The 71,600-nt window shown below is 41.7% G+C and overlaps 3 protein-coding genes across 4 annotated transcripts; all 3 read right to left on the bottom strand.

The window, feature by feature from the left end:
• Window positions 1-21,646: 21,646 nt before the first annotated feature.
• B2m (beta-2-microglobulin) lies at window positions 21,647-70,223 on the bottom strand. 2 transcript variants are annotated; one of them, XR_012909701.1, is made up of 5 exons: window positions 70,084-70,223; window positions 67,073-67,351; window positions 66,539-66,567; window positions 65,250-65,364; window positions 21,647-21,658 (listed from the first exon to the last, which is right to left on the bottom strand). XR_012909701.1 is itself a non-coding variant. In XM_075961987.1 (4 exons), the coding sequence occupies exons 1-3, from the start codon at window positions 70,148-70,150 to the stop codon at window positions 66,554-66,556; spliced, it is 360 nt and encodes a 119-aa protein (XP_075818102.1). In that variant the 5' UTR covers window positions 70,151-70,223; the 3' UTR covers window positions 65,014-65,364; window positions 66,539-66,553. The 2 variants fall into 2 exon arrangements, 1 of the variants encoding a protein (XP_075818102.1); XM_075961987.1 differs by lacking the exon at window positions 21,647-21,658 and having other exon boundaries at window positions 65,014-65,364.
• Terb2 (telomere repeat binding bouquet formation protein 2) lies at window positions 24,331-40,653 on the bottom strand. Its single transcript, XM_075963794.1, has 7 exons — window positions 40,590-40,653; window positions 40,410-40,491; window positions 39,105-39,244; window positions 35,342-35,403; window positions 31,370-31,434; window positions 27,229-27,317; window positions 24,331-24,476 (listed from the first exon to the last, which is right to left on the bottom strand). The coding sequence occupies exons 1-7, from the start codon at window positions 40,651-40,653 to the stop codon at window positions 24,331-24,333; spliced, it is 648 nt and encodes a 215-aa protein (XP_075819909.1).
• Window positions 46,763-57,114, bottom strand: Trim69 (tripartite motif containing 69). The gene is made up of 6 exons (XM_075963793.1): window positions 56,686-57,114; window positions 54,968-55,063; window positions 52,020-52,253; window positions 51,226-51,248; window positions 51,013-51,137; window positions 46,763-47,301 (listed from the first exon to the last, which is right to left on the bottom strand). The coding sequence occupies exons 1-6, from the start codon at window positions 57,112-57,114 to the stop codon at window positions 46,763-46,765; spliced, it is 1,446 nt and encodes a 481-aa protein (XP_075819908.1).
• Window positions 70,224-71,600: the final 1,377 nt, after the last annotated feature.

Genomic DNA, 71,600 nt, shown 5'->3' with positions numbered 1-71,600 from the left:
CCCACAGATGTTCCCCCTTACCCCACCTGATCTAGCAACCATTCTCCCACCCTGGCTCAGACTAATCACTGCCAGTAGCCTTTTGAATAAGCCAATCATAATAGTTGAAGAACAACCCCTGAGTTTCCCAGCCTTGTTTCTGTGGCTTTTTGCTTTAAAAGTAGCCTGTAGCAGCTATTCGGGGGTCTTTCTGGCTTCTCGAATGCTGAAAGACCCTGTCGCAACAGAATTAATTAAATCCTCATGCTTTTACATCAACTGTGGTGTGAGAGTGTCTTCTTGGGGGGACTCCTCCTCAGTAACTGGACTCCAGGGTCCAACAATATGGTCCTTCAAAGCTTTGAAATTCAAGAAATTATACAGTTTATAAAAACACACACAGTGAGGCTGGAGAGATGGCTCAGTGGTTAAGAGCACTGACTGCTCTTCCAGAGGACCCAGGTTCAATTCCCAGTACACCCACATGGCAGCTCACAATGGTCTGTAACTACAAGATCTGACACCCTCACACAGACATGCATGGAGGCAAAATGCCGATGCACATAAAATAAAAATTATTTTTAAAAACACAAAAAATGAATTGAACTGTGGCATTGTATAAAACAAAACTTTATTTAACTAAAGGATTCTTCCTGAACTAGCTCTTTTAGTCAAAGATAAGCAAGAGGAAATGCTGGAACACTTGGGTAACTAGGGGAGACCAGTAGCAAGACACTGAACCTCCTGGAGCAATCCCTACTGCCCCTCTGGCCCAGGTCCAGCTGCTTTGAATGCCAAAAGGTCCTACCTCATCTGGCTTCATGAATTGGAGAATTCTGTAACAGGGCCCCAGACTCTAGTAGGCCCCTAGACCTTACTTAGCACAACTGACTTCACGATGGAAGTGCTATTCAGGCTGTAAAACTCGGGACACAGACAGTACCATCTGCCAAAAATGAAAACAAAGACCTAATCCATCAAAGTCCATAGTTGTGGGAAAGTCTCTAAATGTATTAACCTTTCTTTTGGCTTCTGTAGTTTTGCTTCTGGCTAACTATTCTTGTTAACTGAAGTATGTCAACTCAGAGCTTAAAAACTCATCCTGAGTAAGGTTCAGTGCTACCCTGGAATCCCTAGTACCTATGTAGTCACTGGCTGGCAAGTAAAGACCTTCTACTGGCTTAAACCCATGTCCAAACAGTCTCCTCTGGTGAATACTCCACAACAGTCCTAATAATCCAGACCCCAAGCTAGAACGGCCACCAAGGTCCTGGACACCCAGTGAAGGGAACTTAAAGTCACCCCTTTGGGTGCCAGTGCTCCAGGCATGAAACACCCCATCCGGTGAGGTGCAGACTCAGCTACGACTGCTGAGCTGTTCTGAGTCTTCAGTGAAGGAGCCAAGTCCTAACTTGTCTCCAGCTGGGGAGGTTGAAACCAAGCCCTTCTTCTCAGCTCAATGCTCCAATCCAACAAAGGAAAGAGACACCTTTGGTCAAAGTAGAGCACACTTTCTCCTCTGATCCAGGTCGGTGCACGACACCGACATGTCTGTGATGCATCAGTGCAACATCCAAAAAAGGTCTTGCTCGTGGAGTGGTTTGGACCAAGAGTCAGCTCAGTTTTGAAATCTCCACTTCTCTTCCTGGGCCTTCTGTCTCCATTGCCTGTCCCTAACAAAGAGCTTTGCTCTGTGTCTATCAAACAGGAAAGAAATATGGAGTCTCTTCTCTAACTCAAAATCTTAACAGTGTTTACAAGGAAAGAATTTATGAAACCTACCGATCCAGGACAGCATTCACCTGTGGCTCGCAGAATTTATTTACTGTGGATACTTGTTTTGTTTAAGGTTGCTTTCAACCTATTGTCTGCTTTTATTTTATTTTATTTTTTTATTTTTTGGTTTTTTCGAGACAAGGTTTCTCTGTGGTTTTGGAGCCTGTCCTGGAACTAGCTCTTGTAGACCAGGCTGGTCTCGAACTCACAGAGATCCGCCTGCCTCTGCCTCCCGAGTGCTGGGATTACAGGCGTGCGCCACCACCGCCCGGCCCTATTGTCTGCTTTTAGTAAATGATTTCTACAAGACATACCACACCACACACACACACACACACACACACACACACACACACACACACACACTATTCTGGATTAGGGACTTGGAAGAGCACATAGTATAATAAAGTTTTTTGTTTAGCTTAGCTTAAAAAAGTCTGATTACCTGGGAAGTCCAAGGCATAGTAGTGAGTACTCCCCCCCACACACACACACACTCTGTGAGTGAGCATTGATTACATTGTTTTCTTAGATGCAAGTCAAACTTTTTGTTTACTGTTTTTCGAGACAGGGTTTCTCTGTAGTTTTCCAGCGTGTCCTGGAACTAGTTCTTGTAGACTAGGCTGGCCTCGAATTTAAAGATATCTGCCTGCCTCTGCCTCCTGAGTGCTGGGATTAAAGCCAAGTCAAACTTAAATACACTGAATACGTACAAGAGAAAGAAACAGATTGGGTATGTAGTTTTAAATTGTCTCAAGGCATATAATTAATTTGGTTCCAAGGTTGGGCAAAAGTTTAATTTCAAGAAGCATGAGGTATTTTCAGAAAAAGTTATTTCTATGTGTGTTCATTGATGGAGCTTTGGACATCTCACTGATTCCAGCTTTAGAATAAGATGATGAGGCTATGGCAGAACCATGATTTTTAAAGTTTTGGGTTTTTTTTTTTAATTTGTTAGTATACAAAAGATACGTTAGGCAAGAGATTGTGTTATAGGTTATGTTGTCCTGTACATTATGAGTATAAAATTGGATGGTAAGAGGCAAGGATATGGTATTGGCATGAGAACAGACAGGAGGACCAATGGAAGCGAATAGAAGACCCGGATATCAATCCAAACATCTTAGAACACCTGATCTTTGATAAAGAAGCAAAAAATATCATATGGAAAAAAAAGAAAGCATATTTAACAAGTGGTGCTGGCATAACTGGATATCAACATGTAGAAAAAATGAAAATAGACCCATATCTATCACCATGCACAAAACTCAAGTCCAAATGGATCAAAGACCTCAACAGAAAGCCAGCCACACTGAACCTTATAAAAGAGAAAATGGGAAGTACACTTGAACACATTGGCACAGGGAATCACTTCCTAAATATAACCCCAGCAGCACAGACACTGAGAGAAACAATTAATAAATGGGACCTCCTGAAACTGAAAAGCTTCTGTAAAACAAAGGACACGGTTAAGACAAAATGACGGCCTACAGAATGGGAAAAGATCTTCACTAACCCCACATAAGAAAGAGTTCTGATCTCCAAAATATACAAAGAAGTCAAGAAATTGGACACCAAAAGATCACATAATCCAATATAAAAAAAAAATGGAGTACAGACCTAAACAGAGAACTCTCAACAGAAGAATCTAAAATGGCTGAAAGGCATTTAAGGAAATGTTCAACATCCTTAGTCATCAGAGAAATGCAAATCAAAACAACTCTGAGATTCCGTCTTACACCTGTAAGAATGGCCAAGATCAAAAACACCGATGACGGCTTATGCTGGAGAGGTTGTAGAGAAAAGAGAACACTTCTGCATTGCTGGTGGGAATGCAACCTGGTACAACCCCTTTGGATGTCAGTATGGTGATTTCTCAGAAACTTAGGAAACAACCTTCCTCAAGACCCAATAATACCACTTTTGGGTATATATCCAAAGGATGCTCAATTGTGCCATAAGGACATGTGCTCAACTATGTTCATAGCAGCATTGTTTGTCATAGCCAGAACCTGGAAATAAACTAAATGCCCCTCGATGGAAGAATGAATAAGGAAAATGTGGTACATTTACACAATGGAGTACTACACAGCAGACAAGATAACAACAGCTTGAATTTTGCAGGAAAATGGATGGAGCTAGAAAACATTATTTTGAGTGAGGTTACCCAGACACAGAAAGACAATTATCATATGTACTCACTCATAAGTGGTTTTTAAACATAAAGCAAAGAAAGCCAGCCTACAAACCACAGTCCCAGAGAACTTAGACAACAATGTGGACACTAAGAGAGACTTACATAGATCTAATCTATCTGGGAAGTAGAAAGTAGAAAAAGACAAGATCCCCTGAGTAAATTGGGAGCATGGGGACCTTGGGGGAGGATTGAAGAGGGGAGGGGAGCAGAGAAAAATGTAGAGCTCAATAAATATCAAAAAAAAGCAAAAAATATTTTTTTAAAGAAGCAAGGATATATATGTGTGTGTATATATATATGTATATATATATAAATAATAGAGTCTTCAGATAATCTTCTAGGGAATAGGTTTGAAGTGCAAAATTCCTGTTGTGTACAGGAGCAAAGGGGAATATACCCAACAATCTACAGAAACTAAGCAGTAATCAGTCTTCAAGATCTCCAGCCTCCACGTGGAAGCCCGAAAATGTGAGCCTATTTCCCTGTTGACCAAAGGTCAGAGAGTTGAAACTTAGTTATTCCTTCAAGGTTATTGTGTTTCTTCCTCAAAGGTCCCACCTAAAGGTAGGTCAGAGTTCTGCTCTCTCAACAGGTGTGGCTAATAGCCAGACCTCCAACTTCAGGAAGAGAGAAGTAGTTTGTTCCTACTGCAAACAAAAGTCTAAGGATCCAACTAAGGGGCCAGTTCCTTTATGGAGATAACTTTGGATTCCATCCAGGGAGTGGTTTGCCTAGAGAATAATTTGGTCTAGGGTATGAGCATGATTTATTTTGTTCTAGCAACAGAAGAATATGTTATTATGGATGTAGCCCGCAACCTTCTATTGGTCTGTTCATTTCCTTGTATCATGTTAATGCAGTTTTTTTTTTCTTACTCCTACCTTTTTGGGTCAGGGGTATTTTAAGCAGTTGGAAATTAAATGTGGGTAAATTTCAGTACTCACTGCAATTCCCTCCCAATACTATCCTATATGTTTTTCTGTTTTATTATTTTCATTCGCATCTTCATATTCTTTACTAATATTTTCTAAACCCACGCTGCTACCCTGGCAAGAGGTACTTCTGTCGAGGCTGGTCCCCGACACCTCCAGCACACTGTAAGAACACCCGACTTTGACCTAGAACCTCCATGACCCTTTGTCAAAGTAACTCTTTTCTTTAAAGTTAACTGCCAGATATTCTATTATCGTCTGACGGATGGCAGGTGGAAGGAGGCAGTTTGTGATTTTGTGGAAAACTTTGGTGGAAAGATGGGAACAGGAATCACATGGGGAGGGATCATTAACCACCCGGCAAACATGCAATAAATACATACATGTCGGTACACGCTAGGGGGCTAATGAATAAGGCTTTACCGAGGGGGAGCTATCATTCAGAACTTCACAGGGAGGCGCTTGTGGCTGTGTTCTAAATGGCCCTACAGCAAGTTGTCTTTGTAGTTCATGACACTGAAGATAAAAGCTCTTCTGTTCATATGTTCGTATTCTAGGCATGGTGGTGCTCTGAGCAGCAGAGGTAGGTTTGATGTATATAGCAAATCTTGGGCAAGCCAGGGCACATAGTGATACAGAGAGCAAGAGAAAGGAAGAGAGAGAGAGAGAGAGAGAGAGAGAGAGAGAGAGAGAGAGAGAGAGAGAGAATTATTAAAAACAGGCAACAGAGGAAAGTTCAGTTAGCCTAGAATTTAGCCATTTCCTATCCTCTTTGTTTCTGTAAATATACGGTTCAGAAACAACTTACTTTGTCTATAAATTAGTAAAGGAAGAGAACAGAAGGTGTATAAATATGCTACAGGGAGAAAGGAAAGAAGAAAAAGACAAACTTACTACCAAAGGAATGCAGAAAAGCAAACGGACCTTGTCACAGAACATGCCACAGGTCAGGCCACAAAACTGAAGGGGTACAGAGGAGGGTCAGCAAATGGGACTGGGTGATAGTAAGGGCGAGGCAGATGTGGGAGTGTGGGTTGGGATGGAAAGAGGAGCTAGCCACAGAGGAGAAGGTTGGCACATACGGGAACTAGTAAGCAAATACAGTGAGGTAATGGCAGTGAGAATACTCACTATGGAGAGAGGGGTAATGTGGTAGTTTGAATGTAATTGGCCCCATAAGTTCATTAGGAGTGGTACTGTTAGGATGTGTGGCTTTACTGAGTAGGTGTGGCCTTGTTGGAGGAAGTGTGTCACTGTGGGGGTGGGCTTTGAGGTCTCCTATGCTCAAGAAACACCCAGAGTCTCAGGTCACTTCCTGTTGCTTACCCATGAAGATGTAGAACTCTCTGCTCCTTCCTCCTCCAGCACTATGTCTACCTACACACTACCATGTTCCTCCATGTTGATAAATGGACTAAACCTCTGAAAGTGGTTGTAAGTCACCCAATTCAATGTTTTCCTTTAGAGTTGCCATGTTCATGGTGTCTCTTCCCAGCAATAGAAACAAATCCTAACTAAGACAGATAGCATATGGAGAGGGGGCATGGGAGAGGGGCAGGATTATCCCAGAGCAGTGCAAGACAAAACGAAAGGAATCCAATCAAACTCATTACCGTAGATAGTAGATACCAAAATAAACATCTGTACAGTCCAAATGTTTGCTACCCTCATCTGACTCCTACACTGAGATCTGCCTCACAGAGGGACAGTTTTGGGAAGCAGACCCTTTAGACGATGATTACCAGAAGCCCAACATGTAGGGAGTGAGTGAAGTTCTGAGTGAATGTTAACTCTTTGACGTGAGTCAGCCATGTCAAGGACCAAGGAACCAGAGTCAGGAAAATGGCAAAGCCTTTCTCTGGGTCAGGTTAGGAAAGGCAAAGCCTATCCAAGAACCGGTGTTTAAGAATGGTTGACAAAAGCCAGGCGGTGGTGGTGCACACCTTTAACCCCAGCACTCAGGAGGCAGAGGCAGGTGGATCTCTGTGAGTTTGAGGCCAACCTGGTCTACAAAGGTTAGTTCCAGGACAGGCTCCAAAGCTTCAGAGAAACCCTGTCTCGAAAAGCTGGGAAGAAAAAAAAAAGAATGGTTAGCCGGTCTACAAAAGCTAGCATGGCAGCGTCTGTGTTGACTGTAACCTGAGGTTTCCGACCTACGAGACTCCACAGTAACATAGGCATCTACGAGACTGTCGGCCTACGGAGACTCCACAGTAACATATGAAGGAGTGACTCCATCAGTGTGTGCACAGTCATCTGATATTTTCTGTATGTGTGTCTGTCCTTTCTTCATGGCCCTAGTTAGGGTTTCAGAACAAACTATGCTGGTCAAGGCACCAAGGAGCTTGACTCAGAGGAAAATTCTGAAAAGGAAGAACTGGCCTTCACCAGACACCAATTCTGTAGGTACCTGGATATCGGACTTCCCAGGCATCAGAAATACAAGAAATAAGCATCCATTTTAATAAGAGCCAGAACACAACCCCTCCTCTCCCTCCAAATCTTGGTTTTCAAATACCATTGTAAGACATGACTGAATCACAAGGTGGTGGTATACACCTGTGATCCCAGCACTCAGGAGGCACAGGCATGAGGATCTCTGAGTTCAAGTCCAGTCTGGTCTACAGAGTAAGTTCATGGACAGCCAGGGCTACAAAGAGAAACTCTGTCTCAAAAAGCCAAAAGAAAGAAAGAAAAGGAAGGAAGGAAAAAAGAAAGAAAGAAAGAAAGAAAGAAAGAAAGAAAGAAAGAAAGAAAGAAAGAAAGAAAGAAAGGATTCAATCTATACTGGAAAAAATACAAGATAAACCTGGGGCATTCTGTTTTGCCAGAGAGTAAGAAAGTGTTCCAGGAATGATAAGCTGCTTCAAAGAAACCAGCTTACAGAAACATGGACTGGCCAAGGCAGAAAAACAGACCATGAAAATGTTGATAGTAGCTGGTAGTAGCACACATTTAATCTCAGCACTCCAGAGGCAGAGGCAGGTGTATCTCTGTGAATTCAAGGTCGGACTGGTCTACGTAGTGAGTTCCAGGACCTTCAGAGCTACAGACAAATGTATATATCTCAAAACAAATAAATGTTGGTAGTGAAACTGAGTGCTCAATGGCAGAGCACTTTTCCAGCTTGAGCAAGGCCCTGGTTTTATTTCTAAGGAAGAAAGAACAACAAAGTTAAAAGTATGCTTGAAAACAATATGTTAAATAATAATTGCTTTTTTAGTCTATTGGCTAAGATCAAGTGTAGGATCTGTTATCATCAGTTTAATGATGACACTAACAACTCATAACCTGGTGGATAAAAAAAGAGGGTACAAGTCCATACAGATAAAAAACTATTTAAATAGAGAGTTTGATGAGGAATAAGTAATAATTTAATCTACAAGCACCTCCTCAGAAACTATGTAATATTTACCCAGAGAAAAAGACAGACTAACTGTCCTAGCTTCTTTTGTAGTGCTCTGATAAAACACCGTGACCAACTTACAAGGCAGCTTGTAGAAGAAAAGATTTATTTGGGCTTACAGTCCCAGGGAATTGGAGTCCATGGTGGCAGAGTTAAGGCATGGAGGCAGGAAGCGAAGGCCCGACATACTGAATGAAACAGGAAACAGACAGCGCACTGGGAATGGCCCCAGGCTCTGAAACTTCAAAGCCCACCCCCAGTGATGTAGTTCCTCCAACAAGGTCAGTCCTATTAAGTTTCTCCAAACATCCAAGACTACGAGGGACATTTCATTCAAGCCACCACACTTGTCATGAGGAAACCTGACATATGCCCCCTTAGTGCTCATTGTGACGAGACCAAAAGAGAATCACCACAGATGTCCAGGCCCCAAGTGCACAAATGAAGGCAAGCATGAGTAACTAGACATGCCCAAATTGAAGAGCATCGCCCAATCATGTTCTACAATCTAAGTCTGTCAGTATCATGTAAGTCAAAGAAATCCTGGGGTGGCGCTGTCTCAAAACGGCAGAAACTAGAGAAACATTACAATGAGACCCAGTGCTGCCTATGAACGGAACATTTCTTTCAGTTAGAATAGCTGCTACCAGGGGGCTGGAGAGATGGCTCAGAGGTTAAGAGTACTGGCTGCTCTTCCAAAGGTCCTGAGTTCAATTCATAGCAACCACATGGTGGCTCACAACCCTATATAATGAGATCTGGTGCCCTCTTCTGGCATGCAGGCATACATGCAGGAAGAACATTGTATAGATAATAAATAAATAAACCTTTAGGAAAAAAAAAAGAACAGCTGCTACCAAGGCAACTGGTAAAACCTGAAGGAGATCTGAGGTTGACTTACAGACGTGAATGTTAGCTTCCAGACTTGATGGGACATCACATCAGTAACTTAGACACCGTGTTTGCCACTTTCCTGTAACCATACCTTAAAATAAATATGAAGAAAAATAATTAAGCAAAATCCAACCCTCTGCTGTATACAATCAGAATCATGAAAATCTCTGTAGGAAAGAAGGGAGAGAGCTGAAAATCACGGCCCAGCTACAAATCCACCATGAAGACGCCAACAAAGCTGCCTGCTGGGGACAGTATCACGGCCAGGCAAGCACTGTTTCTCACACACATTTGAGCTTCAGGGTCAGAAGAGAGCATGGGAGAGCCCAGGAATCTTCTGCCATGCTCCAGAATTCCCCAGAACACAGAGGCTGCCAAGACCGATGGCAGCTTCACTCCACTTGATCCTCCCTATCCTAGCACCAAGTGCAACCTGCTAGAGCCAGGGGGATCTAAGACCTTCAGCTCTCAACTCAGGACAGACGTGCCTTTTTTTTCTATTATTTAGCTCTTATTCTCACGTACGTATCCCATGGTGGTTTTGCTTCTTTGTTATCTACTGCTGTTAGGCTTTAGGGCTTTTGTGTGTTTCTCCACCCAGTCTGCGACAAGCACTCTACTCTGTTTCTCAGCACACCTCATGTGCTCCCTTCTCTGTCCGGGACCAGCACTCTACTCTGTTTCTCAGCACACCTCATGTGCTCCCTTCTCTGTCCGGGACCAGCACTCTACCCTGTTTCTCAGCACACCTCATGTGCTCCCTTCTCTGTCCGGGACCAGCACTCTACCCTGTTTCTCAGCACACCTCATGTGCTCCCTTCTCTGTCCGGGACCAGCACTCTACCCTGTTTCTCAGCACACCTCATGTGCTCCCTTCTCTGTCCGGGACCAGCACTCTACTCTGTTTCTCAGCACACCTCATGTGCTCCCTTCTCTGTCCGGGACCAGCCTCGACAAAAGTACTTCTTGTCAGGGTAACAGCATGGGCATTAGAAACATAGTAAAGAATATGAAGACGTGAATGAAAATAATAAAATGGAGAAACACAGAACAGTATCAGGAGGGAATTCCAGTGAGTACTAAAATTTGACCACGTTTAATTTCCAACTGCTTAAGATACCCCTGAGCCAAAAAGGTAAGAGTAAGACAAAAAAACTACATTAACATGATACAAGAAAATAAACAGACCAATTGAAGGTTGTGGGCTACATCCATAGTTAAACATTCAGTTGCTAGAACAAAACAAATCATGCTCACACCCTAGACCAAAACATTCTGTAGGCAAGCCACTCCCTGGGTGGAAACCAAAGTAATCTCCTTCAGGGAGCTCGAATTTAGTTGGATCTTTAGACTTTTGAGGTAGAAACATAACTACTACTCTCTTCGTGAAATACAAGGTCTATATATTAGCCACACCTGTTTTGTTTTGGTCTTTCGAGACAGGGTTTCTCTGTAGCTTTGGAACCTCTCCTGGAACTAGCTCTTGTAGACCAGGCTGGCCTCAAACTCACAAAGATCTGCCTACCTCTGCTCCTGAGTGCTGGGATTAAAGGCGTGTGTTGACAATAACTCTGAGAGAACAGAACTCTCTGATCTACATCTAGGTGGGAGTTTTGTTTGAGGTCGAACTCACAAAGACCCACCTGCCTCTGCCCCTGAGTGCTGGGATTAAAGGCCTGTGGTGGCAAACCACACCTGTTGACAATAACCTTGCGAGAGCAGAACTCTCTGATCTACTTCTAGGTGGGAACTTTGAGGTAGAAACACAATAACCTTAAAGGAACTAGAGGTAAGTTCCAATTCTCTGACCTTTGGTCAACGTGGAAATAGGCTCATATTTTCGGGCTTCCACACTTCTTAGTCTTTTAAATTCTTTCTCATGCTTATCTCCCTCTTCTCTCTCTTTCTTCCTTCTCTCTCCCCCTTTCTCTTCCTTCTGAGACAGGGTTATTTTGTATCCCAGTCTGTTCTTGAACTCACATGTAGTCAAGAACACCATTGATTTCCTGCTTCTCCTGACTTTACCTGTGAGTGCTAGGCCAATGAGCTCTTTCTGCTTCTTAACTATAACCTTACATAGCTTTCACAGTCTTGAACATCTGTGGTCTCTAACAGTATCCTGCTTACCCCTCCCAGTTAGTTTATTTACTGACCTCATTTTTTTTTCAGGGTTAATCCGATACTTATCCCCTTTTCACCCTACTTCCTCCTCTCCTAATCTTATTTACTATCCAAGAATCTTCTATATTGTCCTTGGTTGTTTATCTTCTAACTGTTGTTAGCATCAAAGGAGCCACTGTTCTTAAGTGGCTAGTGCGGAGTTTGCGTGGTGGTAATATCCAGAACTATGAAGACTCCTCCAGTTAATAATCTACTCAGGGAACAATATAGAGTTTTAAGCATCCTGAGCTCTGGGACTCGGAAATTATTTTCTGAACTACACACCTCAATTCTATGACATTCAAGTTTGAATATCGCCAATACTTAAACTGAAACAATACAGTTGATTTTGAAAAGTTCCCAACACCAAAACAACCCTTGATGGATAAATCTCAATGAAATAACATAAGAAACCTGAAACCCCAAGGCAACATTACCCCTCCTGCAGTAATAGCCCCAGGGAGAGTGAGTTAGATGAAACCCTAGACAGAGAATTCAAAACAATTACCCTAAGTATGTTAGAAGAAAAACAGACTTCTGCTCGAGAATACAAACTGTTGAACGGAATAAGGAAGGCGATGCAAGTTATGGAAAAGGAGTTTAAAAGACAGAAAAACTGAGGAAGAGCCCATCTGAAATGCTGGAAATGAGAAGCACAGGTCAAACAGAAATATGGTGGGATGTCTCAGTGATGGCATGGGTCAAGGAGAGGACAGAATCTCAGCTTGAAAACAAGATGCGGGACTGGCATTTTCCAACAAGGACAAAATAATCAGAAGGCATGAGCAGGAATTCTGAGAGACAGGACTCCGTGGAAAGACCAAATGTATGGATTATGGACAGAGTTTAATGGTCTCCCTTTAAGAGAGAAGCCATGTTCCCTGCCCCCCCACCAAGGCAAGCTGATCTTCAGCTTCTAGCAAGAGTCCCTTCTCTTTTCTGTCTCTCCTCTCTCCCCGAAAGAGTCAGCTTCTGCCTTGCTCCATTCTCCCCACTTCTCCCCTTCCCCCTTCTCTGTCCTCTCTGCTCTTCTCCCCTCCATAACCCACTAAATAAATATCCAACCTCACTCTGCCTATCCATGTCTCTGTCTCTCGCCTGCCGCATGGCTCCCTGCCCAGACCAGCGTGGTCTCGTGGCATGCCCATCTGTCCACCTTCCTCATGGGACTAGCTGCCACTCATGGCCCACTGCAGCCACTTGGGGAACTGTGCCATCCTGCCTGGGACTGGCTGCTCTCGGGACCCTCTGCCCACTGCCTGCCCCTGCTTGGGGACCTGAGGTGTGGTCTCATGGCCCGCTGCCAGCTACAGTCCCTCAGGAAACTGCAGCATTTTTACTTAATCCATTACACAGAGTAGGACAAAAATCTCATTCTATATGAACAAAAACTGTTATTAAAAGGAATCATAGTTTTTTAAAAAGCCTCCAAGAGTTAAACAAGGTGGCAATTCAGATACAACTGGCACTTAGGACGTCAAACAAACAAGACCAGAATATAACCTCTGTGCCTCATATTAGAATTAAAACACTGAATATACAGAAAGTATATTGTGATCAGCGAGAAAGAAGTACCAAGTCACAATAGATGCAGGCCTATCAGGATAACAGTGGGTTTGTAATAAAGCTGAAAAGATAAGACTGACAAGCCTTTAGTCAAACCAACCAAAACAGATGAAAAGGCAGCCATTATAACACATACCAATAAAACTCAGAAAATCATTAGCTCAAGCCAGTGAGACGGCACAATGGGTAAAAGTGCTCGGGCACTAACCTGACGACTAGAATTTAATCTCAGGCAGCCACGGAAAGATGGCAGGAATAAATTGACTCCACAAAATCTTCCTTTCCTCCCTCTTCCACACACACACATGCAGAAATAATGATGATAATAATAACAAAATAATAATAATATTTATTTAGGACATATATTCCACTAAATGAAGAAAACCGAAAGAAATGGAGGAGTTTCTAAATGCATACGACCAACCAAAATTTAAACCTCCATCTTACCTCACCCTTTTCACCATATAGGAGACCACAAAATAAGGGCGTCTATTTTATCCAGGTAGCTGGTGTTCTTGGCGCTTAACTATTTTCATTCTCTCCAGCCTTGGCAGTTAAATCAACACCACTGATTTCATTTTCAGTGTGTACAGAACAAACACAAGAAAAGGTTCACAACAGACCTCCTGTAGTGAAAAACAATTGTATAGGGGAGGGTGGCACCCAAAAATATCCCAGGCATTAATCTCTGGAACCTGTGAATGCTCCCTTATTTGGAGAAAGGGCTTTTCCAGGCTTGATCGCAGTTCTTGAAATGGGGGGATTATCCTGGATTATCTGGGTAGACTCTAAAGTAATCATAAGAGCCCTTAGAACAGAAGATTTTACCACAGATACTGTTTTGTTCCCAATCTGATGATGGGAACAAGATGCTAAGCTGCGTTGGCATCTGAGATGAAGGAGAATTCCACAAAGAGTAATCCTGTATACAGGGAACAGGGCAGGTTCCCCCAGGAGCCTCTGAGGGAATCTCAGCCTTCTAGGCACTTAGATTTTGCTCCATGAAACTACTTGGAGATTTCTGACTTCTAGAACTACAAAATGACAAATATGTATAGTTTAAACCATAAAATTTGAACAACTGTTCTTAAGGCTTCAACTTGATATCCAACTGTTTCTCCTTATACCCCACATTATATCCAAATAATGACAATAGCAATGTCATAATTCTGCCTAACTTCCTATGACTATCTTATATAATATACAAAATGTGCCAATTCCCTCTTCAAAGCCTCAGCAATTTCAACATTGCTCAAAAGTTCAAGTCCAAAGTCTCTACTGAGACTCAAACTGATCTTTTACCTGTGAGCCTCTGAGGTGGCAGGGAGGAATTACATCCTCCCTACATAGGAGTCACCACCATCATGAAAAGTTTCTTTGGAGGCCATTACAGAAAGCCACAGTTGGTCAAGATGCTGAGAGCTGATCATGTGATGCCCAGTCCCAATTGATGCGTCTACAACACAAGCCCCACAGCTAGGAAAGATATATCTTGATTGAGGGAGCTATTATGGTGCTAGCAAGAAACCTGGCACTAGGGAAATTCCTAGGAATTCACAAGGATGTCCCCAGCTAAGACCCTAAGCAACAGTGGAGAGGGTACCTGAACTGGCCTTGATCTGTAATCAGATTGATGACTATCTCAAATGTCACCATAGAACCTTCATCCAGCAACTGATGGAAGCAGATGCAGAGATCCACAGTTGAGCACTGGGCTGAGCTCCCAGAGTCCAGTTGAAGAGAGGGAGGAGTGATAATATGAGCAAAGAGGTCAAGACCATGATGGGGACACCCACAGAAACAGTTTACCTGAGCTAATGGGAGCTCACCAACTCCAGCTGGACAAGGAAGGTACCAGCATAGGACCAAACTAGACCCTCTGAATGTGGGTGACAGTTGTATGGCTGGGGCAGTCTATGGGGTCACTGGCAGTGGGACCAGGACTTATCCCTATTGTTCAAACTGGTATTTTGAAACCCTTCTCTTAGAGGGATACCTTGCTCAGCCTAGATATAGTGGGGAGGGCCTTGGTCCTGCTAGACTTTGTTGATTCCCATGGGATCTCTGAGGCGTGAATGGGGGGGGGGGTGAGAGGAAGGTGGAGGGAGCAGGAGGAAGGGAAGGAGTGGGAACTGGGATTAGTATGTAAAATGAGAAAATTTGTTTTTTAAAAAGGTAATTAATTAATAAAAACCAAACTTATGGAACATAGTGGAAGAGGGGGCAGAAAGGAAGCATCAGAGGACCAAGGGAGTCTGCAATGAGATTGCATCTCTTGGAAAAGACTGGGAAGCTACATCCATGTTACCGCAACAACGTGGTTGCCTAAATAAGACCCAGACAATGGCAAGACCAAGGGACATGTTAATGTGGAAAGGAGAACTATCAAGAGACCCTACCCTTGCCAAAGATCTACAGACTTCTGGGAGAGGGGGCCTCGTCCTCCCCAGGGAGATGGCCCCTACTTGGTTATCCAGTTCCAACTGTACACACACAAGCAACTAGACAGACTCAGCAGGTTACATTTATATATTTATTCATTTCTATATGTAACAATAATTAAAGAAAAGGAGGCCACGAATTTGAGAGTGAGCAATAATGGGATAGGGAACAGTTGGAGAGAGGAGAGGGAAGAGGAAGTGATGTAATTATATTTTAGCTTTTTAAATGGCAAAAAAAATTTGGAAAGAAGTTTGGAATTAGGGAAAATGGGGAAGAATAGTGGGGGAGGGAAAAGAATGATAACAAAAGATAGTGACATATATAAAAAATCAATAAAAACAATAAAAGCCAAACCCTGTCTCGAAACCCCCCCCAAAAAAAACAATAAAAGCCCTATACTTAGGGTTAATATTACTCTTTGTTGTTTATAAACACACCTATTAAAATTCTAATTTTTGATAGCACATGTTCTAACTTGTATTTATTCAAACTTTCAAAGAACTATCTTTGACAGTTTTTAAAATTATTTTTCGCTTTATTTCATTGAATTACTTTCTTCAGTTTTCATTATTATACATTTTTAGGTTAGTTATTTTCTTTTTTCATATCTTAAATGCAAGCAATTATTAAAATTTACACTATTTATGTCTTTGACTCGGGTTTTTGTTAGCCTACTATTTTCTTTTTCAAGACAGTCTTGTCTCTGTGAGTTCGAGGCCAGCCTAGTCTACAAGAGCTAGTTCCAGCACAAGCTCCAAAGCTACAGAGAAACCCTGTCTCAAAAAACAAAAACAAAAACAAAAAGCAGAACAAAAACAACAAAAAAAAGACAGTCTTGCTATGTGATCCTACTGTCCTGATGGTGACTCTCTGAAGGCTGGTCTGGGCTTCCTGGGAGGCACAAAGTCCCTGTGCTCACAAGATAAACACAGGGGAACCAGGAATGCTAAACACAAAGGGTTGTCTTTTCCTGCGGGAGACTGACCAGCAGTTAACAGCCTGGTGACCTTTATGCTATCTGTGTGGCCTGAACTCCACCGGATCCTCTCCCAGACCCTTATCATGCGCTGTTAATCTATAGAACCCATCTTTATGGAAGGTGTCACACACACTTTATAAAGAGTTTCGACACAGGACATAGTCACGTCTTAAGCTTTATTGTTCACACGTAATTAAATGAATCACCACCAGGAAATATTTCACTTTCAAAGTGTGCTCTGCTTCAATATGCCTAAAATAGCTGGGCAGTGGTAATGCATGCTTTTAATTCCAGCCCTCAGACGGCAGAAGCAGGCAGATCTCTTGAGTTCCAGTCCTATCTTGTCTACACAGAGAAACCCTGTCTCAAAAAACAAAACAAAAAATAAACAACAACAACAAAGCAAGAAGCCCAAAATAAACTACTTGGGGTCAGACTCCCAAAGTTTGAACCAACACCAGCTACTGAGTCATGCTGAACCAAACCACCTTCTTGCCTCCCATGGATCTTTACTCTGTTGGCCATGGTGGTTGCAGAGACCCCCACAGAACTTGAGTTACAGTCCCTCCTCACCTCGTGATGTGGGGGTCCCCTCTGTGTGCTGTGATTACTATTAATGAATAAAGAACCTACCTCAGCCTGTTGATAGGGCAGAACTTAGGTAGGCAGGAGGACTAGACTGAATGCTGGGAAAAAGAAGGGCGGAGTCAGGAGACGCCATGATCTGCCGCTGGAGATAGATGTGCTGAAACTTTGCTGGTAGGCCACGACCTCATGGCGATATACAGATTAATGGAGATAGGTTAAATTAAGATGTAAGAGTTAGCCAATAAGAAGTTAGAGCTAATGGGCCAAGCATTGTTTTAACTAATACAGTTTCTGTGTGGTTATTTCGGGGGCTAAGCTAGCAGGGCGGCCAGAAGAACAAGAGGCCCCCTCTCCAACAGCCTCATCTCCTGAGTGATGGGAATCACAGACAAGACCACCGTACTCAACTATGTTTGTTTTTAATTTTAATATTTAAGGCTATCAGTCTTCTATTTAATTGAAAACACACAAGCTTGATAAGAAATATTAAATTGCTAAAGGCCAGTCTTAAAATTCATTTTTTCTTCTATTTCCATTCAATCTAGGCTATGGCTTGCATATATTATAATAATGTATGTATTGAATTTTCCAAAGCAATATTGTGTGTGCACATGACTTTGTTTCATTTATTGGGGTTTGGATGTTCATTTTATTCATGTACATAAATTGATTTTCAGCTTTTATTCATATCTATACCATGTATTTGGGATCATAATATTTCCTAGCCTGACTTTAGCTACAGGTTATAATTTTTGTATTTATTGCCATTTAGTTAAGACATTTTCTAATTTTCCACGTTTTAAGTATACGTGTTCTTTAAAACATATTTCTTTTTTATTTTAGTTGTATGCATATGGGTATTTTATTTGTTGCTGTGGAATAATCTTATTGTATGCTGTGAAGATGTATCTTGGCCAATTTTTATTGGTTCAATAAAAAACAAAATAGCCATTAGCTACACAGGAGGTATAGGTGCAGCAGCCAGACACAAAGAAAGGCGGAGTCACAAGGAGACACCAGGACTCAGAGGAAGCAGCATAGCCAGTACAGAATAAAGTTAATAAAACCACGAGGCAGAAAGTAAATTAATAGAAATGGGTTAAATTAAGTTATAAGAGCTAGTTAGAAACAAGCCTAAGCTGTTAGTCAAGCTTTCATAATTAAAAGACATCTCTGTGTGGTTATCTGGTAGCTGGCTGGCAGGATAGAAAAAGTCCAACTACAGTCTGCATGTATAGTCTGTGCACCACATTTGTGCCTGGTGCCTAGGACACCAGAAGGTGTCAGGTCCCCTGGAACAGAAGTTACAAACAACCATAAGCCATCTTGTGAACGCTGGTAGTCAAACACAGGTTCTTTGGAAGAACAGCCAGCAGTCTTAACCACTGAGCCATCTCTCCAGTCCCTAGAAATACAATCCTTAATACTCAAATATGCAGGTGTCTTATTGGGGTTACTATTGCTGTAAAGACCATGAATAAAAGCAGCTTGCAAAGGGAAGGGTTTATTTAGTTTACATATCCAGCATCACACACAGTCCATTGAGGGAAACCAAGGCAGGGACTCAGTTCAGGGAGGAGCTGGTGCATAGGCCATGGAGGAGTGCTTCTTACTGGCTTGTTTCTCATGGCTTGCTCAACCTGCTTTCTTTCTTTCTGTTTCTTTCTTTCTTTCTTTTAGTTTTTTTGTATCTTTTTCACTTATTTTTTTTAAAAAGAAAACAATCTTTTTTCATTTTACATACCAATCCCAGTTCCTGCTCCCTCCCCTCCTCCCATTCCCCCCACCTGTCCCCCTACCTCACCCCCATCCACTCCTCAGACCACCAGCCCAGGGAAGCCACCATCCACAATGGCTGGGTCCTCCTACATCAATCACAAAGTAAGCAAATGCCCGGTGAACTCGCCTGCAGCCCCATCTTGTGGAAGAAATTTCTCAGTTGAGGCTCTCTCCTCTAGGATGACTAGAGTTTATGTCAAGTTGACATAAAACCAGTCAGCACAGCAGGCTTTTCAGTTACTATTTTCTTTATTGGTTTATGACTTAATTTCCCTGAGGTCAGAACATAATTTGAACAACTTAAATTCTTTGAAATGTGTTGGCTTCTGATGCAATGTACCAATTAAACTACATTATATATCCCAAAGATGGTCCTGTTTCCCCAGCCACATGCCTCTCTGCGATGTGATCCTGCACTTTACAGAACAAGAACTGTCACTGACCAAGAGAAAACAGCTGGCCTGGTAGTTCTCTCATCCTGCTGGGAAAATGACCACCATGGAAGAAGCGTGACTACCCTGGAACTAAGGGCTTGAAAGATTCAACATAGGTGAAAGGACTCTGGAGGTGACAGATCTTCAGGGGAGAAAGGGCCAAGGAGTGCCACAGTGCCAAGACAAGAAGCCATCTTAAATCTAGGCCAAGTTTGCCTTAGGATGACTCCAGTATTGACTCTTTCTGACCAAACCTACATAAGAGACACTAAGTGAAAACCATCTGAGTCTAGGCAAGCCAAAGAAGCTTAAAAAACAGTAATCAATTGCTATTTTAAGCTCCACATCTTAACAGCGATTTTTGTTTGTTTACTGTTATTGGTTATTGGTTTGAAAAATCTCCTTGAAACATGGTCTCAGGTAGCCCAGAACGGCCTCAAACTTGTTCTGTAGTTTGGCCTTGAATACCTGATCTCCCCTGGATTGCTTGCCTTCACTTCTAGAATGCTGGGATTACAGGTGTGTGTCACCATGCCCAGTTGATGAAGCCTATGGTTTACTGCATGCTAGACTAGCGCTCTTCTTAAGCCCTTGACTGAGCTTAATCTCAGACCAAGGGTAATTTGTGATGTCTCAGTGATTATGCAGAATGTGATTGATTTACAGAAATGTTCCTGACGGGGCTGGAGAAGCAGCTCAGTGGTTAAGGTGCAGCTCTGCTCTTGCAGAGGACCCAAACTCAGCTCTCAACACCCATCTCAGGTGTCACAACCGCCTGCAATCCCAGCTCCAGGTGGTCTGGCACCCTCTTCTAGACACACACAAATACATATACACACAGTTTAAATTTTGAAAAGATTTACCTTATAAATGTCCCATGCATATTTAAAAATAATTATCAACTGTAATATTAATGTTCTGTTATGTCAAGTAAGTCAAATTCATTAGCTTGTGTATTTAAGTCTGTATTCTTGATTACTTGCTTTCATAAATTACTGAGAGAGAGGTTTTTTTAAATCTTTCACGGCGATTCTTTATTTGACTACTCTCCTTTTAGACACCACACCCAAACCCTGTTGAAGACTGAGGGCCTCTCACTGGCTAGGCAAGTATTCTACCACTGGGGCTACACCCCAAATCCCCAGGTCTATAATTTCTTTCATTCTGTTTCCTATTATTTTACTGTCAATATTTATTGTTTACTTATGTATCTAAGCTAACATATAAAGTATTGAGTTTCATTATGGAATTTTTGTACATATGTATCTTATTCATCTCTCTAACCAACTACTTTCTCTCACCCCATCTGGTCCCTACCGCCCCCCCCTCAGCTTGTTACCCTTCCTGTTTTCCACATGTATTCCACTACAATACCTACCTACATATATACCTTCTACCTATCTCTATCTATCTATCTGTCTATCTGTCTGTCTGTCTATTTATCTCATTACTCCTCCATCTCTACGATCTCTTCTTTCCCTTATAGTCCTCTACTTTTATGAACACACACACACACACGAAAATTCAAACCCAGAGTTTACATATGAGAAAAAAATGTAGTATTTGAGTCTGACTTATTTCACTTTAATGATCCCTAGTTGTATCCATTTCCTGAAAATGTCATATTTCCTTTTTCTTTATGTCTGAATATGTACCGCATTTTATCTTTTTGACAGGTAATGAGCATCGAGGATGATTCTATTTATTAGTGCAACCAATAAACATGAATGTGTGCTGTGGGACAATGGTTTTACCCTGTAAAGATTTGTTTCTTGTACTTGTTTAATAAAATGCTGATTGGCCAGGAGCCAGGCAGGAAGTATAGGTAGGGCAAGGAGAAGAGGAGAATTCTGGGAAGAGAAAGAGTGAGTCTGTAGTCAACACGGAGGAAACCAGACACAGAGGAAGCAAGATGAGAATGCCTCACCGAAAAAGGTACCAAGCCACGTGGCTAACACAGACAATTATGGGCTAATATAGCTTATAAGTGTTAATAAGAAGCCTGAGCTAATAGGCCAACCAGTTTATGATTAATGAAGACCTCTGTGTGTTTCTTTGGGATGGGATCAGGCAGGACAGAAACCTCTGTCAACAAATGTGTGAAGCTTGAGAGGTGGCATAAGCTCAGTTCTGAGCACCTATGTCAGGAGGCTCAAACCTGACTGTAACTTCAGCTCCAGGAGATCTGATGCCCTCTTCTGGACTGTGAAGGTACCTGCATAGACTAGACACACACACACACACACACACACACACACACACACACACACACACACAAACACACAATTGTTTCTTTAGTTTAATTTTTTTAAAAAAAGAAAACAAACTGTTAACAAAACTAATGGCAACAGAAAGACCTGAAGTGCAAGTACTTCTATGGTATATTGACTTAAAGTCCTTCAGCTAAAACCCAAGAGTGGTACAGCTGGGTCATAGTTCTTTTTTCTATTTTTTTGAAGAACCTCCATGTTGATTGCTACATTGGTTACAGTAGTTCATTTCAGCATCAGGACTGGCAGAGTTGAAGCAGCTGGAACAGCTGGGTGACCCCATGGAATCTCACATGGTAAAGAGAATGAGGAGGGCGACCATCCAACAGAAGAGCCCCACAGCTCCTGGCAGGGCAAAACCCAGATGGCGTAGAAAAGTTGCTGCTCCATAGATGGGTTCCTGGCATAGCCAATATAAAGCTGCCAAATCATGCCAAATACTGTTTCAGTGCAGGTCCCTGCCCTCATCACACCAACTGTGGTGGTGGCCCCAGTACTAACTGCTGCTATATCAGTGTTCTGGGATACAACTCTGGTCTGGGATTCCCATCTGGCCATTTGGAGAGGGGAGCTGCTGCAGGTAAGCTATTAGAAGAGGCCTTTGGTCTTCTCAGGAGGGAAGCAGGCACACGCCTGATCAGAACTGGAGAAGCGAGTAGCCTTGGTGCTCTTCATTGTTCCCATCTACCAGCTGTAGCCCTTGGTCTCTGGGGATTAATTTTGTCTGGTAAAATCTTGGTCTGATCGCTCCCCTCTTTAGGAACAGAAATGCTTACTTTGTGCCTCTGTCTGATGGGAGGATATAACTTCTTTTATTTTATACAAACCTACAGCTAAGAGACTAGAATTCTAAAGTACTGGAATTGTTGAAAACTATGGGGACTTTAATGTTGGATTGTATACATTTTATGTTTAAACATGGTCATGAGACTGTGTGGACAAGGAATGGAGGGTATGGCTTAAAGGTGATGTTTGGGTGTCTCACTGACAGGGGACAGAGCTGTGAGTGTTACCTGTCAACCTGACAGGATCTAGAATCACCTGGGAGTAATTTATCCCAGCAACATAAAAAGAACCTATGACATGTGTCATTTTATTTCTTCATATTTCCAAGTCCTGCAAAACTTAAGGTGTCAACTGATTTTATTGTTCCTGGAAGCATTCCAAGGACATATTATTATATTTGCATTATCTATCTAAAATATAATAATCTTGTTTGAGAAACAAATGTTGGAGATTTTTATTTACTGTGTACATGTTGGATAAACACTGAATACTCTTACAATAATCCAATGTAAACAACTTAGTGTAAACTTACGTAACACTCTTAATAATTAATTTTCAGTCTACAGATAGTGTTAGATTCTATGTAAAACCTAATCAATAGAATGTGACTGAGATAAAGTGTTCAGGAAGAGGTAATATTTAATGTTTCAGGAAAAGATAATTAATAGGTTTTTTTTTTCATTTACAGAAGGGCTTAACTAAAGACACAAAAACAAATAAGGAAAAAGCACTAAACAGACAAAAATACAATTCTCAAATGTTGAGGCTGAGTTAGAATTTTATGCTATTAAATTTGAGTTGTAAAGAAAGGGTAGAACTAAGGCTCACACACATCCAAATAATACGCACAAAAAGAAAAAGAAAAAGGATACATTTTCTTTTTTTTTTTTAAATATTTATTTATTTATTATGTATACAATATTCTGTCTGCATGTATCTCTGCAGGCCAGAAGAGGGCATCAGACCTCATTACAGATGGTTGTGAGCCACCATGTGGTTGCTGGGAATTGAACTCAGGACCTTTGGAAGAGCAGGCAATGCTCTTAACCTCTGAGCCATCTCTCCAGCCCCGGGATACATTTTCTTTAGACAATTCTATAGCTGCTATATGTTCCAGAAGGACAAACAGGTTTAACAAGATATCTTCAAAAATAATCCCATTTATGTCTTCATAAAGTAATAAGCCACCAAACTCTGTGTAAGAAGTGTTTCTGTGTTCATGTGGTACTGGAACTGAACCCAGGACCTTGTACAAGCATGGCAAGTGCTGTACCACCAAACTTTGTAACTGGCCTCTCCTAACATTTTATTTTGAGACAGGGTCTTCCTAAGTTGCTCAGGCTGGTTTGAGCTTTCTCTCCTCCTGCTCCAGCCATCCAAGCACCTGGGATTACAGGTTAGCAAAACTGCCTTCTTGAGATTGCCACATCTCTAGGTTCATTTAAAAGGCAGAAAAGCAAAGTCCAGTGGCACACACCTACAGTTTCAGCTTATTTATAATGCTGAGGCAGGAGCATTACTGAGGCCCAGAAGTTAGAGGCCAGCCTGGGTAACACAATGAGACCTTGTCTCAAAAAGGGTATAGAATATTAACACAGAGGTTCCAGCATAATCATATAAGAAAACAGTATAAATACGAGTCCAGGAAATCAGGAAAGTCACATTCCAGCTTGAGCTGGGCCTCATTTAGTCACTCCGGCAGGATATCCTCTCAAGTTTTCATTTCCTTATAAGGCACAGTATTAGGCTCATGTTCTACTATGGGGACTATGAGGCACCTGACTCACTATGTTCAGAAACAAACATTTACAGTTCAAGTATAGCATCCTAACTTTTTAAGTCAAAATAATGACCAGAATCATAAAGGTTGGCATTTCAGTACTGAACCTAGAAAAAATACGATGCAATACTAAAGTCAAAATCAAAAGCGCATTTGACAGAGATATTCTAAGTGTATGTATGGATGACAATAATTCCATAATAATTGTGCACTTGCAATTTGTGACTGTGTCAAAAGGGAGAACCAAAATGAATCTGAGTTTTCTCAGGACACATGTTGAGAAAGAAAATAATTCTTTTTCCATTCTCATTTAAATTATAAGCATGTCATAATGTCTTATAAAAAATAAATGTAAGTAAAATTTAACTTAGTTTCCTCCTTAATTTGTTTTTTATAGAAGACATATTAATTTCATTTTGAACATGATATGCCAAATATCCCGAGCTTCCTGGAATGAAGTCATGTAATTCTCCAAGGAATTTCTCCAAGGCATCAATTGATATATAACCTATAAAAATAAGAAGAAATAGATACATTTGAAATTCTACCGTGCTATTTTATTTTCAGTGTCTTTGATTTATTAGTTAAAATTTTTATAGAATATTTTTAAAGAACTAAAAAGAAAAATAATACTGGTGAGAAGATTCTCAAAGGATGACCTTAGGCCTTTGCTCTTTCTGCTCCCCAACCAGGGGCTGAGACTGCAGATCCAGCCACCGCACTCTGTTATGTAGGACTGGAGACCAAACCCAGAGTCTGTACATGCCAGGCAAGCACTCTACAGCTAAGCTATAGCCCCAGCCCTTAACACTGGTTTCTTTTTACACCTTAGTTTACAAAATAAAGAGTTTTATTATGACCTTTTCACTAAAACACATTATTGTACTTGGCTCGTATTTGTCTCCTCTCTTCTGCCCATCTCCCCTTCTCGCTGTCCTAGTTTTGTTTGTTTGTTTGTTTGTTTGTTTGTTTGAGACGGGGTTCACACTCTAACCTAGGTTAGACTGGAACGCACTCGTAGACGAGGCTGGCCTTGAGCTTTCAGCAATCCTCTGCTTCAACTCCTAAATTCGCACACCATTGGTGTGAACCAACACACTTAATTATTCCTTCCACTTCTGAAAAGCATAGATACCTGACAAGCAAATTCGACTACTCAGAGTGCAATGTCCATGCTGGGGCTGGAACACTAAAGCAGGGAAACTAGAATGACAGGGAATAACCGGCCTAGACTGTGACCACTGAAAACTGTCTCTCCAGTGCCCAACAGCACAGACAGCGCATCTGTGCTACAGAGCAGACATTTCCAAGCACTGTAAGATTTGGATAAAGTTCTCTAGTGAAAAATTAATAGCAAAGTCAGTCCTGCTATTGTATTGATTGTCCTAATCAATACAAGATATGGCTGTAATGTTGATATAATTAATAATCTGAAATATATATGAATGCCAAAAAAGAAACCCTGCCTAACTGCAGAGATATTAAGATCTTAATATTCAAAGATCTTAAGCAGTAACTTGATAACAATTATTTATCATTTGAATGATTATATTTTACATGTAATACAAATGTTTGTGGTTTATACTAATACTAAAAGCAAACATTCTAAAAATTCTAGAATATCCCAAGTATGACTGAATTTAAAAGTACCATAAAAAACAATAGAGTTTATACATAAAGCTTGATGGTTTTAGTAATAAAGTCCATTCATAGTAGGGGGGGACTTAATTGGGGGAGGGGGAGGGAAATGGGAGGCGGTGGCGGGGAAGAGACAGAAATCTTTAATAAATAAATAAATTTAAAAAAAATTATGAATCCAGCCATAGAAAATTAGTATCACTAATCTATTTCAGTCATTGGATATCTATTTCCTTAGCTCTTTTTGAACATTACTGAGACGTCCCATGTGTATCCATGACCTCTGCCTGATGGATAAGCACTTGTGTAACCAGTGAAGAGAATGCTTATTGCAGACACTATGTGGGGTTTCTAAATGCTTACTGCACACATGTGTAGAGGGCACCAAGGCCTCGTACTCACAGAGAAGTGCTAAGAGAAGCAGCACGGTTAATCACACAAGGGTGTCTCCTCAATGGAGGAGATACAACTGAATACCCTGCATTCCACCCAGAAAGCTAAAAGTGGAAGTTGCTAACAACCTGGTGACCCCTTTGCTAGCTGAAGAGACAGACCTCACCCTAGTTTCCCAGACTCTTTCCTCCCTAAACTATTACCCATCCTTAGGGGAGATGTCACATGTATTTCTTGTACTGCTGACCTCTATGCTATCAGTCAGAGACCACATTAGCTATAGAACCCACCCTCAAGGTCACAGGTACTTTGTAAAAGAGTTGCTATGTAATCATACATTAATCTTTATTGTGCACCTGGAATTAGAATTATGGGAATTATTGTTGCCTGAAGACTCTTTTTCAAACTCGATTGTGTTTAAATATGCCTAAACTAAAGTGCCTGGTATTAGACTCCCCTACGTCTTGACTCACGTTGATGGAGTCAATCTGCACAGGGTTTTCATTTCATCTCTGTGCAGTGTGCCCCCTGCCTGTAAACCTGCAGGGACCTCCTTATACATGCACTACTCAAGATTTCTAAACACATTGGGAAAGAAATACAAAATTAAGTCATGCATGCCTTTAATCTCAGCACTTGGGAGGTAAAGGCAGGCAGATCTCTGTGAGTTCAAGCCTAGCCTGGTCTACAGAACAAGTTCCAAGACAGGCTTCAATGTGAAACCTTTCATTAGAAGAATTGTTAACACCATAAACATACAGACAAACAGTAGAATGGTGGTGGCTTTGAGCAGAGCTCAATCTTCCAAGGCAAAATGGAGGTAGCTTCTTCTAGGTCTCAGAGGAAAGGGGAGGTTTTGTGTTATGTGGCAATTAGTCCACAGAAAGAGCTCAGCTGCCTCTGGCTCCACAGTAAAGCCTGATCCTAGTCGTGTAAAAGGCCCTGAGTTCAACCTCCAGCACTACAAAAACAAAAACAAAAACAAAAGAGCTAATCCCTGAATGTCAGAAATAAACTGCAACTGTCTCACACAAGCAAGAGCAAGCATCCCTCCTGTCTAGGGACAGAAAATATGAAGCCCATGATTGGTCCATTCTGCAAGTTAATGTTTGAGAAGATGAACGGCACCCTCCTATCACCATGGTGAAAGCAAAGGCTCTGCTTGGTAACAGCTTGTTCTCCCTCGTTTCCTCCCTAGCGGGGTTGCTCTAGTTTTCACCTCACTTTACCTGTTACCATGTTGTTCACGGGATAACTCCGAAGAGGGAAGTACATCTGCTTTTCTACAACTGGAGTGCTCATAAGATGACTCTCCGCACTATAAAAAATGGAACATACAGAGAGTCACATTTGTGTTTGAATTTTTAATTTATATTACAAATTAAGATTCATTCCACACCTTTAATTACAGCACTTGGGAGGCAGAGGCAGGCAGATCTCTGTGAGTTTGAGACCAGCCTGGTCTACAAGAGCTAGTTCCAGGACAGGCTCCAAAACCACAGAGGAACCCTGTCTCGAGAAACAAAAAAACAAACAAACAAAAAAAAAAACAAACAAAAAAAAAAAGATTCATTCCAGACCATATATATAGTAATTTAACACTTCTTTAATCAAGTTTTACTTTTACTTGGTGAAAATGTTAATTGTAAGCTTTCTTTTGTGATACTAAGAAAGACCATATACCTACTTTTGGTTTTCTTAGTTACTTCACAAATCAAACAATTTTTGAATAGAGGCCTTGGTCATCTCAATATCCCCCAAAGCACAGTAATAATTTATAATTATATAACACAGGGCTGGGGTTATATCTCAGTGGTAGGGCTGTTTCCTAGCATGCATGAGACTGGGTTCAATCCCTAGCATTGTCAAAAATGTAAAGTAATATATTATATACACCATAATTAATCATATTTGTACACACATGTGAAATCTTATGTATGCCAAAAGAAAAGCACAGTAGACTCTATAAATAGTCATAGTCTTTTGTTATTCAGTATTTAAATTATTCATACTTCAGCATAACAAAAAGAAACGAGGTCAGGGAAACCATGAAATACAATGAGATTTTTAAGTAACTTAAATAAATAAGGTTTACCTTAGATCATGGGCCTGCCTATTTAAGACCTGATGCCTCCTCTATAGTCTGTCCTCTGAGGCAAAGAATTGATAAACTCTGTATTATTGCACAAGCCTATCTGCACAATCCTGGCTGTCCTGGAACTCACTCTGTAGACCAGGCTGGCACTGAACTCACAGAGATCTGCCTGTCTCTGCCTCCCAAGTGCTGGGATTAGAGGCATGTGTCACCACTGGCCATGTGGTAGTTTGAATATAATCGGCACCCATAAGCTCATAGGGAGCGACACTATTTAGAAGGTGTTGCTTTGCTGGAGTGGGTATGGCCTTGTTGGAGGAATTGTGTCACTGTGGGGACAGGCTTTGAGATTTCCTATGTGCAGGAAACCACCTAGTTGACTTCCTGTTGCCTGAAAGTCAAGATGCAGCCAACACCATGCCTGCCTGCACACCACCATGCTCCCCACCATAATGATAATAGACTGAACCTCTGAAACTATAAGCAAGCTCCCTCAATTGGGTGTTTTCCTTCTAAGAGTTGCCATGATCATGTTGTCGCTTCACAGCAATGAAAACCCTAACTAACACAGCCCAGCATGATTTGCCTGGTCCCCTTTGTTGTATCAAGTAAGATGGAGCCATGCAGCAAACAACTCTAAAGCCTACTTCTACAGAAATTGGCTCTGAGCTCTGAACAGCCTACCTACACCCCTTCAAGTAAAAGATTTCTGACTTTTTCTCTCTCAGTCTTTTGCTCATCCCCTCCTGTCCCATGTTGTCAGCAACATCCACCTCTTACTTACTTGAAGCTCCTCCAAGGTTTAAGATTCTGTTAAGTAATCTCTGATAAATGCTCTAGCCTCCTTCACTGTTCTCCCACCTCAGGTAGCCACCATGCTGCCTCTAGTGTGATTTACTGTCTCTCATAATGCTTTCCTATCTCAAGCCAATCATGCCTCATCATAATTGTGAGGCTCTCCCTCCTAATAAAGCTCACTGATGCAGGGCCATTTCCAGTCTACTCCTTTCCTGAGTTTATGACTTTGGTTTCTAACAGTTTAATCCTAACACCAAGTTATAACATCAAATAAGGTTTTCAACCTTAAGGGAAAGTGTTGATAAAACATTACATGCAAAGTAAAGGGACCTCAAAATGACCTCAGTTCTTTACAAATTGTGTCTTACTATAAGAGAAAAGAGACATATACTACTGAGTGGTAGAATTATTTCTGATTTAAATTTCCTTTATTATTTTCTGTATGTCTTATTTTCACAAATTAAATGGATTTCTACTTTTTTTTAATTTTGGCATTTTTGAAATAGGGTCTCATAAAGCCCAGGTTAGCCTCAAACTTGCTATGTAGCTGAGGATAACCTTGAACCTCTAATCCTGTCCTCACCTCCAGGGTGCTGTGATTACAAGCACGCGTCAGTACATCTGGCTTATGCAGCGCTAGGAATCACACCCAGAGCAGACACATCCATGCACACTAGGTAACTACTCCAACAACTGAGTTGCACCCCCAGCCTATTACATTTATTTTAAAATAAAACAACAACAAAAAGTTAAAATGTACATGGCTTTAAAATTTGAGGAATATTTGGAGAAAGAAAAATAGCACAATGGTTAAAAGTTTAGACTCCACATGATTTCAAATTCAGCTTCTTTCTGAATAAAACTGAAAAAAAAAATACTTAGCTGTACAGATCTGTTTCCCCAATTGTAAAATGAATGGGACTGATTGCATATCTAAGTTGTGAGAATCAAATGAAGTAATGTGAACTGCTTGTCTCACAAATATTTATCAAATGTTAAATAGCATGCCATTTAGTATTGATTGCTATCACTTACATGTATTTCAGGGTATATTTTATTTATGTTCATATTCTGCCATCTGGTGGTTCCACAAAAAAAGGCTCTACAGATGTAGTAGAATTCTTCAGCATAACATGATAGGGTTGCTGAACACATGAACTCACAGTGTCTATGACAACATGCATAGGATTATACAAGATCAAGTCAGCCAAAATTCCAGCACAAGTAGAGGAAGGAGCTCATGAAGCCCCAACCCTAGCTGAGAAGTTGTTGGATACAAGAGGGAGAATCACTTTTCTTCTGGGATGCAGCCCCAGGAAGGCTGCCCATGGTCCATTAGATGGTCCAGTACCCATGCACGTGGAGGCAGCACTAAGTAGATCCAGTGGGTTTTTAAAGCAAGAGAGAAGTACCAGGTATGGTGGTGCACACCTCTAATCTCAGCACTCAGGAGAGAGGCAGATCTCTGTGAGTTTGAAGACAACCTGGTCTAAAGAGCAAGTTCCAGAACAGCCACAATTATAATACATGAAATTGAGGGAGATAGGGGAGTTAAGGAGAGGGGGTAGGGATGTATTTGATCAAAATTCATTATAGGCATTATAAAATTCCCAATAAAAAAGGAAAATAGAAAAATAAAAGGCAAATTGGGCAGTAGTGGTACACATCTTTAATTTCAGCACTTGGAAAGCAGAGACAGGCGGATCTCTGAATACAAGGCCAGACTGGTCTACAGAGTGACCAGGGCAGCCAAGGTTACACAGAAACAGTGAAACCCATCTTGAAAAATACATAAAGAAAAAAGGAAGAAACCTAGGGTATATTCACATAATTGGTCTTTTTAAAAAATGTAACAGTCTTCCTATGCACCCACAGCCCAGATTAGCCTGGCACTCACCTTAAACCCCAAGAGTATACCTAAAAAGTACCATGCCTGGCATTTTGTAATGTATGTAGGCATATGTGTGCAAGTGTTGGTGTAAGTGCACACATAATATGACCATGTATGTGGGAGGCCAGAAGTTGATGTTAGGGGACTTCATCAATAGTTCATCACCTTATTTTGTTATGTATTTATTTTTTGTTTTATGTGCATGAGTGTCTTGCCTGTATATGCACCATATGCATGCCTGGTGCTCTCAGAGGTCAGAAGAGTGTTGGATCCCCTGGAACCAGAGTAACTGATGGTCATGAGCCACCATGTGAGTGCTGGAATTAAGCCCAGATACTCTGTAAGAGCAACAAGTGCTCTTAACCACTGAACTATCTCTCAAGCCTCACTTTTACTCTTTTTAATAAAAGTTCATAAGACTTTGGAAAAATCAATCTTTTTAATCTTATATCTCTTCTCTAAAATGAGAATGGTGATGATGATAATATCAATCTCAAAGGAATTGTGAAATTAAAATAAATATACAATCAAGCTCAAAGATTTCTACATTCAATTTGAGTAGCAATGAAGCATATTAACTCAATACCTTTCTTTTTTGTGTTCTGTTGTTGGCTCACTGCTTTCCCTTTTATTTGATGTTATTCTGCCATGCTGTAAACAGCAAAATAAATCAATTTAAAAAATTTAGCACACTAATTATCTAATTATTAACCTTAAAATTAAATTAAAATATAATCAAAGGCTATTTAAATTTATTCTTTTAGTTCAGTCATTGTAACCTGGCAGGGAAGCTTAAAAATTTTGTATATATATTCACATAATCATGCTTTTAGAAGAGCATAAAGAAGGATAACCAGGGTTTTAAATGCTAGCTATAGTTATAGCAGGTAACTGAACTTGGTTTGAGGGAAGAGGAAGAATACAGGAAGGAAGGAAGGAAGGAAGGAAGGAAGGAAGGAAGGAAGGAAGGAAGGAAGGAAGGAAGGGAAAAAATCAAACATTACAAACTTAAGACTTTCTTAAAATTCTTGACTTCAGGATTCTCCTTCTTACAAATCAAAAAAGAAAAAGCTAAACAAATTGTTCCCTCTTTAAAGTGATCGTGATGGAGATATGTTCACTTCTGAAGTTGTAACAAAACTAAAAGTATATTAAGCTTTTCCAAAACATTTGTAGAAATGACTCAGATGTTTATACCTAATGTATTTAACAGAATATTGTTAAAAATTCCATATTTAGATCATAAATCTTCCCTAAGTAATAATAATGTTCCAAATTACTTTCCAGATTTATCTTTGTTATTTTCATTTGATAACTTTCTACATATAGATTATGTGATTATAGTATTATAATTAGCTGATATTCAACAGTGATAAGTACTTTGAAGGAATTGACAAGATCCTTTATCAAATAATGTCTAGATAATAATCAATAAAAGTATGTTATATTAATATTTTTATTTATCTGTCTGTCTGCCTGTGTAAATGTACGCCACATGCAGGCAAGTGCCCACAGAGGCCAGCAGAGTGTACCACAGGCCCTGGAGCTAGAGTTACAGGCAGTAGTGAGGCACCTGGTGCAGGTGCTGGGGTTCACTGGTGAACTGAATTCTGGTCCTCTGGAAGAGCAGGAAACGCTCTTCACCTGAGCCAGCCCTCCAGCCTTATACTAACTTTTTAACAGAAATGACATTAGATTAGGTTGAGGCTAAGAAAACTTGGTTTCATTATGCTAATATGTGATTACATGTTCTAAAACAGATTTTTTTAATCTTCTGTTTATGTCAGCATTTTTATTTATAAAACTAAATGATCTTAAATTCCTTTTAAGTCCCATAGTACTGGTAGACTGAATACTTTAACAAATAATTTTTAAAAATCATGATCATTTGTGTAGAAACATTGACAAATAAGAGATTCGATATTTTCAGAATTTATCATCTCCAAACCAAAGATCCTGAAGAGATTATGATTTCCAAATGATAACACTCTGAGAAATAAAAACAAATTAGTGGGGCCAGTGAGATGGCTCGGCAAACAAGAGTGCTTGCTGAAAATCCTGATAACCTGAGTTTGATTTCCTGAGCCCACAGGGTAAAGGGACAGGACCAGCTTCCCCAAGTTGTCCTCTGACTTCCACATGTATATTGTGGCATGTGCCACACAAAGAAGTAAATAAAAATTTTAATTAATGAAAGGAATACGAAACCTATAAATTAATTACTTGGCTGTGGAAACATAGATTTTTCTATTTTTCTCAGTCTAAAAAATTATCCTTAAAAATAGCACAGAAATACTATATACCTTGCACTTAAAGAAATACTTTTGTTACCTTGAGTGTGTTCTTTTTCAGTTTTGTGAGATCATTTGAAAACAACATTTCTGCCACGCGGTGGTGGCGCACGGCTTTAATCCCAGCACTCGGGAGGCAGAGGCAGGTGGATCTCTGTGAGTTCGAGGCCAGCCTGGGCTACAAAAGCTAGTTCCAGGACAGGAACCAAAAGCTACGGAGAAACCCTGTCTTGAAAATCAAAAAAGAAAAAGAAAAAGAAAACATTTCTTTTTGGGGGGTAGGGGTTTCTCTGTGTAGCTTTGGAATCTGTCCTGGCACTAGACCAGGCTGGCCTTGAACTCACAGAGACCCGCCTGCCTCTGCCTCTCAAGTGCGCCACTACTGCCTGGCTGAAACATAACATTCCTATTCCTTAAGATCTAGCAAGAATTTTCTCAAAAATGTATTTTTATCTTTATACCCCTGGCATACTTAAGAAAATTTAACAAATCATAATTATTTAATATTCCACAAATCAGTTTTTCCAGTTGCTCTCAAAATGCCTTTTTTAGACAGGGTCTCACTAATAAAACCCTGGCTGGGCTAAAACTCACAGATCTCTGATGGCCTCTGCCTCCAAGTGCTAGGATTAAAGACCAGTGCCACCATGCTTTTTATATTAAAAAAATGTTTCTTTTATATTAAAAACATCTATATATAGGATCTTATCATCACATTTGGTTGTTGTCTCAATTTAGAACGTTTTCTTGCTTTTATTGTGACAGTCAGTATAGAGGTCAGGCCAGTTGACTGACTTGAGGCATAGTCATTTCCTGGAGTCATGTGAATAACTCATAATTGGATCTTGAGAAGCTTTTGAATAAGAACTCAGCATAGATAATACTGTGTACTTACTATATCACAACAGACTAAGCCAAATGAGAGGTTATTCCAGTATTAGCGATACCAGTTTGATCATTTGGCTAAAGTGGTATCTTCTAGTATGTCCATTTGCAGATATTGCTTGTCTTTGTAATTAGTACAATCTGTGGGTGATAATTTGGGATCATAGTTTTAACATCAATTAATGGCTCTTGTCTAAATCAATTATTATATTGGTGGTTACAGAATGCATATTTTTTAGTGTGTGTGTGTGTGTGTGTGTGTGTGTGTGTGTGTGTGTGTGTGTGTGTGTGTTGGGGACAAGGCACCCAATAAGATACAGCATGCACATGGTGCTATGAGGACAACTTGCTGGAGCTGGTTCTCTCCTTCCACTATGGAACCTGCCCAGGCCATCAAGTTTATGCAGCAAGCTCTTTGACTTAACGGAACCATCTTGCTGGCCCAAGGAAGAATTTTCTACTTTATCATCCTTTTTTCTTTATTAGTTGCTATTCCTATAATGAAAAGTTTTACTTATACCACCTTTTTCTTTTTTCTTATCTTCCTGTCTTTTTTTCTTTCTGCTTTTGGATTATCACTATGAACTAGCTTATGCCTTTTTATATAATGTGTGATTATCTGTCTTCTTTTCATGCTGAAATTATCTATATTTGGCTACTGCATAAAGATTTTGAAGTAAAAAACAGACAAATTTGAGTAGAATGGCAAAAACTAAACAGCAATATTGCATATATTTATTAAGGAACAGTCCTCGAAACAAACAAGTGATACTGCGCAAAAATTCACCCGAATCTCCACCAGCAAATACCATGTACCTATTGTTACTCTATACTCCTGACTAAAGAAACCAAAGTTTCTTGTTTATTTTCCAGTACTAGAAACTGAAGCAAAGGCCTCATATGCTGAGGAGACAGTCTACTACAGTGTTCTAACCCAACCCTCAACTCTCTGTTCTTCTTTTTCTATTTTATTTTTGACAGGTTTATTTTTTGACAGGTTTACTTTTTGACAGGTTTTCGTTTATTTTTTTTCCATTGACAGGTTTTCTTAAACTTCTGATCCTCCTGTCCCTACCTCCCAAATGTTAGCATTACAAGTGTATGCCACCATGTCTGGTTTTTATGCTGGCTGAGGACTGAATCCAGGGTTTCTTGGATGCTAAGCCTGCATCTGAGTTTCTTATAAGAATGGTTTAATTTATACCAAATACTTCAGTTTTACTGTTGTATTATGTAAAAACTATGTCAAACCAGATAGTATTCAATAATAGCATACTCTTAAAATTTCTTAATCTGGATCATTGATGCATATGTCACAAATTATAAAGCTTTCAAATTTTTGAAACTGTACATCCCAACCAAGTATTTTAATTCCCTCTTACCTTTTGTATTGGAAAATTTTCATCTTGTTCCCAAATAAAACTACCAATTTTTCTTCGTATTTCTGTAGTGAGAAAAACAAGTTCAATATTTTTAAAAGTAATTTCTGGATTTTGCATAACATTTGAAACTTGCAGATTATGTGTATTTTACTTGAATAAAAATAACCTCTTTTTTTTTATTCTACTTGATTCAAAATAACCAGATTCCTGCTGAAAAGCCTAGGAGTCAGGTGGTGGTGGTACACACCTTTAATCCCAGCACTTGGGAGGCAGAGGCAGGCGGATCTCTGTGAGTTCGAGACCAGCCTGGTCTACATAGAGCTAGTGCCAGGACAGGCTCCAAAGCTACAGAGAAACCCTGTCTAAAAAACAACAAAAAAAAACTGATAATAAAAGCATAAAAAGAGCAGGAGGAGGAGGAGGAGGAGAAGGAGGAGGCAGAGGAGAAGAAGAAGAAGAAAAGCCTAGGAATAGCCAGGCAGTGGAGGCACATACCTTTAATCCCAGCACTCTGGAGGCAGAGGCAGGCAGATCTTGTGAATTCGAGGTCAGCCTGGTCTACAGAGAGAGTTCCAGGACAGGCTCTAAAAGCTACACAGAGAAACCCTGTCTCAAATAGAAAATAATTTACAATCCACTTTCCAGCTGATTCCAGTATATTATAATCATTATGGTAAACTTTTTTCTTGGGATGTGGTATGCATGCATGTTTGTTGTGTAAGTATGCACACACATGAATATGATTCTGTATACCTGTGTATAACATGCAGAGGCCAGAGACAGCATTGAGTATTTTCCTCTACCTTATTGCCTTCAGACAGGGTCTTTCACCGAACTAGAAGCTCACTGATTCAGCTAGACTGGCTGGCCAGCAAGCTCCTGGGATCTTTCTGTCCCCATCCCCCAACTGCTGGTGTTAAAGGCAGTCATGGCCATGTCAATACGTGTAGAAGTTAGGAATTCAAATTCAGGTCCTTATGCTGGGCAAATTCTCTCCCTCACTGATTCACTTCCCTGCCCTTACTTTTTCTACTAGCATATATTACTTCATTAGATATGTGTCTCTGTTATGCCAAATATTAATAAATAAGACAACTGTCACAGTAAAATGCCTAAGTTGTTAAGTGTGTAGAGTTGAGGTTCTCAAGAATAAATTTATTTTTCTAAAAAGTAGATAAACACTGTCTAGTAAAATAGGAATTCTATAAAATTAAGTATATCTGGTGATTTTTATCATCTTAATAATCTCAAAATTCTCTACAACAACCCACTAGAAGACAAAAAGGGTCTAATTACACTAGACTTTTGCTGACCAATATGGTAGCAATGGTAAATGTATGTTGAGTCATATTGAGGTATGGTGTAAGTGTAAAATCAGCACTGGATGTTTAATACTTGGTATCAGAAAGAATACAAAATATTTTTTAAATTTCATATTATTGAAATGATAATTTTTCAATATTAGGTTAAATAAAAAATATTTTAAGATTAATTTTGCCTATATCTTTTTAATATGACTACTAAACCTTTTAAACTCATAGTTCACAGTGGCATCTTATCTACTACTCACTAACCAGGCACATACAATATCCTAGTTTGAATGAGAATGGCCCCCACAGACTTATACTTGAATGTTTGGTCCCCAGATGGTGGAACTGTTTGAATCCTCATGGGAGAAAGTATATTACTGGTGAAACTGTTTAGGAAGGATCTTCATTGGAAAAGCATGTTACTGGCAATGGATCTGAGGCTTCAAGGGACTGTGCAATTCCCGGTGGTCTGTAATTCCTGTCTGTGGATCCAGACGTGAGCTCAGCTGCTGCCTGCTGTCATGCTCCCCGCTATGATGGTCACAGACTCCTTGCCCTTTGGAACTGTAAGCCCCAAATAAACGCTTCCTTTGATAAGCTGCCTTGGTCATGGTGTTTTACCACAGTATGGAAAAGTGACTAAGACAGTAGTTACCTTTTTTTTTTAAGAAGTATGTTTTTATTTCAAACATTTTTTAAAGATTTAAATATATGTTAGTAGAAGAGGCTAAACTCAAAGATAAAATAGAAGTTATAATTTAAAATAAGGTTAATAAATTGGATACTCATTCTATAATACAAGCTCCTTGAAGGTAGGATTTTGGCACACGTGGTTTTTAAAGATGAGGCCAGGCAGGGCTACATAGCAAAAACTTGTCTCAGAATTTTTGAAAAGTTGCTGGACATGATGGTACTTATCTATAACTTGGCACTCAGGAGGCTGAGGCAGGAGGATGGCCATGTTTTGAAACTAGCCTGGGTTACAAAATTAGTACCAGTTCAGTTAGAGTGACATAACAGAGCCACTCTCAAGAACAAAAAAGAGAGACAGAAAAGGAGGAAGGGCAAGAGAGATAGAGATAAAGTTATTTTAACAAATCTATTTTGCCATAAATCATTAGTTTGTTTGCATAACCACTTAGACTTAAGTGTTATAACTAGCCGGGCGGTGGTGGCGCACGCCTTTAATCCCAGCACTCGGGAGGCAGAGGCAGGCGGATCTCTGTGAGTTCGAGACCAGCCTGGTCTACAGAGCTAGTTCCAGGACAGGCTCCAAAGCCACAGAGAAACCCTGTCTCGAAAAACCAAAAAAAAAAAAAAAAAAGTGTTATAACTAGGTTGTGCTGAACACTAGTTACAAGAAACCAATCTTTGCAGTTTCTAAGGATTCTTCTAGGAAAATAACTGAGTTTTTGGTTTGTTCTGCTTTGTTTTTAATATTTTCCTCACTGGAATCTGTAAACAGCTTCAGTCTGTCTTTCTAGAAATGGACACAGAACTATGAGATAAGCAAAATCTTCACCAGAACTGACTGACTAGGGGATGGAGAGATGGCTCAGAGGTTAACAACACTGTATGTCCTTCCAGAAAACCCTGGTTCCTAGGACCCACATGGAGGTTCAAAACTGTTTAACTCCAATTCCTGGGAATCTGATGCCCTCTTCTGGCCAGCACAGGTACCAGGCACCACTGTGGTGCACCGACAGATATGTTGGCAAAACACCCACATACAAAAAATAAAGAAATTTAAACAAGAAGTGGGTTATTAATGAAAGACCTACAAAAATGAGATGTGTGAGGTTAGGTGGACAACCTGGGTTAAGCTTTGGCAGACATGCTAAGAACATGCTCCAAGCAGGGAAAACTGAAAGCACCAATCTCAAAGGCAGCTCACTTACTTTTCCTTCTCACATCATATGGTTTTTGAGATGTGAAAGTACATAGTAATAATAAAATGAATTTACTATTATAAAAAATATTCAAGAAAAAATTAGAATGAAAAGAATCAACAGTAGGAAACAACACATTTATTAATACTCACCACATGTCATGCACTTTAACCTATTACCTCATTTTATCCTCAGAATCACTTGGAAGAAGTCAATGGATGTTAGATCACAAAACTGCTGGGCATGATGGTGCACATCTTTAGTCCCAGCACTTGGAGGGCAGGGACAGGTGGATCTGTGTGAGTTTGAGGCCAGCCTGGTTTATCTAGTAAGTTCGAGGCCAACCAGGACTACACAGTAAGATCCTGCTTCAACACAAACACCAAAAAACAAATTAAGTATTGGATCCTAGCTGGTGAGCACTTGACTTTGGGGGCAATACCTGACTCTACCCTATTCACCACTGAATTCCAATGAGAACAGTGATTGGTAAAATTAAATCTGGTTATCTTAATAGGGATTGACTGGGTTTGGCAAACAGATGGGTTTATGATCTTTGCTAACCTTTTTGCAGACACGTAGGAGGAAGAACAAAATGGCCCAAGGCCACTGAGTTTTTCCTTTCAGTATTAGCTACCGCAGAGAGATAGTAGGCATGAAAAACTGTAGCATTGTCTTCTATGTACTCGGTGCTGTGATATAGCCTAGAAGAAAGGAGATCTTCTAGGTTATGACATAGACAGGAATGCATTCCCCCTTTCAAAAGAAAACCAAATGACTGCTAGGATCCTGCTAACATTAAAGAATACATTTATGATGGTCTTTGTTTCCTGGCAAGAATGAATAAATTTCAGGTTCATTACTTAGCTTGGGGACCTAAGTGTAAGTAAATCTCAGCTTTAGAATTTACAAAAGACCACCTAAAACAATAGTTAGCCATCAACAGTGGACTGAGAGCCAGCAGCCCAATGAGTTTTACTCATAGTCACTGCTATTATAAGAAACCAGTTAATTCTGAGGTAGAGTGGCCATGCAGTTCGAGAGGCCTTCCCATGCAGAAGATATGGGAGCAAAGAAAGAAAGACATTAGAAAAACTGACATATATGAAGGAGCAATAATGACACTTAAGGTTGACTAGACTACAAAAGGCATGGAAAATGAAAGAGGTTTTAGTTAATCTAAATCCACAGGCAGTGGGATGAGGACAGGCCAGGGGCAGGTCTCCTGTAAACACGAGACAGCAGTTAATAAAGGAGATGGCAGAGCACATGAAGGCAGAGTACTCTCTTAGGAAGCTCCCGTGACAGTCCTGGCAAGGGGGAATTCCAGTGCCTGTAAAAGCGGCAATGAGGAGGAAGTCCGGCTACGGTTACTGGAGCCTGTTCCTTGCTGTTAGGCGCCAATTCATTCCTGGTAACAGAAGTTGGTTAAGATGCTTGAAATCCCGGCACTTGCAATGCCAAAACAGGAAGAGTATGAGTTTCAAGGCTAGCCTGGGGTACAGAGAAAATAGACACCCCCCGCCAAAAAAAAAAAAAAAAAAAAAAAAAACCTAAAAAAGATGGGTAGATTTTCGGCTTGAAGAATTCAGGATGGACTCCGGTGTTGAGGCGACATCTGGTTGACAAGCATAGAGTTAGGGACCTACAAGTTTCCAGGTGACAGCAGGACACTCAAAACCAGGATTCCATTAGAGACCGGAGGGACAGGTAGAAGGCCAGGGCGGAAGGAAGGAAAGGAGAATGGCATCCCTCGCATTGAGGGCTGCAAACTTGCTGTTCCCCAGTGCTGGTAACTGGACCGCTACTCCCCTGCGCGGCTCTAGGCACACGATGACAGGAAAGGCTCTAGCCAGTGGCCCCGGGTACCTCAGCGTGTCCGGATGCGAGGCATCACAGCTGAACAGGAAGTCGGCGGCCTGGGCATCGCTGATTGCCCCGCCTTCGTCCACTGTGGAGGCAAGAGCACGTGTGAGCGCCGAGCCGGATGGGGGAGGAGGGCTTCCGGGGACACACGGGCGCCCACGCCCTGCCCCGCCATCTTCCTACCCCAGAACTGCCTCAAGTCCTGGCTGACGCTGCGGCAGAACCAACCACGCTGCCCCTGGAACATGGCGCCGCCTGCCTCCGGGGCTCCCGGGCGGGGCCTAGAGCCGAGACCGCTGATTGGTCCGAAACCAAGCGTGATGATTGGTTCCCAAAAGAAAAGGGCGGGAAAGGTCACAGGAAGCGGGCAAAGAGGCACGAACTACCGTAATTGAGAGACTAGCCACCGAGGACGAAGTTCCCTGGACCTGGTGGGTTTTAAACACTGAGGTGTGTCTGTCTGTCTGTCTGTCTGTCTGTCTGTCTGTCTGTCTGTCTGTCTGTCTGTCTGTGTCTTTGTGTCTGTGTGTGTCTGTCTGCGTCAGTGTGTCTCTGTGTCTGTTTTTGTGTCTGTCTGTGTGTCGTGTGTGTGTGTGTGTGTGTGTGTGTATCTATCTTTGTGTGTGTGTCTGTCTGTCTCTCTGTGAGTCTGTGTGTTTGTGAGTCTGTGTGTGCGCTTGCGTGCGCGTGTCTGTGTCTCAGGACAACTTTCAGAAATCAGTTCTTTACTTCCACTGTGTGGGTTCCAGGGCTTGGACTTGGGTGGCAAGGGCTTCCCATCAGCAGAGCCGTCTTGCCACTCCCCTGTATCATTTTTTGGTTGTTTTCAGACAGTCTCTTACAACCTAAGCTGGTCTTGAACTTCAACTGAATATGGCCTTGAATTTCTGGTTCTCCAGCCTCCACCTTCAGAGGGTTGTGATCACAGGCCTATGTCACCATGTCTACATTAGATATTCTTGAGGATAGAACTCAGTGAAAGGGACCCAGAGTTGGCACAGAACACACTCAGACACAAAATTCTAAGCCTATAGGGCCAGGCTATGACATTCCTCTTAAACTGAGTGCCACAGAATTTTTGATATGTCATTTCTTATTTATTGCTCTGTTCAAATTAGTCTCAGATTTCAGTAGAACATTTTTTAAAGTGGGTTATTTAATTTTTTTGTTTGTTTTTTGAACGAGTCTCCATGGATTTACAGGCTAGCCTCAGACTTGTGATCCTATGCTTCAACCCCCACATGTGAAGATTTACTTATGGCTTAGCTGCATTAAAATGAAATACTGGTCTTTTTGATCAAGTCTTTTGAAGTTTGTTACCATTTTCTTCTATACTGAAACTATATAATCAGTAAGGTTATATCTTTAAAAACAATGCTCTTAGATGGTCTAGACTATAGTGTTCTGTATATATGTTTGTTGGGTCAAATTACTCATATTGTCTAATGCTCTGTCAATAGGAAAACCATGTAAAAATCTTATGGATCTATCAATTTTTAAAAAATGTCTATTTATTTATTATGTATACAGTATTCTGTCTGCAGGCCAGAAGAGGGCACCAGACCTCATTACAGATGGTTGTGAGCCACCATGTGGTTGCTGGGAATTGAACTAAGGACCTTTGGAAGAGCAAGCAATGCTATTAACCACTGAGCCATCTCTCCAGCCCAGATCTATCAATTCTTATATGTTTTAAATTTTATTTGTGTGCAGGCCTTGTACGGCACTACTTTTAATTAGACTCATGTAAACTCATACTTGTTATTTTCTGTTTATATGAACCATTGAGCTCTTAAATATGCAAGACAAAACCTCAAGATACATAGAACACGAGATAATATTTTTGGCCCCAGGCAAAGGATTTTTTTTTTAAATTGAGATATAGTGTTAACCATGACCAAAAAATTTGATTCCTTTAAAATTCTCTTCATCCAAGTCACCATAACTAGGGTGAATACACACAGTACTGCAGGGGAAGGTACTTGCAGCGCAAATAATCAACCAAGGATTAGTACCCAGAATATATAAGTAACCCTATAAAACAATAAGAGAGGAATGGCCCAATTAGAAAATTCAGCAAACTTCCGAATAGACCTTCTATAAAAGATGCACAAATGACCAATAAACACATGAAAATTTGCTTAATCACATGGTTGTTAGGGAAATGCAAATTAAAACCACAACGAGATACCATTACATGCTGACCTTATTAGTAAAAAGTGGATTGGCGAAGACAAGAGTTGTAGGGATTCCTGCTGCTGCTGCTAGTGAGAATGTAAAGCTGTACTAGCTCTTTGATCAGCAGTCTCACTTAAGGTTATGTCACCTGTAGTAATATGAGCGGTGGGGCTGCGTCCCCAGCACCCCGGCCGCCTGGCTAGCTTATGCCCCGAAATAATTACACGGACACTGTATTCTTTTAAACACTGTTTGGCCCATTTCTATCTAGCCTCTTCTCGGCTAACTCTCGCACCTGGACTAGCCCATTTCCAATCAGGTGTGTAGCACCCCAAGGTGCGCTTACCGGGAAGATTCTAGCCTACGTCCATCCTGGGTCGGAGCTTCATCGCATGTGTCTCAGAGAGCAGAGCTCTCACGTCCACCCTGGAGAGGGGAGCATGGTGTCTCTGCTCCAGACAGCAGAGCTGTCGAGTCTGAGCTCACTTCCTCTTCCTCCCAGCATTCTGTTCTGTTTACTCCTCCCACCTATGTTTTAACCTATGAGGGCCAGCCAAGCAGTTTCTTTATTTTTTTAACCAATGACCTTCCTCCATCAGTCACCCAGCATTTATCATGTGTCCCTGGGGAAGCTTGCTCCATGTGCACATGCAGCAGTACACATAGAGTGTTTATGGCAGCCTAATTGCTAAGGACAATAACCAAAAGGGAAAAGGAAACAATCACTGTACGCTGGGTATTTAAACTACTCTCTCCTTTAAATTTTAAAATTATGGGGGGTTTTTTGGGATGTGACATGGTTTGGATGTGGAGGTCAGAGGACAACTTGAGTTGTTGTTCTTTCCTTCTACCACGTGGGTCCTAAGGATTGAACTCAGGTCGTCAGACTTGGCGGCAACTGTCTTTACCCACGCGTGATCCTGAATTATACCGTATTTTCATACAATGAAACACAATAGTCCTTAAGCACAGAGGATGCTTTTCAGCGTTCCACGTGGTTGCCGGAAGCTACTAATGCTAGACCCTATATATACTATACTTTCCACCACTACACATGTATAGCTCTGACAAATTTTAATTTGTAAATAAGGCATGGTAAGAGATCGACAGTAATGAAGCAGAACAATTATAAAAATATATTGAACAAAATTAATGTATTTTCTCTTAACTACCGTAAGGTGGTTAGTATGTACATTGTGAATGTGCTGCCCTCTTGATCCCAAGTGGGAGGAGTAGGAAGGCATAAGATTCTGTCCTACTACTCAGAGCTGCATGATTTATTTATTTGTCTGTCTGTCTGTTTATGCAGTCCTGGGGATTCAACCCAAACCCTCAAATATGATAGATAAGAAGTCTCTACCACTGAGTTGCACCTCCAGCTCTCAGAGCCACGATTTTAAATTAATGAATCATTTATGTCTGGAATTTCCCATTGATATTTTCAGATCGTGGTTGGCTACAGGTAACTGTAGCTGTGGTACATGAAACCATGGATAAGAGAAGGAATACTGATACCTCATAATTTTGAGTTTAAAAAAAAAACAGGAACACATATAACAACGTGCCATTTATTTTTAAGTTCAAAAGAAGTTATAAAATTAAAATATATATTTTAGTAATATACAAACATTTAATATAGAAAAAATAAAATAATGCATGTATAGAAAAACCAGCTATAGTTTATATTTTTAAGGAATTTTTATGTAAAATATTATTTATTCGTTAGGGTATGTGTGTGTGCCTGAGTATGCATGCATGCCACATGGGTGCAAGAACCTGAGAAAGTCAGAAGAAAGCATCAGATTCCCTGAAACTGAAATCACAGGTGTTGATAAGCATCCCTGTGGGTGCTGGGAACTGAACCTGGAGCTTCTGCGAGAGTAGTAAGTGCTGTTATCTGCTGAACCATCTCTCCAGCCCCATCTCTTATGTTCTAATACAAAACATAGAGGGGGCTGGAGAGATGGCTCAGTGGTTAAGAGTACTGCCTGCTCTTCCAAAGGTCCTGAGTTCAATTCCCAGCAACCGCATGGTGGCTCACAACCATCTGTAAAGAGGTCTGGTGCCCTCTTCTGGCCTTCAGGCATACACACATACACACAGACAGAATATTTGTATACATAAAAAAAATAAATAAATATTAAAAAAAAACATAGAGTAATGAGTACCTGAAGAATGAGAGGGGCACACAGGAGCCACCAATGTTTCATTACTGTTTGGGTTCTAAAGCTAAGTTATTAATTAGTATTTTTATTATTATTTTCAGAAAACTTCTACATATCTACCACTTGCTTTAATCATTGTGCAGTTTTAGAAATAATTAAAGTATATTATTTGATAGGGAAGACAATGATAACGCCGAGCAAAGTTCCAGGCTCAAATGAGTCCTCACCGCATCCTGGTTGGAGTGAAGTCATTGAAAGACATAGTAAGGGGCTGGACAAATGGCTCAGTGATTAAGAGCATGTACTGCTCTTTCAGAGGACCTAATTTGGGCTACAGCACCCACATCAGGCAGCTCACAACCACCTAAAACTCCAGCTCCAAGGATGAAACATCTTCTTTGGTACTCCGCAGGCTCCTGCATCCATGTGGCACACACTCAGATGTATACGCATACACATAAATAAAAAAAATAAAGTATTTTGTTTAGAAAAATAGTAAGTTTTAAATGCAGCCTTTTAATCATGTCATGTTAGTTACCAAACTCATCTATTATAAACATATACATGTTGTACATGAAAGCAACTTCGGTTGGAAATTCCAAGGAGGGGAACTAGGACCATTTCATCAAGAATAATGTGAGTCTTAAGAACTCTAAACTAGCTGTGCAGCGGTGGCTCATGCCTATTTTAATCCCAGCACTAACTAAGGCAGGCGGATCTCTATGAGCTACTTCTAGGACAGGCTTCAAAGCCAACAGAGAAACCCTGTCGCTCTGACCGTAGAAAGAAGGAGGACTCTAGAGGATGGACATGTTGGAAGGAGTAGGATGAAAAATGCTGTTAACTGGAATACAGTCAGGACTGGTGAAAAAGGACAACGCAGGTGGAAATGTGGATGTGCTTTTTTATTAATTCTTTGGGAATTTCTTTTTTTATTGAGCTCTACATTTTTCTCTGTTCCCCTCCCTGTCTCTCCCTCCCCTCTCCAGCCCTCCTCCAAAGTCCCCATGGTCCCAATTTACTCAGGAGATCTTGACTTTTTCTACTTTCTACTTCCCATGTAGATTAGATCTATGTAAGTCTCTCTTAGTGTCCACATTGTTGTCTAAGTTCTCTGGGATTGTGGTTTGTAGGCTGGCTTTCTTTGCTTTATGTTTAAAAACCACTTATAAGTGAGAACATATGATAATTGTCTTTCTGTGTCTGGGTTACCTCACTCCAAATAATGTTTTAATATAGGAGAAACAGGTAACTCTCACTAATAAAGCAGGAAAAAAGAACTGAAAAGAGGAAAAAGCCAAATGTTTGCTCGACTAAAAAGTATGTTGAGAGAATGCAGAAAAGATTAGTTATAAGCTAATTCAAGCCGTTTTCTACTTTAAGTCTCTGGAGCAAATTTTCAAATTTACAGCAGCATGTTTTGGAAAAGAAATGAGATGGGTTTTTTGTTTGTTTGTTTTTGTTTTTGTTTTGTTTTTCGAGTTAGGGTTTCTCTGTATAGCTTTGGAGCCTGTCCTGGAACTCTGTAGACCAGGCTAGCCTTTAACTCACAGAGATCCGCCTGCCTCTGCCTCCTGAGTGCTGGGATTAAAGGCGTGTGCCACCACCGCCCAGCAATCTGGATTTTTATAATCAAACCCCAGCACTGAAAAGAAGACAATTAAACAGGAAGAAGAGTGCAGATGTGCAAGCCCATCCTCTTAGACTCACGCTGGCAGCACATTTGTAAAGGGCTTCCAACCATTGCAAAATCAAGGAACAGTTTGCTGCAGAAACAAAACACGAGGATCATACTCAGGGAAGCGCCTGTGTCTTGGAAGACCCCAGAGAAGTAGAATGTTATCTTGAGAGGCTTCAGCAAAATCCATGTAGGAAACTGAAATTCAAGTCAGTTTGTGAATCCTGCTTCCATTATTTCAGAGTTCCCCGTAAATTGGAAAAAAAAAATCCAGTGAAATTGGTAAACTATTTCAATATTTTAATAATGCTCTGAATTTATACAATAGTATGTAATTACTGTGGATGTATGATATGCAATGGTTCTTTATTCTCTCCACCATCATTAAGGCAGGGGCAGAAGTAGGGGAAAAGTTTCTCCATGAAAAGACAACTGAAGGTATAAAGATGGGTCATGGTCGCAGCGTTATAGAAGGACACCTGCCCTCCCTCATAATCCACGTATATGCCCACCCTGTTGAGCTCACCCAGTTTCAGACTACAAGAAGGCAAATCCAGAGCCTTTAGATCAGTTTGGTTCCTTAGTCTTAAAAGCCAGAATCCTTGCTCTGGAGTGAGAGGGCAACTCCCTTTCCGAATGATGGATTCTTTGACGACTCCAACTGTCCATTTTGGCTTCTTTCCTACTTCCACTTCCCAGTACCACTTTCCAGAGGTGAAGCCTTTTGAGCCCAGTACAGCCACACTGGAATCAAACCTCTCTGGGTCATCAGGAATTATCTGCTTCACATCACCATGACACACACTGGTCCGGCTTTTGGATAGCACCAGATTTGGATGAGCTGTTTTAGGATCCAGAGTTATTTGAGACAGGCCTAGTAAGAAAATGAGATAGCAGGAAAGGAGGTGAATGCCATTTTCCATAGTAAGAAATAATACTAACATAGATACTTTGTTTTCATTCCAATATGCAGAAACCCTTAGTCAGAAAGTTTCCCATATACTTTCTGTTGCGTGGTATCCATGTTGCTATGTATAGACCTTTTTATATTAGGGATAAAGATAGACTTTGCTCTGAATTAATTTATGTTCTACTGAAGAAACAATACAAATAACGTGAATCTTGACTAATGCCAAGGGGTAAAATTAGGTGAGGCTGTCCTAGGAGATGTCCCTGAGAAGCATGTCTCAACTGGGATGTAACAGGAAATGTCCACTCTGGGCAAGCAGATACTGGAAGGAAGATGAAATGCAGCTGGGTGCTTGTGTAGGAGAGATTGTCTGTTAGAACCCGGGAAGACTGAGGTACCTGGTAGAGATTGTGTTTGGTTTAACATGCAGAGAGACATTGTAGCTCTAGAGTGGTGTGTGCCACTGCTCTTCAGAGTGGAGTTCACAAACTATGTGGTTACCAGCCTAGGACAAGATAACACACACAATGAAAGCCACATTTAGAAATTTGTATGACAATCTAACAATGTAGTTTTATGTCATTTGAATCTGGTAATTACAAAACCAGGCCTGTACTTTGTAAACAGTCTTTAATTTCACATTTGTAACTACTTAATTTATATTGTATTCTACAGTAATAGAATTCTGTGACAGATGAAGATATTTTTAAAATATGTAAAAACTAAGAAAATTTGCCTCATAGAAATAGACTAGTGATCACTGGAGACCAGGAAGAATAGGAGGGATGGGGTAGAATGATATTGGATAACAGAAACCCAAATACAGTAAGATAGATGTTAATTTCAGAGTTTTATAGCACAACATGGTAATCATAATCTACTATATATATTTTTTCCCAGTGAATTTGTTTTGTTGACAGTGCTGGAAATTGAGCCCAGGACCTTGTATATGTAAGGCCAGCACTCTATTACTAAGCTGTATCCCCAGGCTTTTTTTTATATATTTTTAATCAACTAAAAGAGTTCAAATGTTTCCAGCACATAGAAGTAATAAATGTTTGAGGAAACATAAATACTATTAATGATTTAATTATTGTATGTTGCATACTTGTATTAGATATTATATTGCATCCTGCAAATGTCTACAAATATCATGTGTCAATTAAAATTTAGTTGGAGCTGTAGCGCACACCTATAATTCTGGCATGTAGGAGGTTGAGACAGAAAAATCCTAATTTTAAAGCCAGCCTGAGCAATATAATGAGATCCCGGTTTTGTTGTTGTTACTGCTGTTTAATGTTTTATATCAGGTACGTGCCTGTAATCCTAGCACTTGCGAGGTAGAAACAGCAGGATGGGGAGCTCAAGGTCATCCTTGGCCACACAGAACTCTCAGTCAGCCTAGGCTACGTAAGACTCTATCTCAAAAAACGTAAGTTAAAAAAAAAAATAGGAGCTATCAAAAAAGCAATCTGTGACGTAGTAATGGCTCGAAAGTCAATAGCACATACTACTCTTGCAGAACAGTTCTATTTCCAGCACCCACGTCAGGCAACTCACAAGGGCCTGTATCTCCAGCCCCAGGGAACCCAACCTTTTTCTGTCCTCTGTTGACAGACAGCCACACTAAGGAGGACAAACTCATACATAGACACACTTTTGTTTCTTTAAATCCCTTTTTTAACAAACATGGGTGATAAAGGACAAAACAATCCAACAAAAGTGTGGTCAAAAGATTGAATATATCTCACCAACAAGGCATAGGAATGGCAGAGAACCACATGGAGAGATGTGCAACAGGATTAGACATTAGAGATGTGTACATTAAAACAAGGATGAAATGTTACTATATTTAAGGTTAACTAGTTAAAATTAGAAAGATTGACAATAGCAATTTTTGTCAAAATGTAGGGAAAATAGTATTTTCATCCATTGCAGGCAGAAATGTAAACTGATTCCTCCAGTTGAGGGAGAAAAGGGGTTAACAGTTTCTTATAAAATTAAATGCAAATCTTCAACCTCACCATTAGGTTTCCTTCTTAAAGATTTGTAAACAGATTCACACAACTTTATTCTTAACTGCCCTAAAGTATAATCTACCCAAATGTTCGTCAGTGGAAGAATAGATAAGCATATTATGATGTGTCCCTTAAACAAAATTACTGCTATGTGCATCTACATAGGCGAATCAAAGGAAGTGCTGCAGCAAGTACACGGTGCTGTAGTACGCGGTTTACATTAAATCACAACTTGAAAAGACACATCCAAAGTGAAGTAAAGCAGGTCAGCAAGCACTAAGGGCTAGAGCTATACAAAAAGAGCTGACTGCGAAAAGACATGTCTTTGTGTGTGCACACATGTGTTTGCGTACACGGGTATGCCCATGCATGAACTTTTGCCTGTGGAGCTCAGAGGTCCACTTTAGGTGCCTCCTCAATCATGCTCTGTCTTATTTTTTGAGACAGGATTCTCACTGAATCTGGAACTCATTCTTTAACTAGACTGGCTGCCCAGCAAGCCTCCTAAAGATCTACATTTTTCTCCAACTCCATCCCCAGTGCTGGGGTTACAGTTGTTTGCCCCACTTTTTACATAGGTGCTGCAGATTCAAACTCAGGTCCTCGTGTTTGTTCAGCAAGCACTTTATCCACTAAACCATCTCCCCAGCCCCCATCCACCTATATTTTAATAACAGAGATGGATATGTTTGTTAAAACTCATCAGCTTGCACACTGAGAATATTTAGGTAAAATTGGCAGATTCTGCTCTATTAATTATACTCCAGTGAAGTCGTTTTCTTTCGGTATTAGTCACCTGGAAAATGTGGCAGGGATATATTTGTGATTTTAACTAGGTTAATAACAAACAATAATAATATCCATATGAATTTTGCAAAAGCTATCTAAAATTTTATTTCTATACATATCTAGACTATTGCTTCTTTTTCTTGAAATGCCACTTGTGTTATTTTGTCCTGTTCAGACCTTTGATATTTGCAAGAATACAAAAATGTGCTCATTAGTCATATCTACTGAAATTAGATACAGTTTTCTTCTGAAAAACTTTTTTTTCTGAAGCACTGATGATCTCTTAACACTCTCTTATAATGTTGTGTTCTATGCTGTGACTGGCAAGCCCTAAAAGACCTGTAAGGACTCTAAATATATACAAGGAGTACGTATGGAAAATGCCTTCAGAGCAGAGACACTCCAGAGATTCGTGTAGCTGATGCAGCAAAATAGGATAAATTTGTGGCCATTTCTACACATTCTAGATCAAACAAAATCATAGGCTGAGGATTAATTATAATATCAGACTCTTATGTATTATTAATTCAAAGATACATATTCTTAAATCATAGCAACAAAAGAAAAAGAAAAAAGTATTTTTGACTAAACTCCACCCCAAGGGCTGGAGAGATGGCTCAGTGGTTAAGAGCACTGGCTGCTCTTCCAGAGGTGCTGAGTTCAATTCCCAGCAACCACATGGTGGCTCACAACCATCTGTGATGAGATCTGGTGCCCTCTCTGGCCTGCAGACAGACACACAGACAGAGCACTTGTGTATATCTCCATCCTGTCTCAAACAAAAGAACTAACTGGAGCCACAGCAGAGGCCCCACAGATGAAATGTAGATTAAGGGTCATAGGAATGAGTAGCTACTTCCCACTATACCTGGGCAAAGAATGGACTGCATTTCCTTCCAGGTTGTATACTGGATGGGACCTTTGAAGCGGCCTGGGCTCAGCTTTTTGGAGATAAGCTGACTGGGTGTGAGTGCCCTCATTCCTTTCTCCACACTGTAAGGGATAAATAAACAAGAGTTTATTTTTTAGACATCCTCAGGGACAGAAGGCAAGGGACAGAGTGCCATGGAGGAGCACTTACCTATCTATGAGCTTTGTGATGTCCTAAATGAGAAAAGGAGAGATAGAGCAGTCAGATGCCTGTTTATCATCTCTGGAAGTCTGTCTGGTTGTTCTGGTTGAACACCATCCGGGTTTAATTGTCAATACTGGCTTCCTGTGCAGGTGGTCCTCAGCCCATCTTCAACAACAGTTTGTATTCTCCATGGGCTTTTTCCTCAACACCCCAATCTAACCCGGGAAAAACTGACCTCTCACTTGCTAACCTCCTGATTTCTGTAATCCCAACTCTCATAGGAAACAGTAAAGGTGCCAATAAGTTCATAGTTAAGGTCAACTTTTTTTAAAGTGAACACTTCCAAATCCTCCCACAAGATAAAATCAGAAGTAATCCCAGTGCCAAGGGTAACTAAACTTTTGAGTACTGAGGTGATCACCAGTGTTGCTTTAGAGGTGAGACTTCAGGTAGCAAAGTTTGACAAAAAGATTTTTAAATATTTCAGATTATGATTTCTGTAAGCCCAAAACTCAACAAAGGCTATCAGAGACATTTTTTTAAAAAAAGAAATAAAGCTTCAAGGTTCTTTATGGGAAAACAAAAATATTGATGAACTTGTACTAATCATGTGTTTTAGGGATGTGAAAGCACAGCTTCCCACTGAACTCAGAACAAAAGCAGCCTACGTTTCTCCCAGAGGATCTTAAAGCACTGCCATGGTTGGGTTGGGTTCAGATCAATTGAGCTTTCCTTGCCCCCCAACCCCAGGCCCTCTTTCCTCCAAGTGTACCCATAATCAAATTGGTGTGGAATCTCACTTTGAGGAAGTCGAAGGGATTCTGCTGTTCAATCCGTGTCTGAATGTTTGCCAGCATGTCTTTGGCAAGAAGACACTGTTCCTGAAGCTGGTTCAGATTCACCTCCATCTCCTCGCTCAAGACTTTTCCCTCATTCCGGAGCTCGTTTAGAATGTCCTTCTCTTTGTTGTGCAGGAACTGATGCAGTTTTAGAAACTCCAGGGAAAGTTGTTGTTGCAATTGTATCTTGTTGTCCTGGAAACCTCCATAATCATCACCACGATTACTACTGAGACTAGCTAGCACTTAAAGACAGGGGCTCACACTACATACAAGTGGTTACTTAGCATCAACATTCAGTCCTGCCTAGCAGAGCCCTATGGGAGGCTTAATCCTTCTTTCCCAACTAGTTTAATGGTTTAAGAGGAAAGGTTTTGTTTTCATTTTGTTCCTCAGTGCTTGGATAATAACCAGTGTTCTATTAAATAATGTTGTGGAGTCATTCAAACATTCTAAAAAGATTTTTTGGGGGGAGAGGGTGGTTTTGAGACAAGATTTCTCTGTGTAGCCTTAACTGTCCTGGAATTCACTCTGTTAACAAGGCAGGCCTCAGACTCAAGAGATCCACCTGCCTCTGCCTCCAGAATGCTGGGATTAAAGGCGTGCGCCACCACCACCCAGCTAAACATTCTAAAATTAATACCAACAATACCTTCCTAGACTGGCAAAACAGTATCTACCAAATGATACTGTTAAACTAGGGCCATAAGGATCCTGGGGAACCTGTCCTTTCAAAACCAAAACGACTCTTGCTGCCAGGACAACATAAAAGAAACAGATTATGAACAATGCATAAAGTGCTAAACTTGATAATCACTACGCTTGAAGTTTGTGCATGCAAGGTGTGTGTGTGTGTGTCCATCCACAACTTCCTCCCTGGTGAACTCTAGCTTCTTAGTTAGTTCCTCATTGTCTTTATTTCTAATGACTTTATTTCTAATGACTTTTTCCACTTATTCTCAACCACACATAGAATTTTATCATTTACAGAAAATGTGTCATCTCCATGTATCATGACTTTTTGCTCCAAGTTCACTTGTTCCCTCCTGGGGCACTGTTGAAAGTTTGTATTCAACCTGGGCATGGTGATTCAAGGCCCTATTCCCAGAGCTTGGTGGAGGGGACAGGGGGACAGAGGCAGGCAGATCGCTATGAGTTCAAGGCTAGCCTGGTCTACATAAGTGAGTTCCAGGGCTAAATGAAGAGACCCTGTCTCAAGAAAACAACAAAATAAGTTGGTAATCATTGCCGCCCCCCCCCCCCCCCGTTTCTGTTAATAAGCTTCTATCTTCATTGCCTGTCTTATATAGCTTAGATTCCTTGGACAACTATTATCACACTCTTAAAATAGTCTTAACTGTTCTTCTCACCCATGTGTTTCCAGTTTCCCTTTCACCTTTCTCATGATTTCCCAGTCTAATTAGTTCCACTTCCTCTAACTGCATTTTTTTTTTTTTTTTTGGATTTTTGAGACAGGGTTTCTCTGTAGCTTTTGGTTCCTGTCCTGGGATTAGCTCTTGTAGACCAGGCTGGCCTCGAACTCACAGAGACCCGCCTGCCTCTACCTCCCGAGTGCTGGGATTAAAGGCGTGCGCCACCACCGCCCAGCTTGCATTTTAAATATTAAAATTAGTATTTATCTTAAGCTCATTCTATGCTTTCTAGGAAATACCCCCCCAGCAGCTTTAAATACCTTTAAATCTAATGCTGACAGCTTTTCTCCAGCTTTTGGGCTCCAGATTCGCTATTCACTCCTATTTGATCCATCACCACATCTATATGGCCACCTCCCTACGCCATATGCTCTTGTTTATCTCTATATATACACTGCTCTTTAGTTCAGTCAAGTGCCATTGTTCTTGGCATACTAATCTGCAACAGTTTTCTAACCATATGGTCTTTTTTTTTTTTTTTTGGTTTTTCGAGACAGGGTTTCTCTGTGGTTTTGGAGCCTGTCCTGGAACTAGCTCTGTAGACCAGGCTGGTCTCGAACACACAGAGATCCGCCTGCCTCTGCCTCCCGAGTGCTGGGATTAAAGGCGTGCGCCACCACCGCCCGGCTAACCATATGGTCTTATCATTGTCTCTCTAACTCATTTTCCTCATGCATGCTAAGCAAGTATTCTCCCAACAACTGAGTACATTTCCAGCTCGTGACTTCTTCAGCGCATTGTCCTCCTCCACCTAAATTAGAGTCTCCACATAGCTCTCTCTTTGCTACTCTGTTTTCGTATCATATTGTACTAGTCACTATTGTTATTTCTTGGTATTGCTGGCATTATTTAATACCTGTCTCCCAAACTAAGATTCTAATGTGGGATTCTAATGCCTTGACCCATTCCATAAATGTTTGTTGAATGAATACTGGTTGTAGTTTCTGTGGAGATAATTGCCACATAATTTAGCTCCCAACCTAGATACTGATTTGCTGACTCTTTACTATTGTTTAGCACTCCTGTGAAGCCTAAAGTGGAAAGACATGTATAGGCAACAGCTTTACATAGTTTTGGGAGCAGATGGGGGGGATGTAATCTGAGAATCCATGGTTCAGAGGTACCAGGTTATAAACTCAAAGGAAATAAAAGTATTTCTTTGGACATAGCCATCTTTAGTAGGTTTTACTGGGGAAGTCTTTTTTTTGCCATAGGTGAAAGGACAGAACAAGCAGATCTCAATACCACATTGTTCACCTAGTGACTTAACCATCAAAAGACGGCATGTTAGGACAAAAGGCAATCTGTTCAATTAATCAAATATTGGGAACTTTTCCCACCATATGTTTCTTCCTACCCTGAGTAGCACTAGCACTAACTCTGTAACCCAGGTGTGTTTAGTATATTGATATAGCTGGAGTCACAGGAAGGGGAAATTCCAGCTCTGCTTCATAAACCCTTTCCCCTGCCCCTCACCTTGTAAGCAGCAATAGCATCTTTCTGCATAGTTCTGAGAGACTGAAGCTCCTTGAGAGTGTTCTGAAGTTGGCACTGATAGGTAGCTAGCTCATCCTAGAAATAGCAAATACAATTAACCCACAGCAATTTGGGAGATAAAGAAAACAAAGCACAAGTACTGGGGAGATGATGGCTCAGTTAGTAAAGTGCCTGCCACACAAACATGAGGGCCTGAGTAAACGGCTGGACATGGTGGCACACACTTAAGTCTAGTGCTGGGAAGCTGGAGACAGACAGACTCCCTGGGACTTGCTGGCTGGGACTAGCCAGCCCAGCCTAATTTGCAATCCCAGGTCTTTGTGAGAAACCCTGTCTCCAAAAACAAGGCAGACAACTTCTTGAGGTACAGCCTAAAATTTTCCTCTGGCCTTCACATGCATGTACACACTGCCTATAGCACAAAGAGACATCTGTGGGACAGGAAAAGAGCTGTGCCAAAGCACAGGGAGGCAGATGTGGAACAGGACAGGCTAGGCAAGGTGGGGAGTCCAGTCCTGGCTCCAGAAGAGATTCTGCCAGGGTGTACAAGGCACACCAGTATTTGTTTGAACATAGAAATTTTAACATAAGAAACTATTAAAGTTAGCGCATTGCTGGGATGGGTGAGATGGCTCTGTGGGCAAAGGCACTCATTGCTAAACTTGTCAACCCAAGTTCAGTCTCCAGAAACCACATCATGGAAAAAGAACCAACTCCTTCAAATTGTTTCTCTCTCTCTCTCTCTCTCTCTCTCTCTCTCTCTCTCTCTCTCTCTCTCTCTCTGTGTGTGTGTGTGTGTGTGTGTGTGTGTCTCGCACACACACACGAGGAAGTGGGGTGGAAAACACATCTAAAAAACATGGTGTGCCGGGAAATAAATAAGCTCTGAGGTGTTCCTTCTTTGGAGTTCTCCCACTCTCTGGAGTTCTCTCTCATTTTTCTCTAGTAAGTCTGTGTTCACTCAAGTAAACTCTTGTAACAAAGACATGTTACACTTCCACTGTGCCATAATTCCTGCCTCTTGAGAACTGTGACTAGGGCTGAGGGTTAGCTCAATAGCATAGTACTTGTTTTGCTTACACTATGCCCTGGGCTCAATCCCAAGCACCACCAAAACAAAATTTTTGAGTATAATAAGCAACAGAAACAGTTAAGGTTGACATCTTATTATCTAGATATAGGGATTTGAGGAGGCTACCGTAACTGCATCTGGACACCTTTCCCTACACTCTTCTCATTGGAGCATTTCCTTCTCCCTTCTGCCCATCCAAACCCAAACAACTCTCCAGTTCTAGTCTCATACCTTTCCTTCATTGAATCTCCCCTGACCCTCTCAGAAATCCAGAACACTTAGAAATTACAGATGTGACAAACTTCACTCTCACTAATAATTATTATGTACTGTTTCCATTGTTGTGCTTATTTGACACTTCATCAAAGTTTGAAACGTTTATAGCAGGAACATTCTTTTCTGTTCAAGCTTTACCCAGTGTGTGACTGAAGGAGTCAGCCATCGCTCCCCCATAATGCCTTTCCTACATGGAGCATCTCTAGGGAAAGAACTTTCCAGGGCATGTTGTATTTCTGAGGGTGCTACACTTTCTCATTATTTGAATAAAGGGATGAGGTCAGAAGAAAGAAGCAGCCCTCCAAAAGAGTTTTCCTAAGGGATTCCTCGCCACCCAGGTCTTACACACCGTAAAGAAACGGACAGCATCAGAGATTTGCAGAAAATCCTTAGACTGCCCCATAGACAACCGTGCATCCTTGCATTGAAAGCAGATCATTTTCCCTTCTGGCTTACTGAACAGTTTCAGGTTCTCTCCATGCTCTTGGCACTGTGGATGGCCCTTGAGCAGGGGTGACTTCTTAATCTTCTCTACCAGCTTCTCCAGCACAAGATTGAATGTACAGTTGCTATACTGGCATAGCATCTTACAGTCAGGACAGAACGTTTCCTTTGCATGTAGTTTCCAGAAGTTTTGAATACAGACTTGGCAGAAGTTGTGGCCACAGCTCAGCATCAGTGGATCACGGAACCAATCATTACACAGTGGGCAGTGTAGCTCCATCGTAATATCTTGTATCACCACTTTTGAGGGTGCGTGGGTGGTTGGATCAGACATTTCAACATAGTTGCCTGGATCGAAGTTGGAGGGGGGCCTGGAGGATACCTTTGGGAGAGAATAGCTTAATTAAGGCTCTCTCACTGCCCATTTCAATACACATGGATGTAGAACTCCATTCCTAAAGGAGCTGAAAATTCATTCACCCAAAGCATCGTAATCTCTTCTTTGAAAATAATGCAATGGAAGCTGAAGAGATGACTCAGCAGTTAAGGGCACATACTGCTGTGGCAGAGGACCCAAGTTCGGTTCCCAGCATGCATTAAAAATGGCTATAACTCCAGTTTCTGGAAACCCAACACGTTTTCTGGCCTTCACAGGAAGTACACTCATTTGGACCCATATACACATAATTTAAAATAATTAAATAAATAAATTAAAAATAAAAATACAGTGAATTTAATGTCTTCTAACATCATAGTTTGTGGCACTATTTCAAGCTTTAATGCAGACCCAAAGCAGGAGAAGAAATTACTCTTTCAAAGCTAAAAATACATATTTTGCTGTACATTACTCTCTTTACCAATCTTCTCCAGTTATGCTTTGAAATTTGTATTTCCAGTTTCTGTTTCATTGATTATATTTTTATTTTCTATGGATCACGCATACCTAGAAATGAAGTGTCTGGGGCATCCTGAGCACACAGTTATGATCCCACTGACATCAGAATACACATTATTTTTATGTGTACATGGAACATTCTCTAAAACCATATGTTAAGTCCCAAGACAAATCTTAATACATTTGAAAGGATTGAAGTCATATGAAGTGTGTGATGGTTTGAATAAGATTGGCCCCTTTAGGCTCATAGATTTGAATGCTTGGTCATTAGGGAGTGGACTACATACATGACAGGGATTAGGAGGTGTAACCTCTTTGGAGGAAGTGTGTTCTTCTATTTTGTTATTGTCTTCCTGACTTTGACTTTAAAGGGATCAGAGTATAGTATGACAAGGCAATGGCAGTTGGTTTTTCTCCTCCAGAAAATGTAAACAAAATATTTGCTGCTCAGTTTCCTTCAGTGGCCAAGGACAAAGAAGAGTGTGAGCAGACCTCAAAGTCGTGCAGTAGAGGAGGTTAGAGCCTGATCATCAGAGCAAAGAACTGCAGGCGACAAATTCAACCTCAAGCTGTTGTGGGATGGGCCTGTAATTCCAACATTTGTGAGGTGGAGCAGGAGGATCTTGAGTTCCAGACCTACCTGCATAAAGAAATCTCAACTCAAAACTTAAACCTACCAAATCAGAACACCAAACAGTAAGTTTCATAAGTAAAAATTTAGGGAAAATGATAAGTCAGCAAGTTGGGGGGGGGGATTTCTTGATGAGCTTTAGTGGGATTTCTCCTCTTCTGATAAATTATAATTTTCTTTAGTCTCTCTGACAACACTAAAGTTTAGAAGTCTGACTTCCTTTAGTTTTAAGGTGTCTTAGAACAAGAAAATCTATTTAAAACCTTTATCTGGGCTGGGGAAATGACTCAGCAGGTAAAGATGCTCACCTCCAAGCTTGAAGACCCAAGTTCAATCCCTGAGACTCACATGGAGGAAGGAGTAAACAGATTCCTGCAAATTGTTCTCTGACCTCCACACTTGCTATTGCATGCACACCCACACACATACACAAAATACACAAATCTAATTTTAAAAATATTAACTTCTCTATTTTAACTTAACACACCAAATGTGATAGTATGAAAAATTATAATTAATAATTTTCATCAAAAGATAATAAGGTTATTAATAAAAAGTAAACTTTTGTATAATGTTTATTTCCGTTATTCAAAAGTTATAGTAGATTTTCTTAGTTTCTTACTCTCCTCTCTTATTTCTGTTTTTTCAAAGGCCTAGAGAGAGCATAGAAGGTTAAAGCTATACATTAAATATTACCTTGATTTCCTTTCTTGATCCACAGTCCGTACCCCATTCCTATGATCTTGTTTTCCACACTATCCAGAAAGCCTGCAGGGTTGTTGGAAACTTACCTCCATGGAGTTTGTCATCAGGCCGCCAGGGAGCAGAGACAGGCAACTTGGCTTTGCTCAGTGGGCCCAGGATGGCTGCAGACCAGTAGTCCTGGGCTTGTTAGTTTGCTAGGGACAGAGTCGGGGCCCATGAGAGGAGGAGGGAAAGTCCAGGAGCTGGAGAAGAGAGGCAAGGCCAAAGAGAGGTCTGGCAGGTTCCGTGACAGTTTGTCAGTTGCCTTGGTCATATTCACTTTCAAGAAACTCTGATCGGATTGGAATGGCCTGCCAACCCCTTTCATTTTAGTTTATTTGGGGTAGGGTTCTTTTAAATCGAGGTGGTAATCTAATTTTTAAATATTTAATCTTGTGTGTGCGCCTGTGCATGTGTGTACCACATGTGTAGAGATGCCCACAAAGACCAGAAGAGGGACCAAATTCCCTGGGGCTGGACTTACAGGTAGTTGTAAAAATCACCTGATGTGGGTGCTGCAATCAGACTCTGTCCTCTGTAAGCAAAGTACATGCTCTTGAAGGCTGAGCCATCCCTCCAGCCCTGGTAATGTCATCTTCAGGTTTACAGATCTCACTTCTGAATGAGGCTGCTCTAGAAGAGAGAACTCAAACAGCAGCAGCAGCTATACACCTGACTTTAGAGACAGCCTTTACACCCCTCTCCCCTGGCCCGCCATCTCAAGGACACTGGACCTTTAGCGGGCAGCTCTTTCCCTCCCACCTTCTTGCCCTCTATTGAAGAAGATCTGAGCAAGTAGCAGGGCCTGAGGTTGGGCCCTAAGGAGGCAGGGAAGATGCTTTCACACAGCTTGCTCTAGTGCTTTTAGCTTAGAGATTTGCACTAGACCATGCTCATCCAGGGCATGTAAAGAACTATCTCAGAGCCAGCAGTTTTGCTGTTTTGTTTATAGTAATTCTAACCCAATATATTGTCTGCAGTGGGTAGTGCCTGTCTGCATAACTGCCCATATGCCTTGCTCCTCTGGCTTTGCACAGGCTGTCCCTTCTGCTAGAGGGCGCTCTTTGCCAAGAGAGTTGCTGAGAAGTCAGAGAGAGGTAGCTCTTTATGTAGCTGCACCTTACAGCTGTTCCCATCTTAGCTCTGATTATACTCCATTGTTTCTTTCATAAAACCTATTTGCTTTATATATCTCCCAAGAAACTGTGAGCTTCTTGAGAGGAAGGACTACCTTCTTAGACCCCCAGGCCTACCACACTATTGATATGTAATAAACGTTGGCTGAGAGAGTGAACAAATGAGGGGCACCTGTGGATGGCCTCTTCCCCAGTCCTGCCTCCTTTCTGTTCGCTTGTTTGGTTTTATTATATTTGGGAGGAGGTGGTTTGGTTGTTTAGTTGGCTTGTTTTGGTTTGGTTTTGGTTTTTGATTTTAGAAGCAGGGTCTCTTTACATAGCATTGACTGCCTTGGAATTCACTATGTAGACCAGATTAGCCTCGAACTCACGAAGATCTGCCTACCTCTGCCTCCCAAATGCTGGGATTAAATGCCCTGCGTGGTATGTTTAGTTTTTTTATATTTGGTGCTATGATTAGCTCAGTATCTTGTACAAGCACCCTAATTACGGCCCTAACCCAGCCTTCTTTCCAATTGGATGGCTGAACAACCGCTGCTCTTCTGGCTTGTTGAGAAAAAGAAGAGAGTGGCTGTTTCACAAAAAGCACTCTCCTATCACGGAAGCCAAGGGGCATGGGGACACCACACTAGCAGTTTCTCTGTCTTCCCTGTAGAGGATCAGTGAGACTGGTAGAGCCACGCCGGGGGCCTTGTGTCTTTTGTGTGCCTCAGAAAAAAGGAGTATAAACCACAGGAACTTTTCATCTCATGCAAACTAAGAGGGGAGGGACGATCTCTCCAACACTGCCTGATTGACGACTTCTGTAGCATGGGGGTCTGGGGGGGGGGGACAACAAAACCCCACATTTGCTCCAATCAGAAATCTACCTGCATGATCCCGGGGCACTGAAACTAAAGGTGCAGGGGAGATGCACAAGGCTAACCTTTAAAACTTACACTCTGCTGGCAGAAAATGCTGCGGGCTGCTAGGCATGGTTATGTACACCTGTAAAACCAGCGCTTGAGTGACAAGCGGGGAAACCAACCAGTTCATGGCTAGCCTGGAGTTCAGAGTGAGTCCTTGTCTCAGAAATCCTTTTTAAAAACCCACAGAACTGTGTGCTAATAAATATTCAAAACTGTTAGCAGTGAGGCTGCTGCTCCTAACTTTGGACACCTCTTTTTAGAACTATCTGGTGAAAAGCTGGGCTTGGGGGCTCATGCCTATTCCCAGCCCTTGGGAGATGGAGGCAGGAGGATCATAGTGAGTTAAAGCCAACCTCAGCTATATGTTTGTTTGAAATGTCTAGGGAGGTGGCTCTGTATGAAGAGTGCTTGCCCTACAAGGTTAAGGACCTGACTTGGAATCCCCAGAACCTGCTTAGAGCCAAGTGCAGCAGCTCATTGTAATCCCGGTGTTCCTACCATAAGACAGGAAGTAGAGCCAGGAGGGTCCCAGAAGCTTGCAGGCTAGCTAGCCTACAGAAAAGAGAACCTATCTCAACCTCGGTGGAAGGCACGGACCAATACCCAAGGATATCCTCTGACCCTCACATGCATGCTCCCTCCACGTGCATGCTCGCACACAAAACAAACTGCCCCCACCAAACCCCTGCTGCCCAGTGAGACCACTACCTTCCTGGGAGCCTTTGGAAGCTGGGTGGTGGGCCCCAAAGGGTCAAAAGAGTAAGAGGAAATAACAACCAACAACATATCTCAAACACAGTGGCAAAAATACTGCACAATACAGCATTACTGTAGGGATTTGGGTATAAACCATGGAACCTGGTAGACAATTGGAAGCCTCAGAAGGAAATTAGTGGAGCTGAGGAGTGGGAGCCGTGCCTAGCACTCCATCACAGGCTCCAACCTAGTCACCCAGGCAACACTACGGAGATACGTGACTCTGGTAGGCTCTCCACTCTGCCTCGTACAATCACAGGCCATGACTACATTTTACCTCTCCAGGCAGGGAAAGAGAGGCCTTCCAGTGAGGCTGGGCAGCCCTTGAAAGCAAAGCCCATCACTTCGTCTCTACGTAAGCATCCAGCAGCTGATCGGGAACCTATCTGTTTTATCCTTTTCATCTCAAGAATTCCTGCCAGGGAAGCTATTGGGTGGGAGAACTGGAGCATGTGCTGAGTTTGTTACCCTGGTGGGGCAGGACCATGCTAGGCTGTGTAGATGGAGATAACCAGGGAGAAGGCTGTCAAGGGACACCTCAGGTTGCAGAGCAGAGATCACAAAACAGGTTGATAAGGTGTAAATTCCATCTAGAATGCCAGTCTTGCTTCTCCTCCCCAGCCCTGGTGCCCCTGTCTCCTAAAGCTTTGTGAACTGCTCACTCAGAGCGGGTTGCCACATCACCAGACTGCAGGTAAAAGGTGCGGGTTGGTTAGCAAAAGGACTTCCCCACCCACTTCCCCCTAGCTTCCTCTTTCACCAAAGCCCTTTGTAGGAAAAGGGAAGGGCGATTGTTCTCCTTTCCCATCTGCCCACAGAGATTACATCAGTAGTCCCACTGTCTAATCAGTCCCCAGTGAGGCTTCGGGAAATTAAAAGGCACCTTCTGGTTACTCCGATGATGGCATTACTTGTAGTATCCAGAAACTGAGGGTCAGAGGTCGCAGCCTACAGACACACAAGTCTTTATAATCTGGGTTTACAATCACATGTAAAAATGTTTTAAATTGTTTTATTTCTTGAAATTGTGTTGACCACTTGCTATGTCTGGCAAGTACAACTGAATAAGTACAAGGTAACTCAAAAGGTATAGTTTAGGATTTTTGTTTGTTTTGGTAATTTTACCTAAATTGTCACCATTTCAGAAAAGTATCACAGAGCCAATAGAATCAGAGCTGGGGCTCAAACAATATGGCAAAGTGTGGTGCCAGAGAAGCCATACACACACACACACATACACACACACACACAAGCCAGGTTTACTGATCAAGGTTTAATCAGTGGACACAGGACTTAGGTACAGGAAGTTGGAAATATAGTCCTTCTTGGCACCCTAAGTTTAAAAGGACAGGTAGCAAGGGTTCACCCCTCTACCAGCAGCCCTGGGGTTATTTTCAACGTAATAAGGGTATTTTTAAGGTGTGTTGTAGGGATCTGGAGAAATGGTTCAGCAGTTTCAAGCAAAGTTTGGTTGCCAGCACCAAAGTCTATAATTCCAGCCTCTGGCCTCCAAGGGGACTAGCCTTCATACACACACACACACACACACACACACACACAGAGCCATGACCAAATTTCTTTGTAAGGTCTCTTGGTGGAGGCTGGGGTTCTTTGTCCCAGGTCCCTCTCCCAGGCTCTTCTTGAGCTCTTGGCTTCTGGAAGAAGCAGCCTTTGGAAGTGCTAGCCCAATCTCCTTTCCTTCGGCTGAGTTCCCAGGCTGCCACTGAAGTCTTGTGATGTCTAAGCGAAGGAAGAACTTCCCATGAAGCTCCCCTACCCTGCTTCAGCTCAGCAGTAACACAACCATCTTCAGTTCTACTGAAACTTGACTAACCAAGCAAGATTAAACAGGAGACTGAGTATCCAACACTATACCTAGTACTCCAAGGAACTCTGTCCCAGATCTAACACCCTCTTCTGAACTTCCTGGGCACTAAGCATGCATGAAGTGTACATATGTACATTTCAATATACATATATGTACATGTATCATATACATAAAAATAAATGAATAATTCTAAATTTGAAATAATAACAATTGAACGAACAAATGAATAAGCTTACTATTAATTACTTCACTTTTGGGTTATGGTGAATATTAACTAATAATTAATTGTTATAACAAAATACTTGACACAAGCTACTTAATAAGATTTATTTAACTTACAGTTTTGAAATTTCAAAATTAAACGATTAGTACAGACTCTATGCCAAAGGTTCCTCCTCCTTCACACCAACAGCAATGGGAAAGATGGGAGTGAGCAAGTGATTACACATCAGACCAGCAGAAGGGACGGAAGGGGCCAGGTTTGCTGCCTTTCTAACAGCCTTTTCAGAGCTCAGGAAGATCTCAGTGCTCTGGAAGCACCACAGGACCTCCCACTAGATCCCACCTCTTAAAGGGCCAGCCACAAAGGGACTTTTGGGGAATACAGCTAAACTGTATCAGAATTTCATAGTAACTTTTGTATTAGGATTCAAACTTAGTTCTAAATTGATTAGCCTCACTTTGACATTAGCCCTTAGAAACTGAACTGGTAGTGCGACTTTCAGACTGAGTGTGCTGAGGCCCAAGAGAGTTTCACAGGAAACCAGCAGCCGCTGATGCCCCGCCTACATCCGGCAGGAAGAGCCAGTCTTCGGTTTCTGCATGCCAGTACCTGCACACCAACGTATCTGGGCTTTCGTCCTATCATGTAGCCCTGTAGAACCAGCAAAGGCTAGTCCACATTGCCAAGACAAACTTTAAGGTGTAGTTTTCGCTCTAGAGCTCCCAGTGAGAGCAGCACTTCTGAAATCCCTACTCCTCTCAGTTTCTCCCTAGTCCCTGTCACCAACCTCTCCTATTGGTTTGCTTTGGAGTCTTAGTTATGTTCCTCTAGACCCCTAGTTCAGGACCTGCTTCTGTGAGACCCTCTTCAGACACTCACTAGCTCTCCAGGTGATAAAAAGCCACATGCACACAGCAGACATTTAAGGCTACCTAGAAACCACTCCACTTAACACTCTAACAATGTCTAGCAAAAGCCCCCCCTTTTTTTCTCCTTTATTTTGGAGTAAAAATAACAAAGAGGAAGTAACCCATGGGGTTGGGGGAGAGGATGGCTAAACACAATGGCAGACTTCAGTCGGGTCCGTGTGTTTACCAAAAGGAAAACATCTCAGATTTCTTAGATTTTTAAAAACTGATTTATGTTGTGATAGGCCAAGGATGAATAATTGCATCCAACTAATAAGATGTACAAAAGGTTTGATATATGATTAACTATTGTTTTTAATTATATTTACCAGCAGATATTTTTCTTTAAAATTATCAAAATGGTTTATTTCTGATCAAAATACTCATTGATGTTTTATATTTCAGATATCTAAGATGTTAGTCTTCACTTTTTTGGAGACAGTTATAAAGATAATGTGTCATTAGTATTCCCAACTGCATGCATACATTGTACAGCATATTAAAAACTGAGAAATACTTTAGAATTAAACTGGTCCAAATGAAGCATCTTCAGATCTGAAAAGAAAAAGGGAAGGGAAGGGAGGGGATGGAGGAAAGGAGGGAGGGAGGGAGGAGGGGCAGGGAAGGAGGGAGGGAGGGAGGAGGGGGAGGGAAGGAGAGAGGGAGGAGGGGCAGGGAAGGAGGGAGGGAGGGAAGGAGGAGGGGCAGGGAAGGAGGGAGGAGGGGCAGGGAAGGAGGGAGGGAGGGAGGAGGGGCGGGGAAGGGAAGGAGGAAGTTAGTAGAGCAAGTACTTTATTTGCATTACAGTCATCACCAACTGGGTCTAGCTTCTGTGTGCGACCACCTTCTTAAAGGAAGTGGTTCCTGGCTCCACCCTTTGGTGATTGTTTGGTCAGTTATCCAACGTCTCTTAATACTATCTCTCACAAATCAATCCCCCTTTCCTAGAAATAAAATAATACAAGATTTGAATGAGATTCTGACCCTCAAGATCCCTGGACAGTGTGATTTATTTTCTACCACTAGACTGCATCTAACACAGATGCCTGATTTCCCCTCTCTCGTGCTCCTAGATTTCCTTCTGATACAGCTATAGTGTCTTTACGTGAAGTTCCAACATTCTCTGTTCATGACTTTCTTAGAGTGGTCTGGAATCCTTTAGAAGGTAAACCTAGTGCCTACCCAGTGAGACAGGACAGAAGGCTGAGGGGTAAGGCATCTGCAGAACTCAGCCTCCCCGCTCTTCTGGCCGAAAAGCAGGCCTCTGCCACACAAAGAAAGCAAGTGGTTCATTGTCCCAGGCCTTCTCGGCAGAAATGCCAAGGAGAAGACAAAGAACAACCAAACCCTTGAGGTGGTATAGCTAACTGCCGGTTGGTCTCTTCTGGCCACACACTAACAGTCTCTCTTCTCCCTTCAGAGGACTAGCGATGGTGGCAGAGCCAAGCCTGCAGTTACATGCCTCCTTGGTGCCAACCCGCAGGATAAAGGAATGTAGCCCAAAGGATTTTTTCTGTGGCTACCGACAAGCTACCCTGATTAACGTCTTTCATACAGTGGTAGGTCTCATCTTAGAGCTGTCTATAAGCAACTCCTAGCAGAGCAAAGCTAACGAGTCTCTTCCTGCGGTGCTGGGAATAGAACTCAACGCCTTATGCATGCTAGGCCTGTGCTATACCCCCAACCTCCTCCCTCTCAAAGGCCCATTTCTTAAGGTCAAGAAACATACCTCCATGATGCTTGATTACATGTCTGGATCTATGAAAAGAGAAAATGGAAAAAAAAAAATTTTACTTTTATACTGCTAAGTACTAACAGACATCCAAACGTATTACAGTAAGATTGGTAAAATAGATTGTTGCTAGCCTTGAGTGCTTGTTGACAACTACACAGAGATCCACCCCTGTCTACAATCTTCAGTGCCACACCTAGCCAAGGTACTGGAGCAGTCCAGAATTGTAGATGCGCAAGGGCTGGGATTGCAGGCCAAGGCCTGTGCCTCCCCAATATGCTCTTTGGCACTTTGTGTGCACCAGGCTGCCAGGAAAACTGGAGGAAGCCACAGGAAGAAGTCTAGGACAGTGGGCGCTGCTTCTGCCCCCCCCCCCAGCAGTGAACTACCCAGCATGCTCCACTGATCAGTGCTGTGGAGGTATTCCCCAACAATCTCAGTATGCAAATTTTTGAAATAGCAAAGCAGTTTTAGGCCCTGACTCAACACAGATCAAGCTTCCAGAAACTAAGGAAGAGTGTGAAGACTCACCCCAGTTGACGACCTTGGGTTCCTTCAGAGTGGTATGTGAAACTCTGCAGGCATATTTGTCCTTCCCATTGGGTATGAACTCAGAGTGAGCCAGGAGATAGAAAGACCAGTCCTTGTTGAAGGACAGATCTGACAGCTCGACCTTGTCCATCTTCACCCCGTTCTTCAGCAGTTCAATTTCAATCTGGGGCGGATGAAACTGCGACACGTAGCAGTTCAGGTAGTTTTGCTTCCCGTTCTCTACCGGGTTCCGTGTGTACACTTGTACTTGTGGGGGACCTAAGGATGGCAGGGAAGGACAGATGACAACTGCACCTCCGTCTATACTGTGCCCCACGCTACATTTGGTCATCTGTACCTCCCAGGTCCGTTTCTGCTCTCACTTCCTGTACGGGCCTTTGGTTTTTCCTACCTGGCTTGTAGACTGCTGGAGTTTTAAGAAGCTTCTATTGGAGGCTCTCAAGAACTGCGCTCATCCCTTCCCTTAAGAAACCCCATGGCGCACGTACTTTCCAAAATTCCATGCCTCGTCCTGCACACCCTCGGCTGTATCCGCACCACCTTATCTGTTTCCTCGTCTGCTGCGTCAGCCCCTCTCACTTTTTTGTTTTTTTATCGCCTTCCTTTTTGCTTATTGCCCCTCCCTAGACTTCCTGACCTATATTGTCTGCTACAGAGCTGAAAGCTGAGCATTGCCCCTCGGGGCGGCAGGGTTAGGATTATCTCCTCCCTCCTTAGGTTCCTGTGTGACTCAGTCCAGGGGTCAATCAGGCCAAGATACAATCTCTCTGTTCCAGCCTAGAGTTTAAAACAAAACAAAGCTCTGATTTCATGAACTAAAAAATGAACAATATTTAAATATCTACAGAAATATATATACATGTGTATGTGTATATGTGTGTGTGTGTATATATATATATATATATGTGTGTATATATATATACACACACACACACACACACACACACTCCATTAGAACTGAGTGGAGCAATGGACACAGGAGTAGAACATGCATTTCTAGTCAGTGCTTTCAGATGGTTGCCCTAACTAGACATGGCAATATAGGGGAATGGAAAGAAAATACTATAAACTCGTTCTAATTGTTATTTGTGTGTGTGTGTGTGTGTGTATGTGTGCATGTGTGTGACTGTGTGTATATGAGTACCATAGCTCTTGTGTGGATTTAAGAGTCGGTTCTCTCCACCCACTAACTGGAATCTGAGACCAAACTCAGGCTTGGGCAAGTGTCTCTACCTGCTGAGCCATGTCTCTGACTCTTTTGTGTTTTCCCCAGCCATTTCTCTAGCTATCTTTCCGAGAAAAAGTCTTACTGAGTCTCCAGACTGGCCTCAAACTCTTGTCTCAGCCGCCCCAGGACTGAGATTACTGGCATGAGTCACAACACCTGCCTTATAATATACTTTCAAATACACATATATTCGGAGTAATGGTCTCTAAAGGACAGCTGTTTTTCCACATAGAGAAGGCAGCAGGAAGAAGGAGGAGCCTCTGGGAACTGCGGTCAGCTGAACGTATCTAGAAGCCCTGTCAAGAACTAGAGTTAAGGTTTCAGTGAAGCTTTGAGTAATTTTCCTGTAGTTAGAGTGAAGATAAGCCGGAAAGCTCCTTGCATTTGAGGTTTTATTTTTTATTTATTTATTTTTTTAAAATTTATTTATTTATTAAGGATTTCTGCCTCCTCCCCTCAACCGCCTCCCATTTCCCTCCCCCTCCCCCGATCAAGTCACCCTCCCTCATCTGCTCGAAGAGCAATCAGGGTTCCCTGACCTGTGGGAAGCCCAAGGACCTCCCACCTCTATCCAGGTCTCCTAAGGTGAGCATCCAAACTGCCTAGGCTCCCCCAAAGCCAGTACGTCATATAATAATCTGAGGTTTTAGTAACAAGAATAATAAATGCCACAGAGGTCAGAGGCCAGGTCCATCCTTCCTGGAAACCTCTAGGAAACAACGATCTCTTCCTGGACCACTAAGACAAGTGTTGGGCTAGGTTTGAATCTGGGCTCTGCCACTTTGCTACCTCTGTGACTTTGTAATTTGTTTATCCTCAAGAGTCTCGGTAACTATATTGAATTATCTTTACCCCAGCGTTCACAATCTCCCTGACTTTGATAAACTTTCCGTTTTCAAAACTGAAAGTAGATGTTCTATGTATCTTGGAAAGAACCAGGCAGTGTGCCAAAAAGGAACGCCTTTGTGAAGGACCAAAGGCCCAAGGCAGCCCAGCGTAGTTAGCGGACTATGACCCAGGAAGGCCAGGGGCACTTCTAGAAACAAATGAGGGTTACAACCAAAAGGTCTACTTTTACCCCAGATGGCATAAATCAACCTCACTTCCTAATCCCGACTGCCATCAATCCTTTGTGTGAATAAATTACTTAAAATCTCGATGCCACGGGTTCCCCAAAAGAGGAACCATAATGTTTACATGGTAGGCGCAGTTTCAAAGTTATAAACCAAGCAGCGTCCTCAGCATTACAATAAACTGTCATACCCAGCAGCCTATATGATTATTTTAAAAACATTAATGAGACAAGGTAAGTTAATGATCAGAAAGCTTTGGAAACAGCAGAGCTGGGACCCACGCCCATCTCTCTAGACTTTGGCTCCGTTGGATCCCAGGCGCCCTAAAGTGCAAAAGCGGCTGGACGGCCGCGGTCTGACTTCCCGGGTTCCCCGGGTCCCAGCCCTGGCTTCCAGGCGTTCAAGGCTCTCTATTCCGCACCTTCAGAGCAGGCCCACCCTTCTCCCTGCGCTCAGAGAGTCTGAGGGTTCCGGCAGGTAAAGAGCAGGAGAGAAAGTTTTCCTACCTCCAGCGCTGACTGTTCGTCCACCCAGTCGCAAATCAGCCGCATCCACACCGCTGCCTCAAAGCAGCAACAAGGGGGCGGCGGGACCCCCACCCCTTCCCCGGGAGATCCAACCCTAGCTAATTCCGTTGGGACTAAGGAGAAGTTAAAATTAACTCTAGGAGAGGGGAAAGAGGCACTCACGCTGAATGGCATCCAAGCAGGCTAGGGAGCCAAGTATCAGAAAGACCACGACCACAGAGCGAGCCATTCTGCGCGCTGATCCGGAGCGAATGAGTGCCGCCCGGTGCTGGGCGCGCACTCTTATAGTCCCCAGAACCGCAGCCAATCAAGACCCAGATCCGGAGGCCGTCACCAGTCTCCTAGCTCGTGACGCTGAACTAGGTTAAAGAGGGACTTTCCCATTTTCAGTTTCATGTTCTTATAAAGTCCCGTGGTGCTTGGAATAGCCGGGGCTGGACCCTTCTCACCCTGAGCTTGATGTAGGGATTACTGGCTGATCCAGCTCTATTCGTTCTAATGCCAACAGTATCCCAGTCCGAGAAGAGCTTAGGACCTGAAGTTTTCATTCTTGAAAAGTAAAGCCAGACTCTCTTTTAAGAGCATTAGCTGGCAGAACTGAATCAAACCTTGGGTTATAAATCCAGCCCAGGAATTCAAATGAGGTTTCAGGATTCCCTGCCAAAGACCCTCCTGCCCCAAGGGCAGCTCAGAGATTCTCGCTTGCTTCCCCCAGGTTTCTCCTTTGAGAGTTTTGGGAGCACGTCCTCGGGTACCGTTGCTAAATTTAGGTAAATTTCAGTTCTGTTTGTAGGTTTGGAGGAAAGACAACGGCTCAGAGCTCTGAGTTTCCAGACCATTCTCTTAGTAGTTCCGCCCTAGAACAGTGTGGTAAACTGAGTGGAAAAAGAAGTGACCTGAGTCCACGAATAAATCCTTTTTCTGGATAAGGTCGATAAAACTGAGAGGCGTTCCCTTGGGGGTCCTGTTTTATCCGCTTGGAAGACAAAGGCAATTTTATTCAGAGTGTTTATTACATCAGCTATGGACCCATCAAGGAAGTTAAACTCCTGGCCAGCAGCGCGCATGACAGAGACAAGCGGTGACCGCCTGGGTGCTGGAGACACAGCCGCCACGAGTAGCCGCCAAGTTACACCAGCTTTAGAGAGCGCGCAGTAGGAAGCGGAAGTGGAGCATAGGGTCTGGGATTTACCGTAGCGACTTCGGGCTGGGCTTCCCCAAGGAGCACATAATTTCTGGATTTCTTTGACATGTTTTTAAAACCATTAACAATCTTTAGTGTGGAGCCCGTGTCTAAACTAGAGAAAACAGAATATTCTCCACGGACCTTAATGAGATAATAAACAGATACCCACTCCTACAGTGCCGACCCAACACATAGTATTTTTATCCAGTAATGTTTAAGGATCATAATTATTTTGCCATCCCATTCTGTAAGTCTGAAATATAAGAATAATTGTTATGCATAAAAGCATAACTTAAGATACTTTTCTTCATCTAGTTTTAAAAAACTCAACACATTTAAGACATGAACTATTAATGTTAAATTATACTAAACACATTAGTGTTGAATTAATTGACTAGAAGATGCTTTCAGAAGCTAGAAAACTACAGGGCTTTTTTGTTTTGTTTCGTTTCTAGTTTACTGTATCACAGAAAATTACTATATTTAAGTTCAT

The sequence above is a fragment of the Microtus pennsylvanicus genome, chromosome 2, assembly GCF_037038515.1.
Source record: "Microtus pennsylvanicus isolate mMicPen1 chromosome 2, mMicPen1.hap1, whole genome shotgun sequence".
NCBI classification, from domain to species: domain Eukaryota; kingdom Metazoa; phylum Chordata; class Mammalia; order Rodentia; family Cricetidae; genus Microtus; species Microtus pennsylvanicus.
This window is presented reverse-complemented; position numbering and strand designations above follow the sequence as displayed.

Bases quoted from the DNA above. Each gene is read 5' to 3' on its own strand.
- Trim69 (XM_075963793.1), bottom strand. From the start codon at position 57,114: ATGTCTGATCCAACCACCCACGCACCCTCAAAAGTGGTGATACAAGAT. The intron at 55,064-56,685 runs GTGTGTAAGACC...TGCTATTTCTAG, and splicing joins ATGCTGTCCGTTTCTTTACG to GATGAGCTAGCTACCTATCA. The intron at 51,138-51,225 runs GTAAGTGCTCCT...TATCCCTTACAG, and splicing joins ATCACAAAGCTCATAGATAG to TGTGGAGAAAGGAATGAGGG.
- Terb2 (XM_075963794.1), bottom strand. From the start codon at position 40,653: ATGTTCCAGGGGCAGCGTGGTTGGTTCTGCCGCAGCGTCAGCCAGGAC. The intron at 40,492-40,589 runs GTAGGAAGATGG...TTGCCTCCACAG, and splicing joins GGACTTGAGGCAGTTCTGGG to TGGACGAAGGCGGGGCAATC. The intron at 27,318-31,369 runs GTATTGAGTTAA...CATTTTTTATAG, and splicing joins ACAGAACACAAAAAAGAAAG to TGCGGAGAGTCATCTTATGA.
- B2m (XM_075961987.1), bottom strand. From the start codon at position 70,150: ATGGCTCGCTCTGTGGTCGTGGTCTTTCTGATACTTGGCTCCCTAGCC. The intron at 67,352-70,083 runs GTGAGTGCCTCT...TGCCATCCTTAG, and splicing joins CTGCTTGGATGCCATTCAGC to GTCCCCCACAAGTACAAGTG.